Source organism: Dermacentor silvarum, chromosome 7 (assembly GCF_013339745.2).
Source record: "Dermacentor silvarum isolate Dsil-2018 chromosome 7, BIME_Dsil_1.4, whole genome shotgun sequence".
NCBI classification, from domain to species: domain Eukaryota; kingdom Metazoa; phylum Arthropoda; class Arachnida; order Ixodida; family Ixodidae; genus Dermacentor; species Dermacentor silvarum.
In genome coordinates, this window is record NC_051160.1 from 83,288,188 (window position 1) to 83,356,437 (window position 68,250).

Sequence of the window (68,250 nt, forward strand, 5' to 3'; positions counted from 1 at the left end):
TTTACTAGGCACAGGAACAGAAAGTAAACAAATTACGGAAACTAAGACGGAAAGAAAAACTATAGCAAATCGTAAGACGATATAACAACAGTTCGGGTGGTCTCAAGCAATGACGGACGACAGCGAAAAGAAGTTTTTATGAAAAAGCTGTCGTTTATCACTCTTTTTTATCTGAGCACGCATCAAGTGCTAAGATGCTTCGCTATCTTCTTTGTTTCTCGCGGTGCTTTTCGTGTCGCCCGGTTCTCTTGCGAGCAGAATCGCCACATTCTCATTAAACATAATAATTGGGAATTCCTACCAGTGTTTCCTGCTCATTATTTCACAAGAGAAGCTCTGATTATGTGTCTGCATAACTGGGGGAATCATCTCGAAGGCGAGACTGAGAATTTACAGGGTAGCCAGCCGGTATTTACACTGGCTAACCTCCTTGTCTTTCTTTCCCTTTCTCTCTCTCTCTACATTACGGCATGTCTCTAAATAAGGAAAGGCACCTGCACTGTGTGTAGTTGTAGACAAATTTAAATTGAGCTCCTCTCGTACTTCCGCATTGGCGTCTTCTGGTTCCTCCTGGCATTCAGCATCATTGAGCTACGCCAGGCTTCCCTAAACAAATTGAAGGAACGGCTCCGCTTCGAAGTCGAGGCACTTTCTTTACATCTAGTAGGACATCACCTTTGTCTTTGCTGAAGTAACTATCAAGAATAAGCTGCTTCTCGAATTGTCGCGTACATATTTTGTCCATTGCTTTAAGTGCTCACTTACATTCAGGAATTTTTTGACGCCACTGGTGCAGTAGTTGAAGACCAGATGGCGCCACGAAGAGCGAAAACTTCTCGCGTCCTTTGCCATACCCAGACTTACAGCCGCGAACAAAACACTGTCCTGTTGCTCAGTCTCTTCACGCACAAGTATCAAGATACCTTGTTCCGTCAGGCATCAATAAACATACTGCAGACGTGGTAAACAAAGCGAGGAAGACGAAAATTTCGCACCTTCGCTTCCGCGCAGACGTAGAGGAGTGAAAAACATTTACTTCTGTTGTGTCTTTTTGTACAGCATCATTTATGGTCTGTTTCCTCTAAAGACATCTAAAAATGCTTTCTATGCGTGCATAAAAGCGCTACCGCATGTTTATTTGCGCTTTTATTATTTGTGCGCATATATTTTTTGTGTTTGATTGCTTTCAAATTGAGACGGCCGAGGGTCCACGTTTGTAGCAGACAACACGCTCTACGGGTGCCGCGCTGCCGGTTCTGCGGCGCCGTCGCCGCCGGTCTCCGCCACTCAGCGCATGCGCACACGGAAGCAAGCTGTTGAGTGTTTTCCACGCGCCTCGACAGATGGCGCTACGCGATGCATAATTTACGTTACATGGTTTGTCCCGAGCGAATGCGTTGCGCGGCGGCGGAGTCGGCGCTCCTGTTTATCTTACTCCGTGGGTATGATACACCATTCTATCATTAATGTTGCTCATACCTTGTCTTGCATTCTTGGCAAAGCTATTCCTCAGAATTTTGAGAATGGCAATCCACAATCAAATGTCATGAAACAAAACTCCCACAGCGCATTCCTTTTATGTTAAAGCTTCTCAGACTGAAATATGAAAAGTGCGAAACAAATACGGAAACCTGGAAATGATGGAATTTCTTTGGCACGGTTGTGCACAATCTCTGGGATCGGCCCACGCAAGAGGCCGCGTTTCCACCAGAAAGCTCACCTACGTGCATAGCGTTCACTGCCAGTGTTTGCCAGTAACCATTACTGTTGCATAAGCTGCAGTCGCAGGAACTATGAGTAGCAGTCAGGGATCTTTGGATGCTATCACGTTTCACTCTCTTGTTTGGCAATTTAATGCATTTTTTTCGCCAACACGTCACTTGCACGTGGTGAGCTTTCGCGGTTTTGTGAGGTCACGGGACAGACAGGTGAAGTGGCTGTAACCAGAACACGTTGGACCAATAGCACAGGGATAATGATGAAAAGGCGTCGAATCAGGAATGATTATTTTTCTTTTGTATGGTATTATCATGCATAATCAGTGTGTACACGTTATATGAGATGGGGAGCTAGCGTGGTTTTCGTGACGTCGCGTGATAGAAAGGCAAAGTTGGGAGTGGCGCGAAAATGTTTTGACCAATCGTGGAGGCTGATTGCAGAAATTGGAATAAAAACAGTTTGGAATCATTTTACGTTATAGCGCCCCTGCTCAGGTAAGGTCTGGCAGGCCCGAGTCCTAGGATGGCCCCTCTCGAGGAGCGACCCTTTCAGCCCAGGCGAGGAGGGCTTGCTGTCGTCTTTCATCTGGCGTTCTCAGCGGCTCCTCCCACGTCTGTTGTGAGCGAGCTGGCTTGGGAGGGGGTAAACCCTCGCGCCCCCAAAGAATGTGATTTTCGGTAGCCAATGTGTGAATTGTGCAGTTTTTACATATTGGGTTTCATTGCCCGTTGGTAATTATGGTCACCAAATGTGGGCGGGGGAACCAATTAGTTTGGATTCGACGCAGGCTCGAGGCTTGTGCTCACGGCTTGGCGGCGGGGATGCTTGACATCATGCCAGCTGCGCCCGGTTGCCATGGCGACGCACTCATCGCTCGGCAAGGGTTTTTTTTTTTTTTTTGATTCAGCCGAAACATTACGCCCGGCTTAAACAACTCCGTTGTTAAAAACGTTGGCGGTGGGGAGTTCCGAACCTCTTACCCAACGCTCGTAAGCCGAGTAACTTACCCACTTGGCTAAACACATATGATCGCAGAAGGCAAATATATCTGATCCATATGAGAGTGCTGTACGACATTGTCTGCGTTGTCACAAAGGCCAGTGTGTTAATATAGATGATAAGGAGTGAGGAGGGTTATATGGGTCTGATCGCGGTTGATAATGGTTCGACAAGGAGGCATACAGTCTTAACGAGCAATAAGGGCTTATAATGGCGAGAGATCTTATGATAAGGTTGATCAGGACCGATAAAGGTTGATAAGGGTGGCATCAAGTCCGATAAGGTTTATAAGGTTCGATAAGGATTAATAAAGGTCGGATCACGTCTGATAAGATTGATAAGAACAGAGCAGGGTCCGATCGATTCTGACGATGTTAGTAACGACCGATAAGGGTTATGAAGGGTTTATAAGGGTCAGATCGAGTGCGATAAAGTTGATAACCACCAATAAGGTTTTATAAGGGTGAGATTAGGTCCGATAAGGTTGATAAGGAGAGATAAAGGTTGATAAGGGTCGGAGCGGTTTCGATAAGGTTGATAACGACCGATAAGGGTTCACAAGGGTCGAATTGAATCAGATAGGCCTGATAGCAACCAATAAAGGTGGATAACGGTCGTATCAAGAGCCAAAACAGATTACAAGGCAATAAAGTACATATTTATTGGATCATCGACTGCTTCGTCAATCGCGGTAAGTAACATACGTCGCGTCGTATGCGCGGAGATGAGCAAGCGGCAGAATGCTTACGCATATTGAGACAACCCAAGATGAAGTTCCTGCATAATTTCTTTTATACACGAAGCCCCGTCACGCGCCGAGGCAAACATCCAGGCCACGCCGCTACAAGCATTTCCACTCATAGCTGCAGCTTCTGCTTTAAGGACAGTACCTCCGACGTGCTCATAAATTTCCGTTCTTCTTTTATTCTTTATTTCCTGGCGCATGCGCAGGTTCCAGAAATGCGAGCAAAAAATAGAAGGCGCATGGCAGATCCTAGTCGTTGATGGCGAGATCCACCGACAAGGTCCTCTTTGCGCCGATCGGCTGCATGCATATGGTTATGTCGCCGCTGCCGCCGGAAACCCCATCTGCGGAACACAGTGGAAGCAATCAGAGCGCGAGCCTTTCGAGTCGGCCGGACCATCACCGGCATCGTCGTCGCTTTTCCGGCAAATGCCTCTTCTGCTCTTGACACGTAGCCAGAAATGCTCTCGGCAGGAATCTCAGAACTATCGTTTCCTTTATCCTGGCGTATCTGCGAAAACTAAAAAGAAAGGAAGAGCACGCAAACTCTGAGCGCGCGCTGAAAGCGTGTGGCGTGTGGGGACGTCCGGAATAACGTAGAGTGGGCGCATACTCGGCAGGTGGCGCAGGTGCTAAAATGTCGCGCACGCTTGTTGCTTTTTTCCCCCTTTTTTTGCGGTTTTGCTAGAGCTCCGGCGACGCGGTGAGCGAGCAATGTGAACGACGCGGCATCTCGGCGAAGGAAACTTCTAGTCGCTGCTGCCGCCGAATTCCTCAGTGTGAGACGCGGCATTAGCGCGGTCGATGCTCGCGTGTTCTGGTTAAAAATGTTTCAAGTCTCGCATTGCTTCTTTTTCTGTGTGCGTCTGAAAGAACTGGCTCCTCACTCGTATTAATTATGCATTTATACACAGTCGTCCGGCTCATCAGCATTATTATTTTTCCGGGTTTGGTAATGACAAAATCGTCGAATGTAATTACGTGATATTTGTAGCAATTGCGAAAAGGAATTTCTTGATAGATTTCATCTTTCTCAAAAATTCATGATCGTTGGTGAAGGAGATACAAATGAAAATTGCTTTAGCAATGCTTGGCCGGAAATCTGAGATTTGCCTTCTCTATTTATTTGCGGTGAGTAAAATATAGTGCTTTTTGAAGAACTTGTCAAAGCGGTCTTAACTTCTCTCCTGGAATTGAAAATATAGACTTGCCCATAACACAGTCATCCTCCATTTGAACATCGCTAGCATTTGGGACTTCTGTTGTACTGTATCAATTTAGTTCGAAGTAAGGTTAGTACACGACCAGATTGCGCGAAGATATGCTGGATAGTTTATGCCAATGTGCTTTTAGGTATTTCATTCTCAAATTAGTGAGCTTGACCACAGTTACTTTCTTGTGATGAGCCAAGTGTTATTTGACGCCATAACTATTTGTTTACCTCAAAACGAACCTCATTCTCTCAAGTATCTTACAAGTTATGACCCTCGAGCTCATTTTGGCCCTTTTAACTTTTCCTAGCTACGAATCTAGAGATTATTTAATCAGCATAAGCCAAACTTTATTGAAACACTGACTTCTTATTCACGCATTTCATGGAGAAGATTGAATGATTGAACGCTGCCCAGAATTGTTGCAGGAAGTTTGTGATTTCTTTCCTGACAGTGTTTAAGCTACGCCATATTGATAGAAAATTTATAGCCTTACTTTCTCGCACTTCTACTCCCAACAGCATGACTCTTGCTAGCGCCATGCACCGCTAATAACGTGAACACAAAAACATTCGATCCAAATATGGAGGGTTAATTCAAAGTTAAATTAATAGTAATTTTAATAAAAGTCTCTAATAATATGATAAGATCAGCTTGCAAATGGGGTGTATGCTTTTTAGAGGGCACAATTCTTGCGGACACGTGGAATAAATAATGAAAAACTAACAGGAATAACTAAATTAGCATTCTTCATTTAACGAATATAGCAATCTTTATTAGGTACTTGAAGACAATCGTACACGAAGACAACGCTATTTAATTAGGTTCGTTTAACACTCTTCTGTTCGAAGATATAATTATATTTGAAAATCAGTGCTGTATGTCTTGACAAAAAGAACCCCCTATTTGACGTAGATCATTCCTTAAGGGGATCGAGCACTGGCGACGGAGACGCTACGGCAACTTGTGTGCACGGATGAAATACGGTTACATCATCCGAAATGGAGGCCAAGAAAATGGTACATTTTGGATGAAAATATACACGCACCTGTATCAAAGTTTTCTGTAGCTCTATGCATCCGGCTAAGCAATGGCCATGCGCTCATACGTTCCACCTCGCTAGTTCTCAGTCAGGCCAGAATCTGGACACACGTATACCTCAAGATAATCGGTCAATCAGCTGACGCGAAATCGCAGCATGTGCTGCTGCAAACTGTTGCCAAGGGTCTCTGGGCTATGTGTTACGGTGCTACTGCTGGCGCGCCAAATTTCAGCGCCTGGTTGCCAATAGACAAGAATTTGTAGCGCTTTTATGTGGATTCCATCGTTTGCCAGGCTCTCCGGCAATTGTAAAAAAAGCAGAATAACAACAGCGATAACACTGTGCCGGTTCTTATCGAAAACCTGCCACCAGTGTTTGCAAGCCATGGCCTCTGTCGTTAGCTGCCCCGACATCAATCCCGCAGCACAGCACGCAGCGCCGACAGCTGGCGACGAGGTTGAAATTAAGTTCACTTGGTTCTAGTCGGCGGTGCTAGCGTAACAGATTCAGGTCTACAGAACCCCAACGTAGAATCTGGGTTAAGCTTGTAAGTGCTGTATTCCGGCTCTCGGCTTTCAGAAACGGGACTTTATTCCAGACAATTATGAACATTGGAAGCACCGCCGCATGAACGCTGCCGTCTTTGAACACGTGTCCGTGCCTCCATTGAGAACCTTCTGGCTTAGCCTTGTCGGTAGCGGACGACGTCCTGAGTAAATGCGTAAAAGAGCTGATTTCCCTTTCTTGGTGAAATAATATTCGCCATTTATCCAACGCTTTCAACCGAAAAAAGCTCAAACGGAACGTTAGTGAGGGTGATTGTTTACACAGGGCATCATTTTAGATTGATAGTGGGGTGCAAATCCGCAAATTCGGCGAGTTTGCCTCTCCCGATGTAGAGATAGCTAATGATGCGTTGTTTTCTCCTATTGTCTCTTAACAAGAGATTGCACTTACCACCTCAGTGTTTCGTAATCAGGGATTATGGTTGCTATGGGTCAGCAATAAATGCATGATACTGTTGCCATTGCCGCTGAAATTGTTCGGATTCCTTCATGCAACCATTTGTTATTCTGAACGTGCAATAAACTGATATTTCTCAGAGATTCAGCAGAGCTATATGTTCGCATCAAGATCCGACCACTTAGCTACGCTATTCTTGTATTAACTTATCGGTTACCAAGCTAGTCGATCATACAAAAAAGAAAACGAATAGAAATAGCTACTTTGCACCAAAAGTGTTTCGATCTATTGCACTTCAACGAGGCTGCACTGGGTTGAGGATACTGCGCTGTACTTGACGTACAAGGAGCGAAATTTGGAGTCAAACAACACCTAACTATCCCTGTAAATAGCAAAGTATTAGAAAATGTATCTCTATTGAAGTGGCACTTGCTTTCCTATCATGACATCAGTAAGATAACGCAATTACGTGTACCTACATGGCGTGAAGTTTCTGACTTGCATGCAAAATGCGCTATAGCAAACGCGATATCTTCGGTAAAGTACGATAATGCGGCGACACCAAACGTGCACGTGCGAAAGGACACTCAGTTTATCTTAGCTAAATGCTTGCAACTCTTAATATCGCATTCATATCGGAGCTAAGCACATATTTTTCAAACGTCAGTGACCCTATCTGTAAGTATTAAAATTCATATGTGACCGGCAACCATTTATTTACTTAAAGGCACTGTGTTCCCGACGCGCGAACTCGCGCATTATCTTATAGATACTACAAGTACGCTGATATAGGATAGTATCGGAAGATACTTTTTCTGCTTTATCATGCCATGCTTTGCTTCTTATATGTGATACGTTATCATAACCAGTCAATAAAGTTAGCACAAGACCACTCTTTTTTTTGCAGCAATTTAGGCATTCGGCTGCTCTTGGAAGTAATCGACTGCACACAGATCCTGGCGATTGTGCAGAAAGGGTCCAAGCTCAATGGCACATACCGGGGAGAAGAAATAAAGTAAGGAAGGAAGGAAGGAAGGAAGACAGAAAGAAATGAAAAAAAAGAAAGCAAGCACGGTGCTTCGCACACCCGCATTGGATATGCTACACGCTTGATCACGGATCACATTACACGCAGATCACGTGACACATGCGCGTCCAATCAGGTTCGTTTGGTGATGTCGCGAGGAGGGACATGGAAGGAAAGCGGGTTGGCGCGCGCTCCTCCGGGCTTCCCTCGCCTCAGATCAATTTCGGCGTGGTGCGTTCTGCAAAGGAGCAAGCTGCGTTTGATGAACGCCGGCGTGAACTCGCTAGGAAAAGGGCTCGTCATCGGACGTGCCGATTCTAGCGTGAGGGCTTCCCCAGCCGAGGCTCGCCGTCAGCGAAGAGCCGACGATCCCGAGGCTAGGGCTTCCGAAGCCAAAGCCCGCCTTCAGCGACGAGCAGAGCATCCTGAGGAGAGGGCTTTCGAAGCGGAGGCCCGCCGTCAGCGACGATCAGAGAATTTCGAGGCGACGACTTCCGAACGTTACCCTGACGAAGGTCAGATACACACACGACCAGCTTCGCTTTCCCCCATTTTCTCGACAGGGGATGGGCTGGAGATTTTTTTGAGAAGCAGCCACTAACCGCTTTAAGCGGTGTGTAGGTTGGGTTCGTCGTTGTGCGGAGATTCCCAGTGTTGGATTCAAAATTATTGCTGCGATTGCAAGATTTAATTGCAGTTGTATTTGGGATCACAATCGTTCTAAAATAAACAATTAATATAGGGTTATTCTCGAATAGGATGTCTTCATGTATGTAACGTTCAAAAATCGTAATCACAGCATTTATAAATGCTTGCTAATTGTTTATCTCTAACCCTGCTCGTTCACAAATATTTGACTCACGAAAGTACATAAACCATCCATGCAAGCATCATTTGAGCAGGTAGGGAGTCCTCCAATTAAAGTTGCAATAGCTTTGATTTGAATGTCCTGTACGTGGTTTTCTTGAATATATGTGAAGCAGATTTTCTTTTATAACAAGATAAAGGAAACGTTCTGGTAGGAACGGCAATTTTGAAACAAATTGGGGGAAGAACGGACATCGACCTTTAAAGGAGACCATTTATTTGAGCTGCAGTGCTTTCGTTACTATCTTTAATCTAGCAAAATTTCAACACAGCGGCAAGGTACGTATAGTCGCACTATCATCCACAAGGTGGAATAAAACGTTCACGTTTACGCTGGATACATTTGTGCAGTCATCCAGAAAGCTTTACGCTGGAGCACATGCTGCTGCGTTACCTCGTGCATGACCAACGACAGAGTGCAACGAAGAGGGAAAGCTCCTGGCACGAAAGCTTTTTCTATTCTATTTTTCCAATTTTTCTATTTGTATTTGTAGTTGTATTCCGGTGATTCATCAGTAAGTTTTTTTTATGAAAAGCTCCATTTTTACTCGCAGATTTTTCATTTGCAATTATACTTGCGCTTGCCGCAGCTTCTTTTATTGTTGCTTCCTTTTCGTGCTTTCAAAACTGTGAAACAGATTATCTCCATACTTAAAAATATTCGTAATGGCAAATTGTGATATTATACTTAGATGCTTTTTACTATACTGTGATTTGTATCAAGAACAGGAAGGACGCTACATTTATGCATGTACCTTAGACACAACAACAAACATTCGCCGACTATTACGATACTCCCTAATGCGCAATTGCGCGCAGCTCTAATACGTGTTTTCACTTCGCGATGTAATGGCTGGCGCGGACAATCTGTCTCGTACGGCACGTTGCAAACGGAGCGAAGTCTGGCGTGACTGCCTCGTTAATCCGGAGATCGCCAGAGCCAGCGCGTGAGTGACGCGTAGGTGCGATTCATAGCAGCCGCCGCAGACAGACTTCCCGAAACCCGCGCTACGCTGGCGTCATCGTCACCGCATTAGGGCGACGATGGCGACGATGGTTTTTCTCACGCTTTCGCCATACCCTCCTCCTCTGTTTTCCGCCCCATGGTTCCGCTGCACCCTTCTCTCTGCTTTCATCCTCGCGTCTTTCTTCCCCCGCTGTGCTCCGCGTTCGCTCTTTCATCTTTCGCAGACGCTTGCCGCAGAAACGGGCACTTTAGTAGCAGCGCACGAACATATTGCCTCGAAAGTTAAATTACATCTATCAGCAACTTTTGGAAAACGTCCTTCCACACTAACTCCTCAAGTGGTGCTTGCGCGGCTGCATTATATAGTTTGAGCGACACATTTCTCGCGGACAAATATGGTCAATTATTGCGTAATTAGCAACTATTTAATTTGTAAATAAAAGTTAGGTTCGCAAATATGGTATACATCGTATTTGGTACTTTAGGAAAATCGTTCAAAATTTAAGACAATAACCACAGACAGCTGATTGTCTGAAATAATTCTAGAGCGCTTGTGTTCCAAGATAAAAATGGTCAGTGTTGTCACGGTCGGATAATTTTGCCTTCGGAGGCGGGCTTCGAGACACAATTACGAATACCCAGCTGATTTCGTACAGAGCGCCAGTCTAGGAGGTAGACGCTGCGGACAACAGTGGCGCTCCGACTCTTGGCTCAGAAAAAAAAAAAACAGCTCTCTCGCCACCAAAACAATCAGCTGCGCAATCAGCACCAATGCAATCAGATTTGTTTTTGTGCGAAGATGTCCGCAGCTGAAATGAAAGAATGGACATAGTAGGCGCCAACTTCAAATATGAATATATTTGCACGCAACCGATCTATAAGTATAAAGCAAAGTAGAGTTGTCTTCTAATGCATTTGTCTTCAAGTACTGAATATAAATTACATCAAAACCACGAAAGAAAAGAACAAATCAAATAAGAATTCTTTGTTATTCATTCATATCATGACCCCCCTGTGTCACAAATGTTGTTTCTTAAAAAGCACATGTACACCTGCGTAAGCACGGTTTGAGTTTGAAGCATAGATCGTTTATTGAAGGTATTGGTATGTAGTTTACCTTCATTATTGTATCTCCTATAGCCAACCGTTAGACTGCCTATATGATTTATAGATTTGTGAAACATGTAACCAAGGCAAAATTAAAAAGACCTCAAAGAGATCAGAGGCAACACAAGCGCTGGCCAACTGGCCTGTTATTTACAATGCGGTACACCGGAAAAGTACACATACGAACGGGAATTATAACCAAGCACGGTAGTGACTCTTCCTCTGACTAGGTACTCATTGTTTTTGTTTAGATACAAACAAAAGTGGTGCTGATGTAGTTGTCTCCTTCTTCATCGATGGAAAAGACAACAAAGAATACTATTTTTCGTTCTGATTTACACCAATGTAGTGCAGCTGCATTCTCACTCTCGAGTATTAGATGCTAAAGAACTGAGACTACAAGGGCCCTACAAGAGAAGACAGCGGGTTCTTAGAGGAAACAGCAAGGCCGAACGTCTAGTTGATCACTGCCAAAGTTGTTAATGTCGCGTACTGTTAGAGAACATGTTTTGTAAGCTAGCTTTCAAGCAGAACAAAATAGACTGGCCTTTGATACGTTCTGCATTAAAAAATGGCCGAGATAACTGCATTATAATGCATCTGTTAGTATCATTAAAAAAAAGCTAAGGCGTAGCATATAGAGGACGAGTACCACACAGGCTCGGCTAGTAATGAGGTTTGTCACGCTTGCTGCCCAAGGTAGCTAAATGCTAAATATATGTCAGTTCCTGTTCGGCATTCGTTGTGTGTCAGTCATTTGCGTGTTCAATGCTTGATTTTGGCTGGAAATTTATTGTGCGATTCCTAGAGTAGTTTGTACAAGATGTTTATTTTTTGTCCAAGAACCTAAGGGGTGCAACAGTGTGCGACATGATAAGATTAAATACAATGACTTGGCTAAGCAAGCTTCAGAACACGCTTTCTAACGGTACTTTAGAGTTCGTCTAACATAGGCGTTAACAAAGCAATAACAATCGACCTTTTCTAGCGAAAGGGCATTCATATGGTGGCATAGACAGCCACTCTTCAGGCGAGTTTTCTCGCTAGAGCACAAATTATAGTACCGAGAGCTGCAAAGATGGCCATAGAACTGAAGTCTAACGCCAGTGATGACCAAGGAAACATTTACTTCGTTAGACTTTTAGTATTATTGAATAATAAAGCGAACCATATTGGGCATTTGTATACAATTAGCATGATTGATAGCGGAGAGATGTATTGCTTACGCTTGAAAACAGGTCGCCGAAGGCGCCCGAAAAACACTCACTCTAATGAGGACGCGGGTAAACATCGGGGCTTTCTTGAGTGTTTCCGCTCTAGTACATCGTGGGCTTCCAGTTGCACCAACTAGCGCAAGCTCCAGTCCCGGCCACTGACTAGAAGCTTCTATGCAGGCAGCAAAATGGGTAAGTACTTGTCAGGTAAGACAAGTAGATGCGCGTAAAAGAAACGGTTAGGCAGTAGACTACAGTAAGGCAGGGCATCCAAGAGGCGACGAGAGTTTCCCAAACTGAATGCCAGGCATCTCTGTCATGGATCACTAATTCCGAAAAAGGAAAGGAAAGAAGCTACAAACTCATGAAATTCCCCGAGCTAGGAACACACTTGTAGTAATTGGTTTATTTGGAAAATATAGCACGTGAAAGCAAAAAAGGTAATTCGAAGAGAGATAGCGAATTATCTAAAAGCACTTATGGTTATCCTTTATGCGACGGTGTTGGTAACGTTGCAATGTCGGCCAACGCACGATAGACCCGAATGATAGTCGCGCGGCTTTCATCAATTGTACTTAAATCGACCAAATTATACTAAATGCAATACATATAATTCAGCCTGGAGGCTACGTTTTACTGTGAGAGTTAGCTAAAGTATAGTAATATTGGTGTCTATCTACGTATTGCCCCATTATATTGCTCCCCTATGGCCGGCGGCTTAGAATATGATGCATCTCCACTATAGTATAATTTTAGAGACCAGGTCCAGCATCCAATATCTCTTTTTCTTCCGATGCGGCAGAGCAGGAACAAACATGTGATATCCGTTATATTGGGGAAGAGGATCACGTGCAATGCTGCGAGATAAAGAGAGTTTCCTTCATGAGGCCAGTGATCTACCGTCGGAGAGCCAACCAATATTTTTATTGCGGGGTCAATGAGATTTTGACTATGATATCAGAACTTAGGCTTTCGTTATCTATCTACAAAATTGATTTATATTAGCCGTATTTTTGGCTTGAATTTATTCCTTCATTCTAATAAAATGCTTAGCTATATCTATAAATTATCTTCCATCTCTCCATTGATAAATTTCGTTTACAATCTTTCAGAATTATGTTTTCTTCTTTTATATTTAGCTACCTGTTTCATGGCCTATCCTCTAGAGTAGGTATGTGCCACTAAAGTCAAGGCTCCACATCTACACCTACATAGCACCAGCCATAGTTGGATGCATCCGATAACGTTAACGACCCACGCAAAAGTTTGCGTAGGGCATTATGATGAGCTTGCCAAGTCACATGTTCCCGGAATCTGTTCAGGTACCTTGATAGTATAGGCAGCAGTCGTAAATTGTGAGGCTCTGTAATATTTTAATGTCACGGAAGCATCGACCACGACACGTATACGTCAGTGCCGTGTCACGGAGCGCACTTTCGAAACTAGTGAGGGTAGGCGCATGCCCACAGAGCGTCCTAGTGTATGAACCTCTGTGGATAGGTTATAGCAATGAAGCCGGCACAGCCCTTGTTGTCCATCAACTCAAACCTCATTTACAACTGCTTATTCTAACCACTGTGCTCGAAAGAACAGGTGTGCGCATTTATGTTTGCGTTGAAAAGCATAATCTCACAATGAGACACACTGTGGTGGCAAACTTCGGATCAAGCTGGACCACCTGGAGTCTTTTACCGTGCACCCAATGCACAGTGCACGAGTGTCTATTGCATTCCGCCCCCAAAGGAATGTGGCCACCGCAGGCGTGATCAAAACCACGAACTCGTGCTGCAGCAGCGGAATGCCACAGCCACAAAGCTACCGCGGTGAGTTGTTCGAACACTGGAACCGGGTAAAAAGCAGGGGCTGTGTTGAGCTGAAACGGTTATCCAGGTACGTGATGCCCCACTGCCGTTGCTCCTTTTGCAGCCGTACTCTGCGACACGGCGCGTACCGTCGTGTCGGTCAACATTGTCTACATTTACCAGGCTATCGTTCTCGTGCATCAAGCGCTTGCTGTACCCAAAACTTCGTCGGTGTTGCCGTCCACACTGCACATTCGTAACATCTATCTTAAAAAAACACAAAAGAAACCGATTTCTTTAAGCCTTAGGGCCGTATGTGTATGCCCCCTACGGGGTTCCCAAGGAGACGATGTCGTGGTGAGTCTTCACTGCATACGAATTCGGTGGGTTTCGTCCACAGGAGTGAAACATCTTTTTGACTAATCTGTCGAAGTCGAATGTAATCGTCCAGTGCCGATAGCTTGATTTGTCGAGGTGTTGCACTCATGATGCATTTGCCAGTTGCCTCGTGTCTAGGACAATCCCAATTCAGCAAGTTTCGCAGTGGCTTGCTGCTAGCACGTTTTGCGCAACCCTTCGTTTGGCTTGTAAACAAAACAATATAAATGTCTCTTGTGGGGTGATATCATTGTGTTTGTGGCCAGCCTTCTCACAAGCATTATGTTGCTCGTGGTGTCTGCTTCAGGATTTCAACACCAGAAGGGCACGTTAAGTTAGAGTGTGACGCTGGACGTGAATATTGTTATACAATCTTAAGTTGACGTGGGTGCCAGCAATTGCTGAATTATGGGAAGTGATTCATGTGTAAATACCGTAGCAATTAAATTTATGAGATTACATTCAACGACCACCGCACATGCTTGCTATTATCGTTGTCACTTTCGTTTGCTTTTAATACATAAACTCGATCAAAAATTTAATGTATTCGTTATTCATTCTTTCTGGCTGCTTTTCTTAATACTTCTGAGCCTTCAGTATACACCCGATCAATATTATGAAACAAGACTACATATTCCATGGTTGCTTCAATTGATATTAATCGATATCCTTACCAGCGAGATGACTATGTCACAGTGCTCCTTATATGGCATTTAGTTAAGGAGTATTTCCTCTTTCTTAGAGACACTTTCTAAAGTTGTTCTGAAAGGCACCAGCAATATTAGGAGCCTTCACAGCAATTACCAGTCTCGACTCATGTGATACCGAAAGTTGATGCACAAGATCCTTGCAGAATATCTACTACTGTTTTTGTCCTTCCACTGTTGTGCACCATATGAATATTGCGCTCTTTTGAAACATCACCTATCGCGAATTTGACGGTATCATATACCAATCTTTCATGAGTTTGGTGTCCAATGCTTTAGGCAGACCTTTTGTAATATTACACTAATATTATTACACTAATATTATACAAAGGTCGAGGCACAGCCATCTCGAAGTGGGAAGCTTATCAACAATCGACAAAACAGGCCGAATTCACTACTCAGAAAAAGAGCGTTAACAGTGTCTTCGAAATATTGATATTTAGTTCGCGCGATTGTTTGAATATTGAATTGTAATCGCGCAGACAAATTTCAGTTTTTAAAGGCCGGTAGGTGTGTTGAAGTTTCGGAGCTGGCCATCTGTCAGGCGACAGTTTTTCCTTCGTTTTGTATGGTAAAGAACGAATAGAAGGTATTGGGGGAATTATGAACTTTTCGAAAGTGCAATTTTATTATTAGTCTGAAATTGAACGAATAACTTAAAATTCCTTTAGGCGTACCATGTGGCATGCATAAATACTTTAAAACGAACAGAATGCTATCAATATCTCGGGGAAACCAGAAGTTATGTATTTTGACTTGTTTTTGTTGAATATGCGGGCTATAACTGCAATAAAATCGTACCAAGTATTTCCAGGGCTCAAACATCGACCTCGATAAGATAATTTCAAACAATATACACTCTAGTATTCGAAACAGCAAGAAATTGTGACAATTTTGGCATTACCGCAAAAAACACGAACAAAATAATGCTTGCTGCGCGCATCGCAGAATATCATTTCGTTAAATATTTTCACGTGTGCAGAAAAGCCATTATGACCGAGCGTTTAACAACGGCAACAGCACAGACACACCCAAAAAAAAGGTTTTGCTTTTCTTTGAAGCCATTGGTAAAGGCACCTCAAAACTGTTTCGCGAAGTCACTTTGGTTTTTGCTTTTATTAAGCATGCTCGTCACAAGGTTTAACGCGTGAACGAACGTGGGAATGTAAACAATTTGCTTCCAAAGTGCATCGGTAGCTATGCGCATGCTTCGACTGCGGGCCACTGAAAGCGGCCATCAATTTCTCCGTCCATAATTCCATTCACCCTCCCTAACTTCTTCGCATCGATGTGTCATTTTTGGTCGTCGGGTTTCGCGTCATGCAACGCCTTATGAGGCTATAAAGTATATATAACGGCCCTCGTTTATGTGTTGTAAGAAAAGCGGAAACAAACGACATCCACCGCTCGACTTGCTGCGTAATGAGGTGCAAGCAAATAATGCCATCGTAAACCAATAGTGTCGCCCAAGAAAAATAATCGCCACATCTCATCGGAATGTGAAAATAAATTCTCACTGCAGATAACATTCACGGAATTTTTTAAAGAGGCCTTCTTGTTTTTAGGAAGCTGTATCGGGAGATTGCAAATCAGGAATGGGAAAAAAAAGACGAGACCATATCCTAAGAAAGAAAAGTTAATGAAGCAAGGCGAACGCTGCCTGTGGATGTCGTTTCACTTGGGTACTGGAAACAAAAGGGGGCAATGTAGTCACTGCGAGAATTATTTTTTTAATCATTTGGTGAAGTAAACACGTACACTTATTATATGCATTTGTTAGGGCTAATAAACGATGCGACCGATTTTAATACACATTACTACTAGACTCTTTCAGAAAAAAAAACCTATTACTCAGTAACGTGACCACTTAAAAATCAGTATTTTAACCATTTTGCGCGTACTAGCAGCCGCGACTGTTGTCGGTAATGCAGCGATTGTGACGTCCAATATTTCGGATGTCAAGCTTTCTAGGATAAAATTGGGTGTCACGGGTTCAAGGAAAGCTTGCAAGTACATTATTTCCTCGTATTCTTATGCATATTTATCGATAAAACTGCGGCGGCAACAACATCGTGAATAAATATTTATAAAACTTTTTCGTGACACAATGAAGAAATATTTCAATTGGAATAAATACCTTGTAAAAAAAAGAAAGTCGCAGGCTGCGTTTGAGCGGTGAATAAAATTTAATGCGTAGGTGTCAAATGACCCATTGCGCGAAATGCAGCTCCACTAACGTGAAACCTGGGAAGGTGCGAAACATGCAGTGATGCACCGCTAATGGGCTCATATACTGCCTTAACCAATGGCTCATAACCCCGTAAAGGCGACCTCCCCATTACGACGACCGAAGAGAAGTGAAATTCTACGCTGGTATGATGAACGGCAATGTAGACAGCTGTGGAAGACGACGACGACGGACGCGGGAGCGCTCGGCATGCTCTCGTGTTGAGCGCCTGCCGCTTGCTTACCGTGATGGCGACGACAGGAGACGCCGACAGTCCGAGCGCATCGGGATAAGGTGCTTCGCCCCTGAAAAAGGAGTTTTATGCCGTCGCAGAAAAGTGTTGAGCTCATGAATGTGGGGTCCTGGGTCCGAAACGCGTCGAGGGAACTTGTTTTTTACATTATTGCATTCTATTTTATTGCGATAGCAATTATATGGACACTCCAAAGCAGATTTCTGCCGTCGGCGTCACCGTCGCCGTCGCCGTGAGGTTCCGTATGACGTCAATGGAGATGAAATCGTCGCCGCGCGCCGCGGTAAGTGGTTCTTGAGGGAAAGGGAAAGGTTGGCGCTATCTTCTGCAGCCCTTGAGGGAGCACGGCTCAGCGCCAACGGGGAGGGGTAAGTGGGAGCGAAAGAAGGGATAGAGTGGAGACGCCATGGCTGGGCGAAGCAAAACCGGCAGGCATAGGCGGCACGTATCAGGCCGAGATGGAAGGCCTTGGTGTGCTACAGAGTCTGCAGGGGTGTTGTGCCAGGCCGGTCAGGCCCGGGGTGGAGTGGGAGGCCGTGAGGCCTTCCCGCTTGTAGAAATGTCCTTAGAGGCGTGCGGAGAGTCCTGACGAGTCAAGGAACTCCACGACGCCTCGAAGTGCAGAAAGGTGGTGTCGGCCGGGGAAGAGGAGATCTTCCTCCTTGCCACAGGGGAGGCCCAGGCGGCGGAACTCCTGCAGGAGTGGGCCCCGCTGCTGGAGGTACGCCGGGCAGGCCAGCAGGAGATGTTCGATCGTCTCCGGCTCCCCGCAGGAGCTGCAGGCCGGGGACGTCGCTCGTCCCAGTCTGTAGCTGCGTGCTGCCGTCCAGCTGCAGCCGATGCGGAGCCGGAGAAGGAGCGAGGTCTCCCTGCGAGCCAGGCCTCGCTGGGGGAGTGGTCGTGGGGGGCATCCCAGTGCCACCCGTTTGTCTGGGTGGTGGGTCGCCAGGTGTCGCCGCAGCCTCAGTCCTGTGAAGTCGCCCTCCGTCACGGCCCGACTGAGGGGCACAGTGGTGTGGTGGGCGTCCTTCGCCAGGGTGTCGGCTGCCTCGTTGCCCGGGATCCCTACGTGGGCGGGGATCCAGTGCAGGGACACCGGGTGGCCTGCGTCCTGCAGCGCTGTCAGCCGGGTAGACAGCAGTGCGACTCCAAGGCTGGCGCTTTCTGGCCTCTGCAGGCCGAGGAGGGCTGCCCTGGAGTCGCAGAGGATGGCCGCTGGTACCCCAGGCAGCTCCTCAGAGAGTAGGTCGACGGCCAGGTGGAGGCCTGCCACCTCCGCTGCAGTCGAGCTGGCGTGTCTGGGCAGTCGACACTGCCTGCTCTTCTGCAGGGCTGGTGCCGTGCAGGCCGCCGTGGCAGAGCCGGTGTCCGGTACCACCGAACCATCGACGTACACCAGGAGGTGGTCTCCGAGGGTCTCGTCCAGGAGGCAGGCGGCCGTCTGCTGCAGGGCGCAAGCGGGTGAGCGCCTCTTCGAAATCCCGGGCAGCTCCGTGGCGATGGGGACAGGAGCGCGGCGCCGAACGCTGTATGTGCGAGTGAAAGGGCGCGAGGGACGCGCGCTTTCACGGGGAGTGAACGCACGGCGGAGAACAAACGCGCGTTCTGTGCCGTGCTCCCTTAAAGGCTGTAGAAGTAGGCGTCTCTTTCCTCCTTTACAATCACCATATATGCAGAGCAAACGGGCCTTCTTCTGACGCACGAAAGGGCGTGGAGGGGGAGGGGGAGGGAAGGGAGGGGACGTTTAGCTGCGGCACCAAGGTGGTGGTGGTAGAAACTTTTATTGGGCCATTGATGGTGGGGGCGAAGACCCCTACATGGCACTTGGGTGCTCCCTCACTGTGAGGACGCACCCTTACAAAGCGAAGGAGAGCCCTTGGAGCGCAATCCTTCTCATAGCACTGGAGATGATCCAGTATTGGTCTTGATGGGAAGTGCAGGTCAAAAGAGGCTCCCAGTAGACTCCGCCACGGTCTGTGATGGGGGATGAGGGAAGGTGGGGCATGTGAGGAGGGTGTGTAGGAAGTCTCCTGGTTTACTGCAAAGTTTGCATGAGGAGGGGAATTGGTCTGGGTATCGTGCATGTAGCAGCAAGGGGTATGGGGCAGTCCGAGTTTGTAGTCGACGCCAGTGTGCGGCCTGCGCTATGGTGAGGGATGGGACTGGGGGTGTGTATTCCCTTCGTTCGTCCCGGTAGTACGAAAGGATATCACTGAAAGAAAGCAGGCGCTCCCTGGCCCGTAGAGGGGGCTCGACTCCTCCTGCCCGGAATGTAAGACCTCGGGCTAGGGAATGAGCCTCCTCATTGCCAGGGAGGCCGGCATGTGCTGGCGTCCAGATGAGGGTTATGGGGTGCCGGGGCTGCCACAAGCGTAGTAAGCGAGCAGCGGTGCGGGATATGTAGCCGTTGGCATAGTTGACAATGGCAGATTTGGAGTCAGTGATAATTTTGGTGGCAGATGTAGAGATGAGAGCAAGCGCGATGGCTGCCGCTTCTGCCTCTGTGGTGGAATTGGTGATGATTGAGCTGGAGGTTAGAAGCTTTGCCTGATTGTCGGCTACCGCCAGGGCCATACGGGAGCCTGACGTATACTCTGCTGCGTCCACGTAGACCACATCATGGTCCTCGCTGTACTGTCTGTGGAGGGCCCGAGCCCTTGCTATTCTGCGGTTCCCATCTCGCTCAGGGTGCATGTTCTTGGGGATGGGAGGTATGTTGAGGTTAGAGTGGAGGATAGAAGAAAGGGGGACCCCCTCGGTAGGGTGTGTAATTGCGGTTAGGCTTAATTTGGATAATAGAGCGCGGCCAGCGGCTGATTTAGATAGACGGGATATTTGTGCCGTAAAGGTGGCTTCTGTGAGTTCCTCAAAGGTGTTGTGGACACCGAGTTTGAGGAGTCGGTCGGTGGATGTGCTGGGGGGAAGGCGTAGAGCCATTTTCGTGCAACTCCGTAGGAGCGCGTTTACCCGGTCTCTCTCCTTCTGTCGGAGGGGTAGGTATGGAAGGGCATATGTGGTGCGGCTTATGATGTAAGCCTGAGTAAGGCGAAGTGCGTTTCGCTCACGTAGGCCAGCCCGGCGGTTCGCTATGCGGCGAATAAGTCGGGTGGTCTGTTGAGCGTGTGTTTGGAGAGTCTTTATGACTTCTCCGTGCGCGCCGTGGGAGTGTAGAACTAGTCCTAGCACGCGGATTTTGGATACTAGTGGGATAGGATGGGTACCTAGCGTAAGGGAGATGGGAGGAATGACTGAATCGTGTTGCTTGGGGCGGTAGAGAAAGCTCTGATTTGGAAGGGGAGCATGTCAGGCCGCGCTCCTGTACATATGTGTCGATGGTGTTTAGTGCCAATTGTTGATGTTGTTCTATTTCGGCGTCACTGCCGTGGTTTGCCCAGACAGTGATATCGTCGGCGTAAAGGCTGAAATGAATGTCGGGAATTTGAGCTAGTTGTTGGGGTAAATGAAGAAGTGCTATGTTGAATAGAATAGGGGAGAGGACGGCTCCCTGGGGCGTACCTCGTGCTTCCAGTGTTATGCCTGGGAGGCGGTGGTCGCCGAAGGTAAGTGCCTATTTATATCAGAGGCTCCGGCAACAGTCACCAACGCCGCACGCATTTTGTGCGAACGCGGGCAAAACGCCGACGGCGTCGGCAACAGTTCTGCGTGTTGCCGGTGCTGCTGCATGTCCAAGTTAATACAGCTGATAAAACTACTATCATTACTCCGTATAGCTCTCTACAAATTTGCTATCGCAATTGATGCTTCGTCTTTCAGGTGAAACTGCGACAACTTTTTTTTTTTTACTTCTCCCTTACTTGTGTTTTTTTTTTTTGTCCTATGCTTCACCACTACGCCTGACAGGGATCGCTCCTGCCGAGGAAAGCGAAGCGACCCGTTCTGTAGCCGAAGGAAAGGGTGGAATGGCGTTAAGTAGAGGCCGCTTCAGCGGCCGGTAGACCGATGAATAGTGACGCGTTATGTTGTTACGGTGCGCCCCAGTCAGAGGGATCAACCACTGACTAGCGAAACTCTGTGTACATGAAATGCGATGAAATAAAAAGAGACCCCTCATTTTAGCAACTATACGGTGAGGGGGCCAGTCATAATACTGTGTATATTACACTATTATGACGGGTCCTCTCACTGTAGTGAGTGCCTGAAAAAAATTGCCCTATGAAAAAAACAAAAAGAAAGATTATAAATCAAGAAGTAGTATAATACAAATAGAAGTAAATAATGGTTGCAACCTGACATTGAAAAATTCAAGAACAATAATAGCTTTACTTCTGTGTTAGGTGATGAGGTTGTAGCAATTCATGCGCACCAACGTTGCAGACAGTCGATGTAAACAAAATTGCTGTCGATTGTTCTTCGGATGAATACGAAACACAGTTTTACTTGCTTCATTACAGATGCACGTCAAGGAAAATTATCCCAAATGCGATTTCAATGCGTGAATAAGCACGGAATAATTTAAAAAATGTTTTACAAATTGTCAGATGAGCAAAAAGATAGACTGATGGGGTCTTCCAACTAGCATCGGGACATTTGCGAAACATGGAAGTATCTCTATGAAAATCCTCCTTACATGAGACAGCAGCGCATAAAAATAACACACCAAACTCAACAATACCGTAATTCTCAGCCAGTGATTGTAAGTGGGCTGAAGATAGAGAAAAAAAGAACAATGTTTTTTTTGTTGATTTCCTAACTCGTATAAAGAACCCGAATTCGGCATATGTAGGCCTATTGTTCAACAGTTGGCCTATTGAATTATTCCATTGATCCTACTTGTTTCATGAGTTTGTTAATTATGTGAATGTAAAGTATTACCTGTTTAAATGATTTTGCAGTTTCTTACTAGTCATTGCCGAGTTTCAAACCACAGTCCTCTGCTGATTGGACCGAAAATAAAGATTTATTGAGTAGAATGATCAACTGTTATTAGACATATTTGAACAAATTCGAGGCGTGACCTTCGCCGTAAATAAAAGATACAGCATGCACTTTTTTGTTTATAGCGAAAAGACGCTTAATTCTGCCTTCAATGTTTTATTAAAATATTCCTCGAAAACCCAAGTGCACATAGCCTCAATAAATCGCATCACTAAAGTGGAGCTGCAGTTTTTTTTTAATTTTCTGAATAGGAACTGTCTTTGTTCTGCTACAACTTGTTGCATCCGAATACTCCGGCGTAATGCGGCCCTTCGGCGTCGCGTTACTAAGACAAGCGCGGTCCGCGCGAACGCGGGGAAAACGAGGACGGCGTCAGCAGCAGCTCGGCGCGTTGCCCCGTTGGCGTTGCGTTGGGCGCTGGCTGTAAAAAATGTCGCCGTTTCACCCGAAAGGCGAAGCATCAAATGCGATAGCAAATCACTAGAGAGCTATACGGAGCAAGGAGAGTAGTTTTATCAGCTGTATAAACGTGGACATGCAGCAGCACCAGCAACGCTCAGAACTGTTGTCGACGCCGTCGGCGTTTTGCCCGCGTTCGCAGCGAAAGCGCGCGGCGTTGGTGACTGTTGCCGGTGCCTCTGGGGGCGGCTCAGAGGTTTTCGACGAGATCAGAATGGGACACTGATGATAAGTGGTTCTTGAGGGAAAGGGAAAGGTTGGCGCTATCTTCTGCAGCCCTTGAGGGAGCACGGCTCAGCGCCAATTGGGATTCTCGTCGAGCTGCGTCAGAAATCTAACCCACCTTCTCGCCTCGCAACGTTTTTATATAAATACGCATTTGGTGCCGCAGCTAAACGTGGCCTCACCTCCCTCCCCCCTCCCCCCTCCCCCAGGCCTTTCGCGCGACGGTAAAAGTCGCGTTTCCACTCTATTTATGGTGATTGTAAAGCAGGAAAGAGACGCTTAATTCTGCCACCCTTGAGAGAGAGAGAGAGAGAGACAACTTTATTCGTCAGAGTGGGGAGCTAGTTCATGGGCTCCTCAGGAAGGCCAGATGGCCGCCAGGCGATGCGTGACGGCGACCTCTTCGGCTCGCTCCACGGCTCGGAGTTGTACGTCCGGACTGGAGCTAAGCAGCACTTCCTCCCACGATGAAGGTGAGGGAGAGGCCAGGAGAGCGGGTGGAGGGGGATCCTCTTCGCAGTCCCAGAGGATGTGACTGAGCGTAGCTAACTCGCCGCACAGGTGACAGTACGGACTTAATCTATCTGGGTAAATGTAAGAGTATACGTAGGGGTTCGGATATGAGTATGTCTTGAGGGAGCACGGCGCGGAGCGCGCGTTTGCTCTCCGACGTGCGTTCGCTCCCCGTGAAAGCGCGCGTCCCTCGTGCCCTTTCACTCACCCATACAGCGTCCGAAGCGCGGCAACAATTTCATCGCCGTTGACGTCATACGGAACCTCACAGCGACGACGACGCCGACAGCAGAAATCCGCTTTGAAGGGTCCATATAATTGCTATCGCAATAAAAAAAAAACATCGCCCAAGCACTCCGCACAGATGGTTAACCAGGAAAGCTGAAAAGTGCGGCCCCAGTGTTTAGCAGTGGGTTAATCCCGACTCTGTATTGAAGCGTTTCTCAATTATTGGTTACATGTTTGTGTTTCTAGTGGAACGCAAGCGCCAATGGCGCGCGGATGCTGCTAACCACGACGCCGAGCTAACTCGAGATATCGAACGCATGCGACAATGGTGAGCCGAGGAGGAGGCGTTGCGGGCAGGGCAGCGTCAACGTGGCGATGGCGGGAACGCGTTCGCCGAGGCCAACGCCCGCTTTCAGCGGGAGTTTCTCGAGCGGCACTTTGGCTTCGGCTGCGAAGATACGTCCACGTTGAAATCACTAAGTGAAACGCAAGTTCCAATGACGGGCGGACGCTGCTAACCACGACGCCAGGCTAACTCGAGATATTGAACGCATGCGACAACGGCAAGCCGAGGAGCCGGCGTTGCGGGCAGAGCCAACGCCTCCTAAAACTTCAAGGCCTGCGCCCAAAAATTTGACATCACATCCTGCCGGCAATCGGCGCCGCGTCCCCGCGCCGCGGTGGAAGCAGAGCGGGTAGTGCCAACACGTAAATTACAACACGACAAGTAAATTAGCGTCGGAAGCTGCGATGTAAGCATAGCTGTCGCGGTCAACGCAATTGTTTGCCATCGCTGTTTGTGCGCGTTTTATTCGTGGTGTGCTGCAATGCCTAATAAGTGCTATGTACCGGACTGCTCCGGCACCTATAGTGCCGAGAAGAAAGTTCAAATGTTTTCGTTTCCAAAGGACGACGACACGTTGAAGAAGTGGTTGCGTGCCATTCCGAGGAAAGATTTCGTGCCAACTTCATATAGCAAGGTAAGAATACCTTTCAAGTGCATTCTTTAGTTCGCATTTTTCTCGAAGTGCTGTTTTCGGTTTTCTCAGACTGTCAAACATCGCGCGTGCGAATGATATACAGGTGTCGTCGATATGTGGACTACTTGCTGCTTGGTTGCCGCAGCGTCTGTTCTCGCAACGTTCTGATAACTTTGCATAACTGTATTAATCAGTGCACGCTCATGTGTAAGCTGTCAAATGCAAAAGACTTGATGGAAGACTCAACGCCGAAGACTGCGGAAGCTAGCCCTAGGGAAAAAATTCAGCATGCTAATAAGACGGTTGAATAGCTTTAAATTTTGCTCTATATGTATTGCCAGCACCTGGGTATATGTGTGCAAAGGAAGGGAAGTGCGGTCGAGGACGGCACAAAGCTAGGTGGGGTGATGAAGTTAGAAAATTAGGAGGCGCAATTTGGAATCAGCTAGCGCAAGACAGGGGTAATCGGAGATCGCAGGGAGAGGCCTTCATCCTGCAGTAGGCATTAATATAGGCTGATGACGATGATTATCTGTACGCAGATTTACCGTTCTTTGCCCTAAACAAATCAGTTTTTTTGCTTGTTTTGTTACACAAACAATACTTTTGTTAATAAGTGTTACTGTTAACGTATCTAATATAGAACAGTTAGGAAGGAAATGCGGGAAATCCATAACGTTTGTGGGGAATTTTATTGCTGCGGCAGTCCACGGCTCATGAGTAATTTTTTCTTATACTGGCTGCTCAGTCATTCACATGCATATCTCGTATTATGCAGGTCTGTGCCGTTCACTTCGACCCATCATGCTTGGAATGAACGACATTCTATACCGACTGCAAGACGGGAAAAGTGGTAGAAGCACCATTGCCTGTGCCACGTCTGCGCCCTGGTTCTGTGCCTAGCGTGTTCCCCGGGTGTCCTTCATACCTCTCAAAGAAAAACAGAGCTCGAGAAAAGCGCCAGACATCAAGTGATCCCGACAGGATGCCTCAGAACTTGCTCGTGCTATCCAACAATCTATTGCATCGTATGAAGCGGAGGAAGAAAGGCAACGCTTTTCAACACACCAAGAAATGAAAGCATGCCTTCAAGCAGCACCAGTGCCAGATGTGTGGACTGTCGTACATACAGAGAGGTGCACAATGTTCCTGCACATTGTAAACGAGAGTGAGCCGTGTTTGAAGGCCTCCCTAACAGTGTTTGACAGCCTCAAACTTAGCGCCTGCTATCAAGGAGTTTCAGTCAAAAGGCTGAGAGAAGGTGTTGTTCCACAGTAAACGATACAAGATCCTTGTTTAAAGTTTTGGACAGTCTGTTTATGTTGTCATGTGAGGAAGAAAACTGCCACTTGGTAGATGCGATCAGTGTTCTCCTTAACAAGCTTGAAGGCATCATTCATGCACAAAAGAAAGAGACCGTGAAGTTTTTGAAGGAACAGCTGCTAACACTTGCTAAAGGGCATGTCCAGTACAGTTCTCAACTAATGGTACTCTCATGTATTTTGTACACCAATCAGCACATGCGTATAAGTTCTTAAGAAAGGTAAGCGGACTGACTTTGCCTCACCCGAGCACAATACGAAATGTTTGCTCATCTTACCAGCTAGCCCCACAGGCAGCGTCTTCAGGGAGCAGTTTTCTACAATATGTCGCACACAGATTTAAGAAGCTGCAGCCTGATGAGACTTGTGTTACGTTGATGTTAGATGAGATTCACATCAAGCCTTTCCTTGACTATAAAGGCGGGAGCATTTGTGGTGCTGCTGCAAATTTCAGTGACCCAGCAACATCAGCTCACGTTTTTATGATTCAAAGCCTGCTGACATCATTTCGGGAGGTGGGCTATATTCTTCCAGTGAAAACATTGACTGGTGATGATCTCCATATCACACTGAAGGTTATTTTGCGTCTGGAAGAAATTGGGTTTAAGGTTGTGGCAGTTGTCTGCGACAATAATTCGTTGAACCGAAAAGCAATGATGATGTTTAGTGAACCGCGCAAACTTCGAATTCCGTATACCCACCCTGCGGACTCATCCCGGCCACTCTTTTACGTTCTTGACGCAGTGCACTTACTGAAATGTGTAAGGAATAATTGGATTATCCAAAAAAAACGCAGACACCAACTTCTTCTACCCACACTTTGACCTCAACAGCGTACATTCAGACAGCATAAGGAGTGCCTCATTCAAGGATTTGCGAGAGGTATACAGACTAGAATCATCCTAGCTTTTGAAGTGTGGGTATGGGTTAACGTTCAAGGCACTAAATCCGAGCAACTTGGAGCGTCAGAATGTTAAACTTGCATTGCAGGGATTTAGCCCACATGTTGCTGAAGCCCTTGTAGCCCACCGTGAGACAAGTTCCCTCTATCATGCGGAAGAAACATCAGACTTTCTTAAAATCATCATACGCTGTAGGAGCATCGTAAATGTGAAGACAACGGACAAGGGCGTACACCATCGTAATGTCTTTGAGGAGCCAATATCGTGCTTGACAGATGACCCTAAGTGTGCGTTCCTAGATTCCTTCAAGACGTGGCTTGATGTATGGGTGTTCTACAGACCTTATACTCGGTGGCCTCACTAAAGAGACACTGAATGCGCTGAGGTTGTCTGCACACTCTCTTTTGGAGCTTTCAAAGTACTGCATCAGAGAACTAGGCCACAAGTATGTACTGCTTCGAAAGATACAAACAGATTGCCTAGAAAGCCGCTTTGGCCAGTACCGTCACATGGTAGGAGGAAACTACCACATATTAGGAAAATTTACGAGACAGAGGGGAGGATTCGTTTACAGAACACTCTGCCAGTAATGAGTTCGGAGGACCTGAAAGGCATTGAAGACGCAAGCCCTGTCAGTGGCACTTACAACAACTTTTGCATCACTGTCAGAGATGCCGACCTTGCAGCACTAAGTGCACATGTGCCTGTAATAGCATACGTAGGTGGTTATTGCGCCCATGCAGCAATGAAGGTGCTTAAATGTGAAAGCTGCCAGGAAAGCCTAGTTGTCGATAAAGAGGAGGCTTAGTTGGAAAGCGACCCACATTCCTTAATTACTCGACTGGACAGAGGTGGCTTGAAACTGCCGTCCCCGTTTGTTTTACCGTGGTAATGCATACTGAAGTTGTCATCAAAAAGCTCACAGAGGAAAACCACTTTTCTGAATTTTTACACGCACAGAAGCAAAAGAAACTTGTTAGGCAACTCACTTTAAAGTCCCTGCCCCAGTTTCAAGAACTGATAGGATGTGCAAATGGCCACACATGTGAGCTCCTAGTTACACTAATTGCAAACTGTGCGACGAATGTGTTACTAAATAATTTATGTAAGCTTAGAAATGATCTTCAGCGTGCTGAAAAAGAGGAATGCGCGAAGAAAATGAAGGCACGTATCTTTGTGGACAAACAGTCTTAAATGCTTTTTAACATCCGGTTAGACATCAATTTTCTGCTGTATGTTCAGTTGAAGTGATATCGTAATGGCTACGATGAACTGTAACTAAACATTGGAGGTCAAACGTCACCAACCTGCTGTATGTAAAGTTGCAATGGCTGTAAGAGAGACTAACTGCAAATAAACATTTGTTTGGTCACCTTGTTGTCTACGTTGGGTTGCTTGATGGAAGGTACAGTGGCATGTCGAATATTTGTAAATGTGGTGCAGACTTGAACACCTGCCGCACATATTGTCCGCATAATAAGGAAAATGAAGTAATAACGGTGCTGTAGTGATTCAAAATTTTCTGGTCAACGGCTGCAGTTCACAATTAACCATTAAATTAGCCCTGTTGCATAGCCAGCACTAATTCATGGAATCAAAATGGGCGCTTTCATTTTCGGGTCACTGACATGACGAGCACAAAAAAAAAACTGAGGTCAGCATGAGCACAATAAAAAATGTTTTGCATGCGCCTACTTCGTCGACCGCAAAAATCGCCCTATTGGTGGGTCACATTTGACAATGAAAAACAATACACAAGAGTTTGAGCGCGCCCGAAAATGATACACTGAGTACACATGACGCAGAAATAGGCCGGATGCCAAATCGCTTGGCTTGCTGGTTGTGCTATGTTCGTTGCTAAAAACAAACCAACTGACATCCACAAATGCAAGGGGCTTTCATTCGTCGTTGACAAAGCCCACGTGATCACGCCTAATCACAAAAACGCACTGAACATGGCAGCGTACAAGCTCAGCGCAACATTCCAACGGCGCCACGGCCGAATACAACCGCGCGCGCGGCCGGAGAGCCATCTGCCTCCGCGTCGTGACGTAGCCGGCGTCATGGCACGTGATGCGCAGGCCTGGAAGTTTTAGGAGGCGGTGGCAGAACAGGTACGATGCCGCGAACGACGTCACTAACAGCGCTGCCAATGGCGCGCGCGCTTGGGTGTGACGTAGAGAACGACATAACTGACGGCGCAGCCATTGGAGACGTTTAGAGAAAGATGGGACGAACGGTTTTTCGTTTCGCCTAGCCATATACAGCTTTCGCTGTAAAAGCCGACAGCCGTATCTGTGTGATCTTCTTGAGTTGGGACTTTTACTATATGCTTGTGCTGAGGTGCCAGTCTTCTTTCTGGGGTTTTACGTGCCAAAACCAGTTCTGATTATGAGGCACGCCGTATTGAAGGGCTCCGGATTAATTTTTACCACCTGAGGTTCTTTAACGTGCACTACAACGCAAGCACATGGGCGCTGAGGTGCCAGTCAATGCGTCTAATAAAGCAGTAAGCCCCTGCTCTCAAGATCGTGTTGTTTCCGTGGTTTATCAAGCTTAACACAACTGAGGATAAATTCTTGTCACAAAGAAGCTTACGCGCAAAATGGATCAAAGAAATATGATGCTGTGCTCAAAATTTCTGAGAAAATTTTCTTTGTTTTCAGTTTGGGCACCACGTTTTACACTAACCAAAGAAGAAAAACAACTATAAGTTGGAGTCAGCTTGGCCAAGACAGGAGTAATTGGAGATCGCAGGGAGAGGCCTTCGTCCTGCAGTGGACGTAAATATAGGCTGATGCTGATGATATTGAAACACTAGGGCCCTGATCTTGAAGATTATGTTAAGTAGTTTAGCGCCTTACAAGTACAAAAAAGAAAGAAAGCAATACTAAAGGCTGCAGTTCTTTTTTGTCCTAAGTATGCGAGCGTGTTCTTCTCACGCTGGATAATTTTATTGGCACGATGACTTCGCTTGTGGGTCTTGTGATGCCATCCGACTTATCCTGAAATTGACAGAAGAAAACTGACATTACAGAAGGTTAGGCACAGCAATAAATCTATTGACTGCAGTATTTCCCTATTCATAATGAACAGTGCTTCAGACCAGCTACTAACGCGTGTTACGACTTCTTCTTGTACACGAAATCGATGAAAAAATGTACCATTGGTAAGAAGTGCCAGTTCAAATTCCTATCAAGTTTAGTAACCGAAGCTGCATCACTGATCTTTTAAAGACCACGCACAAACATTTCTGAACTAAATTTTTATATTTTGTGGATATCTCCAATACACTATCGACAATGTGCGTCTTACAACATGTTGTGGAAGCACTTTCAACAATGTTTTTGTTGCGCGTGGGCAACACACACAAGATAGAACACCGAAAGTGAGCGTCGCAACATGTCCCCCTTGGCTTCGCGTGTAACTTGTGCAGACAGTCCTGGTCAGATATGACAGGAAGGTGTGCGTTGCATTTCCTCGACACTTCCAGTGTAAGACTAATCTAAATCGGTTTTCACCTCAGACTTATGACCCGTCGCCCTGTATTTCTGTTGCAATAAAAAAAATTCACGCTTCCTCTGTGTTGTACAATGATGACCATATTTGTGCCAATAAATTCCTTTTGAACACCGAAACTCAGAAAGAAAAAAATTTCTTTTTGTTTCTTCCTCATAACCAAAGCATCTCCATAAAACGTTAAACCGCACACATACGCCGGTCACTGACGCTTTGTAACAGCAGATCTCACTATCCACTGGTTATACTGTCAAACAGCAGAAATGTCGTTACTTCCCATTCAATTACAGCAAAAACATCCACTATAATCTTCCAAATTGGTCTGGAAAACTTTTCTGGTTCGTCAAATTCAAAGTTTTTAACGCCTTCGTTCCAGACTAACTGTTGAATTGTAGGCCAGCAATATTTTTTGTGACTGCGTAGCCATCTACGAAATTATTTTTTTCCTCGCCATAAATATAATATTTACGTGCAGCAGTTTCAATCAGACATAAGGAGCTGAATAATTGCCTATGGATTAATACTCGCGCACGCATGTTATAGTAGAAGATATGGTAATGTCAATTCGCACTCACTGGTCTTATTTTTAAAGGTACGCATTTTTAAACATTGTTGCCTTTCATGGCATAAACATTCCAAGCGCGCTGTCAAAGCTACCTCGGCATTCCTGCCATTACAGCTCCAACCAGTCGATGTGCCTTTAGTATTAAACCGTGAGAGCAGTGGTGCTGTCTGAATTATTGAAAATCTGATACAAGCTGAAAGCAATGTACGTCCTGGGGAGTTCGCAATTCGTTGGAGACACAGCGCTTCATTGGCCGAGACCAGTTAAAACATTGACGTCCAACTGAGATGATGTAATATGAATGCCATATATGTATATTTATATAGTAATGAACAAGAAGAGGGCACGGACAATGTTTCCAAATTCGGCGATTCAATGCCCGTAGTGTGGCCAATGAGCCAGCCGGAGCGCCTGTGCTTTGCGCGTGTTTGAACCGCTAGGGCGTCCAGCTGTTCCTGCTTGGCGTCGCTTCACTGCTTGCTTATACATGACGCAACCTGCTGGACTGTTATATACACCCCTTTGCAATATATATATATATATATATATATATATATATATATACGCACACTTACTTTTACATGTACAATTACATGTACACGTGATTCTCAAACAACTGCCGCACAGCCAATTGGTTGCAAAACAGAAGCAAAAAGAAACCTTCTCGACCAATGATATAATTGTTATGGAGAACAAACTACTGCATGGAGTAGTGACGTGTAATTTATAGGCGCAATTTCGTATATGTATCCCATTTGTCACATTGACATCTATACCTTTTGTTATATAATTATGTTGTTCCATGCGGTGCTTTTTCACTTTAATGTTTTGCATTTCGTTACCATTTTTCTCTCATGCGTAAGGGTACTGCAGTAAAATAAATAAATAAACAAATAGAAGAACAAGGGATGACGTAAGGTGATAAAGCGTTGATGTAAGTTTTACAAGGTTGACACCTGAGGCCGCGGTTACGCATGTGTAAATTTACGTTTACCTTGACTGAGAAGGAACTGGCAAATCTTAGATGTACAGAAATTGGCGTACTTCCCTAATTATATCCTTGTTCCCTAAAGAAGAGATTATTGTTTTTTTTTCTTATGCTTTGTTTTGGAACTAGGCAATACGCAATTTTATTAGGAATGAGGTGTACAACTTGTAATGTATGCCTGCACTTTTTAATAAATACCTTAGCTGGAAGTCAGCGTCTGTGTCCCTCTCTTGTTCATCCTTGGTCCGTTGTTCCAGTTTTACAAATAAACTAAATGGCTGCCAATCATGGACTCACATCAGAACTAATGCTGCTGCTGTCAAGAAGATGGTACTGATATTTCGAAGGTGCACCCCTATCGACGCTTTTCCTGCACAACAGCACAGGCCAGATGATGAAGAAGACGACGTTGAGCAGGAATTCGGCCTTGTAGCTGATCACTCTCGTACGTAGCTTCCTGCGGTACCATCATTTTCTGATTAAAACCACGGAAAATACTGCGGTCAAAGTTACCGTGTCAAAATCACGAAAGCAGTTTTTGGCGTCACACAGATAAGCTACCATGAAACACGAGGCTCGAATAGCTAATTGCGGCGAAAGAAATAGTATATTTAGGTGACGTGTTTTGTGGAAAACGGTGCAAACTGCGAACCCACTAAACAATAACTAATAGGGCTACGTGATGTCACCGGCGTTCTTTTGTTACCCATGCTGCCTAGGAAAATGTTCCGTTGACTTCAAATCCTCAGATGTGCACTTTGCGGAAAGGATACCAGCATTTATGATTGAGAAAATACACAAACCTATCACTTTATCACCGTTGTGGTGTCCAGCATATGCGAAGCACTCATGGCGATAAGGAAGAGACCAAGTTTCCACTGTAGAATTGTACTAAAAATTGTTCATTGCTTCAAGAAAACACCAAAGAGAAAATATTTTTGAGCTGTACTACTACATCAGCCTGCTACTATACCAAAAGACTCACTATTGCCGCTATGGTTGGTTTAACCACAAAAGGCGCGAGAACGCCAGAAGGCCATGACTGCGCCTTGAAGTTCGCGTAAAAGCTAGGCTTGACGTCATTAATTTTAACAGGAATCTGCTCTGGCACAGTAATTTTACTGGTAAAGATTGAGTGAAAGCTTTTCCAAAAACCAATGACACAAGATGCTTGAAAAAATTGAGTACTACTGATTACCACATTGAGTACCAGCGCTGCAATTTCAGTGTTAAATTCGAGAAATTGCACTTTGACCTTCATTTTCAGTTTCAGAAACTTATATATAACACCAATGGTAACAAAGTACAGCATTGAAAGAATACTTTGTCCTTTTATGTACATTTATTGTTCTTCTTTAGTGTTCTTTAATTTCTCTCTGTGGCCATTTCCTCTTTGAGTGAGTGAGTGACATAACTTTATTTGAAATCCGGTGATTGGGAGGCCCGGGCCTGGGACATCCTAGATGGCCACTGGGAGCTGTTTCTCCCGCATGGCATCCACGGCTCGCTGGACGGCCCAAGGTTGGTCTTGGAGTTCTGAGCTGAGCAGCGTGGCCGACCACCACACCCGTAGATTTTCTGGGGAGACTGCCATTTTTTCTTGATAGATTTTTACATCCATAAAACATGTGTTGAAGGGCGGCTCTAGCAGACTTGCATAGCTTGCATATATATCGCTGGCATATATCTCGGGGTAGAAAGTCTGAAACTTCCTGACCAATGGAAGTCACTCCTTGCTCAGCTCGGCGAGTAAGACCTCGAGCGCCGCAAATATTTTTTACCTAAAAATACAGTCGCATCAAACAATTTCACGCATTTATTTTTTCGCTTTACACAGCCGTATTTTTTTGTGTGTGACGCTTACAAAATACCTCGCCGGTAAATTCTCGCAGTAGAACTAGGCTAGTACAGGTAGAACCGTCGACAATTTCGCAATTTTTTTGACAGCGAAGCTGTATGCCTCTCGTTGGTCGGGAAATTTCGTGGCGTAAAGACAAAACGCCATAACCCCATACCAGCTGTGCGATAGCTTTGCCGAGCTGGGAGAGAGAGCTGAGTGAGAGTGAAAGCAGAGTATAAACATAGCATCGCGCAGCATAGCGGATGCAAGGTGGAGAGGAGGAGTGAGACATGCGGTAGTGGGATGCGTTGAGCTGCTGCCGATGCCGATCCCGTTTCCACGCGTTCGCGCCGAACGCGCCTGGTGTCTGTGACTGCAGCCGATGCCTCTGGCGGCGGCTTGGCAGGTTTCGACCAGAGAACTGGACAGTAGTTGCTTCCGAAAAACTGAAGCGAGAGCTAGGGAAACTGAAACCAAGCGTCGCAGAAGAGAACATCCTGAGTTTAGTTTAGGGAAGCTCAGAGTCCGCGTAGGCGAATAAATGAAGATTCGGAGGCTTGCCAACGTTCCCCGTGAATTTATCGCGATATTACGCAGAACATCGCAAAGAAATCCTGAGCACCGGGAAACTAACTGTGTGATTTGCCACCACATTACTAGGCTTTCCCCAGTTCCGCTGGTCTCTGGTGTTTGCGGTAGCAGAGCCAGGCATAATTTTTATCAAAGATAATTCATGAACAAGTTCGAAATACTGCAGCTCAAGCGTTGCAAGTCCCAACGAACTAATATGTCACCGTAACTCAGAGGGTACAGTTCCAGGCGCTTATAGGTTCCTGCAAAGCTTTTTTAATTTTACTTCGTCGACTGTTTGCATATATTTTTAAATTTCTTGTTCTTTTTAAGTTCTTTCAGTTCCAGTAGCCGAAAGAATGATGGTACACTTACGTTTTTGGATGAATAGGGTAGCCTTCTCTGTCGTGCTGCTACAGTATACTTCCTAATTTCGGGCTCGTAGTAGTGCTTGAGGCGACCTTTGCCGTATATAAAGGCGTGCAGACCGCACTGACCAACTCGTTCACAGCCCAGGCACCCGAGACAGGCCTTCAGAAACCCTGCGGTACATGGAATATCGCAGTGAAAGCAGGTCTGTCGCATAATAGACGTCAATCAATGGTACTCAAAGCACCTTTTGTATATGAGATGACTTTTTTTCCAATAAGCAAGCAACAAAATGTGGAATAGAACAAAAGAAAACATATCGCCAACATTTCGGTTACTGTTCTACGAAGTGCCTCGAGCGTTTCCAAATGAAGACGTGCTGTACACTACTAGTAAATCACAACTGTACTCCTACGTTTCTGAAATTGATGTGTTTTAATCAACCGGCGCAGCGCTCTAAAAGGAAAAAAAAGACATGCGATATGATTTAAACTTGAATATGCAAATTCCACATATCAATTTCGATGGATAACTTTTCACGGTAGCGCAAATTGATTAGCAACACTAGACGCTATTACGCCTAACTTGTGTAGTTCACGTGTAGGTCAGATTACGACCGCCGAACGTAATGCATAACCCTATGTTATACCCAAAACAAGCAGAGAATGAAGCAAAGAAGCTTTTAAACCCGTTGTCTACATAACAGCTACTCAAAAAACAGTAAAATTTTTCACTTGGCATGATGGATGGATGGAAACAACTTTATTCTAATCCGGCGAAGTTTAATGACCCGGGATCAGGTCTCCCATGAGGGGACTTCGAGGCCTTGCCTCGTCGCCGCCTCCCGGGCCCGCTGGACTGCCCACTCTTGTGTCTTGAGGTTGGAGCTGCGCAGAGCGGCGGCCCACTTCGACGCAAGAGCTACTGCCATTTTCGCTGCTATAACAGGACACTCCCACAACATGTGTGAGAGTGTCGCTCTTGTTGCCTGACATAACTTGCAAATAGCACTCGGGTATTGCGTGGGGAAAATGTGCTGCAATCGCACCGGACTGAGGAAGGTGTGTGTCTGCAGTTGTCGCCAGACGACTGCCTGGCAACGTTTCAGTTTGGGGTGAGGTGGGGGCAATATCCTCCTGCCTAACTGGTAGTGCTTGGTGATATCATTATAGCTTACTAAGCGTTCTCGCGTGTTTCGCACCAGGAGGTCCGAACTCGAAGAGAACTCAGTGCCACCTCATTCAAGTTAGGGGGGCCCTCGTCGGTGGGGGTGGCGACGTGCGCTGGGAACCACAAAATCGCGGTGCTATCGAAGTGCTGTCGACCAGCTTTCCTTAGGATCTGAAGAGCTTCGGAGGCGATGCGCCCCCGCGCGTGGTTACGAACTGCGGATTGTGAGTCGCTAAGAACTACCTCGCATAAGGGGTCGGTAAGCGCAAGCGCAATCGCAACCTCTTCCGCTGTATCTGGGTGTTTCGTGCTGACACTACACGCGTGAGTAAGCCGGGAGTTAACGTCTATGACTACCGCATGATAAGTTCAGCGCTGCGGTTAGACGTCCAATTTCTGCAAGAAAGTTCTGTTTCCCCCTCCTACGCTAAAATTGAAAAAGATACTTAGAAATGTAACGAAAAACGTTTTGCCTGATTATAAGTAATTCCAACAGTTGCACTGTTTTTCTGTCAGGTTTTTTATGAGCGACATTTTCATATCGTGCTGGAGTCAAGTAGTGCCTGCGCAGCATGGAACCAAACACGAGAGTAATGCTTACCGGCAGCAAGTTTCGTCACGAGGCAACCAATGAGGAACTGTCTGACAACGTCATAACGGCGCCTGTCGTCGCTAGAGCGCACCGCGCGGCTCTTGTAGATGCCCGCCTTGAGGGCGTCCAGCTCGGTGATCAGGTGGCAGGATAGGCTCTCATTTCCACACTTAATCGACATGTAAAAAACGGAGTGGATGCTCAGATCAATTCTAAACTAAAAAGGTAGCGCAAATAAAGAAAAAAATATGCGAGATTGGATAAAGAAAACTATTTATTCTTCCTGGCACCATCTCTCGCTTTTTCTCGTGTAAACATTTTGAAAAGTACATTTTGACAAAACATTGTATCCTGCAGAGATCTTTTATACATAAACTTGCACATCGCCTTTAATCCTGCCCAGAGTAAGTAGGAAGCGATTATATAACACGTTAATCACGGATACGAGCTCAGATGAAAACTTGTGCAAACTACGCGAAAGTTACACAACGTTGTTGTAACATCTGGCTTTTACAAAAGTGTCTAATTTGACATAGGCCATCATGTCGATGGAGATGACGACAAGCAACCATGACATGCTTTTATAATATCGCGCTATGTCAGAAATACAGGATGCAGCATGAACTTGACATCCACTCATATACGATGCTGCGTCTTCATCTATATCTTTATAAAATGATAAGAGATTTGACCAGGGTCTTTCAGGCCTTCTTCATCAGTCAAGTTACCTACACGGCGCCTTTCCTCAAATGGCGCAAAGCAGAAAGGAAGAAACTCGACACGCTCATTAGGTCGTGTATCAAAAGACTACTCGGCATCCCACACTGTGCTAGCACGGAGAAACTATTGGAGCTTGGTGTTCACAATACTATCGACGAATTAATCGAAGCACATCTCACTGCACAGATCTCCAGGCTTCCGTTAACTAAGCCGGGTAACAAAATCCTTAACGAAGCAGCTATATCATTCATACAACCGCCGCTCGACATATACCCCTTGTCCAAAGAAGCCAAGGAAGGTATAACGGTCGATCATGTACCGAGAAACATTCATCCGGTATATAACGAGGGCCGAAGAATCGCACGGGCTAAAGGCATCCTTCAAAAAGTTAATCCGTACGGGACAGATGCACTCTTCGTTGACGCGGCCAAATACGGCAGCGAAAACAGGTTTGCAATCTCGGTCGTAGACGCGCGAGGAAAGCTGATTAGCGCTGCGTCCGTTTGCACTAAGCACGCAAACGAGGCGGAGGAAATCGCGATAGCTTTGGCCCTTTACGCTGCCAAAGGCCCTACGGCTGTTTTCTCCGACTCACGCACTGCCGTCAGGGCCTTCTCGTCAGCCCAAGTGTCTAAGCACACGGCCAGCCTGGTAAACAAATCTCACCAAAATACTGCAGACAACGAGACAGCAGGTCACCACATCGCCTGGTTCCCGGCCCACGTTAAAGGAGTAGGTAATCAAGCGGGTTGCAACCCCAACAAGCAGGCCCACTTCCAAGCGCATAAATTCACGAACCGCGCCCGGGCTAACGCGGGCTCTGATCTTCACGACAAGTCCAAGTGGGACGCCCTACTGCAAAGCGCGGACTTCACGCATCAACGACAGACCGTCCAGAGGGCCCGCGACGTCGCCGAGAGCCACCAGCTCCCGGTTACGTCATGGACAGAGCCACCAACTTGATTGGGGTGCCTTCGACTGCCCCAATCTTTTTCCTCAGGACCTTTCCATAAAGTTCTTGTCAACTGTCAACTGTCAGATTTGACCACGTCAAACTTGAAGGGATAGTGCCTAGTCTATCTACATAGAGATGGCACTTCTGGAACCTGCCTGGCATTTGAAAAAAAGCAGGTTTTACAGCTTCGTAAACTACTGCTCAATAATAACCGTAACTGCCGTAGGATAAAATAAAAAGTGTGGGATTAGTTAATAAAATTTTTATTGTCCGTGTTGAGCGGGAGTCACTAGAATCAAAACTAAGTCCGCGTAATTTGGCGATTATCGTAAAATATTGACTGAATATATTCACATGAATAAAGGCATGTAGCCCGTAACCAAGAAAAATTATCCTGTTTCGGAAGATAATCACCAAGATATTTCTCATGCAAAATATTTGAACCACCACGGATCCACAATAGCTAGTGCATTTTGATGTAATAATCTTTTGGACACCGCGTAAGCGAGAAGTACATAACAAATGCAAAGTTTTCGTTTTCTGATGCCAAAACACGCACGCGTTGCCATCTTTCGTAGCAAAGAAGAATACTGCAGTAGCATGCAAAGTAATCTATGTTATGTTTTAGTCTTGTCAGTAAAGCAGAATAAAGGGACCGCGGTGAATCCAGTAGCTATGGTGTTCGGCAAATGAGCAATTTATCGTCAGTGTGATTGTGCACCAGGAAGACATCATTCTGATTATAACGAAAGCAAAAACACTGGTTCTCAGTGGGGTGAAACGCATTAACACGTACCAGATGGGTAAAATAATTCCTTCTCTTCCAATAATGCTTTTCGACTTCGGGCATTGGGAATTTAAAATAAAGACAATTCATGAATAACGCAGCACCCATCATCAGTTATCGAAAGCTTAGCTGAAGTTGTGTGCTAAGGTAACTGAATAAGATATGCCAGCAGAAAGATTGTGCAAAAAATGGTATATTACAGTTTCTGAAGAATCCCCGAAAGCTGCAAAGACTGCGAGCCAGTCGTGTTTGGATATGTCTGTTTTAAGCGAACAGCACTCACGCTGCAGTGGCAGGAGAGATAGCAGATGCACTGCTTTCCGGGCCTCAGTGTCACAGACCGTGAAGCAATCATGCCGTATTCAGAATCGTGGAGTTCCACTGTGAAAAAGAATATTTGCATATCAACCATTTCGACTGAATCGTTTACTTAACGCATTTGCGCATAGTGCATCGACAGAAACTGATCGTTTTTCTTGGTTAGCATATGCTTATTAATATTATTATTATGCAATGTCAGTTTGCTCATCAGTGGCTTTCCAGATTGTTAGCTGCTCCGGTAATTGCGGACGCTTTATTCCGCGGCTAGTGAGGCAAGTACGCTAGCCGCCTCTCATTACATCAGGGCCCCATTATAATCCCGAATGATTTATCATTACATAAGAACCATCCTGATATGGCCCGCAACGGGACGGCACAACAGAGAGGAAGACGAACACAGGCGCCAACTAACAACTGATTTATTGAAGCCACACCCACAGGTATATATATCCACAAGCTGCGCAGGCGCACCGTTACAAGGAATATGGAAAGCATCTAAAAGGAAGTGATTACACTACTTTACTGATTACTGATTGGTGATTCACTTCCTTTTTTATGGCTCCATATTCCAAGTAACGGTGAGCCTGCGCAGCTTGTGGATATGCATACATATCCAGAAGCTGGTGCATACAGCAGCACACCTCTGCGAGGTAGAAATCTTCGGAACGCTTGGATGAAGGCTTCCACGGAGAGCCCGCTTGTCAGTTCCAGGTGTGCTGCTCGAATGGTGCCACATGTGAAAACGGAATGTATCCTTTGCAGGCGCTGACAGAGCAGAGCGGCTTGCTTTATATGGAGTGGTCCTGTAAAGCCTAGTTGAACTACTTGAAATGGTATCCAGGAAACAAGCCGAACGGGTGTCAGGGGAGCTTACGGCACTTTTGATGAAATTGCGCAATACCTCTTACGCAGAAAACATGCAAAAATCACTCGTTTGGTTTCCTGTTGAGTACGGATAATCCAGAAACATTGGTAAACTTTTATCATGGTGCTATCAACACATCCGTGCAATGCTCTGCAGTGCGCACTTGTGATTACCAACGTCGTCAAGTGGTGGTGTCTTGGTAAAATAATGGGATGCTTCTCCTCGTATGGAATGTCCAATCGTTCAAGTAGACCTGCGAGTCGAAGTAGGTTACTCTCGTGGATGAAAGTGTGATAATCTTTTAAGACAGAGTGTTTATGAACAGAATTTACATGCAAAAGCCGTTGTATGTCCACAAGGATAGGCTATCGTCAGACGCGACAAATCCAACACGTTTGTGTGTTGATGAACTCTCGTGTTGATATCGTGTTTGCAGTCACTGCTGGCGTTTTTCGACTTCGATTTACAAATTGAAAGAGCAAAGCTGTTACACGCAGAAGTGTTTGCAAACCGCTGAACTTTGCGATATCAATTAATGTGCCTGCGTGACGTTGTGCGTGAAGAAGAACGCGTCACTAGTTATACGTTAGCTCGAAGTCCTGGCCAGGTTTAGGAATTGTGTCTGGTTCTTCAGGCCACTCGGACCTCCCCTGTTGTAACCATTTGGGGCCATTCCACCAGTTACTGCTTTCCCGCAACGCTCTTGCAGATACTCCTCGTGTAAATAAGTCGGATGGATTGTGATCATCTGGACAGTAACAACACGTCTCCAGGCCAGTGGCGCGTATTATCTCTGTAACCTTATTTTTGACAAATTGGCCCATTTTAATGTTTTGCCCAAAGATGCAGCAAAATACGATCATGGAGCCAGACAGGGCAGACATCACACAGGGCAGTAACATTGAATCCCATGACGACCAGATATATTTCATTAGCCTTGCTCCGACAACTGCTGCCTTGAGCTCTAGGCTCGGCAGTGTTAAAGCTTTAATCGGCGCTATTCGCGATTTGGCTTCTACGAGCAACTTGACTCCAATGCCAAGCATGTCGACTGCCTTTATATAAGCGACAGCTTCGCAGGCTTTTAAGCTGGCATCAGAGAAGATATGAAGCACAGCAGTCTCTATGTGTGCATCCAGGCCAGCTCTTACACATTGTGGAATCGTCAAAGAAGAGAGTTGGATGACGTCTGCGCGCCTTTCTTTCCACTAGGTCTTTATCTCTCCAGGCAGCTCATCATCCCATGGGCTCTTTAAGCATGGTCGAAAAATTAAGGTCTCGTATGTTCAATGCATTCAGGCAACGAATATTCAGTTCCGCGGAATCGTACAACTTCCTGAGACCTCTTACATCGCTTCCCGACACGACGTACGGAAGGTTTCTTAAGGCTGGCAAGTGATGCCGTTCGATGTTTTTTTCGGTCACCGAAACTTTCCTTAAGCAGCTGGACGGCCTCCCCATAACAGGATTCCTTGGTCGCTAAACGTTGCCGCCTCTCCCGCGAGATTATTATGCAAGTACTAGAACTTGGTTGCATGCGATATTCTCCGGTTTAGATAGAAAGTTTTGTCAAAGTGTTGCCAAAATCCTGACCATTGGTTAATGTCTCCTCTAAAAGTGGGAATGTTGAGCTTAGGCAATGCTAAACCCGAATACAACATTTCAGTGTTCGTTGCTGCCGGATTAGGTTGATGAGAAACTGTGGGTTACGGCTCGCTTTCCGGTGCGGTGATCTGACAACTCAATTCGGCCAGCATGCCTGGCCAGATCGTCATTATCTGCGGCAGCGCTGTATTCTGCTTCAATCTCGTTGTCGGGAATGTGCACTTAAATAGAGGCACTCAGACTTGAAATTTAGAGATTGCTGGAGTTTAGATGGTCGAGTATACCTATGAGCTTGGCGATGTCGGCATTCGAGAAGTTGAGCAGTGCTTGGGCCTCCTGCAGCAACTTGGTTTCTGTGTTCTGTGAGCTGCCCGCTTGATCTTAAGGCGGTCAAGCAGTGAAACTCTTCAACTGTGAGTAGGCAGGCGTCCGGCTTCCACGACGATGCCCAGCGAAGCGTTCGTCGGTGTGTCGATCCGTGCGACCCGCGAGGGGAAGTGCTCGAGTAGAAAGTCCCTCGAGTCGTTCGAAGAAACGAAGCGTTCCCTCTGGGGTATTCGGCGCCATAAATATAAGTAATTTATAAGCCGACGAGAGAATTCAGACGCCATGCCATTTGCCCTTTCGTTTTCAACTTGTTCTTTTCGCGCAGTATTAGCCTGCGCACGTTTATTATTTTTTTTCGTATAGCTTATTGGAAAAGGAGACGGGTTCCCAATGTACAACTTGTTACCTCGGTCACTTGCACACACGTCGCTGGGAGAAAAGGCCGTATCGACGCAAAAGCGTCGTACATTTCATATCCTTATGACTCGAGAATGGTAGGTAGAAAAGCTTGTTGGTGTTTGTTCACTAGAAATTATTACAATGCAGTATTGTGATAAAACATAGAATATTATGCACACAAACAATAATGAGCCAGCGTTGATCTCTTTCGGGGTGACTGATATGAGTTGCCAAGCTGAGCGCTATATGGGGCGGAAATTATTAATTCAGCGTGGCTGTGACTTCCTGCAATAGGAATACTGACAGTTTTTTTTTTCTTCTATAGAGGGTGATACAACTGTTCACATTCACAGACACGGTGTGTAAAATGTGCAGAGGTGTATATTTAAGCACAATGAACGGCAGTATAAATTACCCGTGACGTTAGCGTCTGCGTTCCCACTCAGAAGGTCAAGTGTTAATATTCGTATCAAAAGTGCATTTGCTTGCGCCGGCGTAGTGCAGCAGACAATGCAGTGACTGCGCTGCTAATGCAGAAGACAAGTTAATGAAAAAAGATAGGGGACAAAAATACACACGCTCTTGGAACATGAGAGTGATGAAAATATTTCCCAATTCCTGCATGCCAAATTTACATTTTTCTTTATTACGCGCATTAAGGATGACGAAATTTTCATCTGACAAAAGGCCGTGGCACTTGTACATTAAATAGAATGGATTGGAGCGGTAGAGCTTGCGTACTTAGCGAAGCTTCGCAAATCTCGGTGCCGTAACAGTTCCTACAGAGACAGCTATATTTCAGGCAGAGTGGCGGTTGAGCCAAAATAACCTATGTCGTGAAACAAGAAAATACGCAACTTTATAGGTGTATGAGAAGCACGTGGGATTCTGCGCGAAAAGATACCTAATTCTTGCATCAAACGTGGTGTGTGAGTATCTAACAAAACATTAGAGGAATTAATTTCGTCCGGCACATATGTGTGTCTCTATGGAGGACCTTTTCATTCGTCTTTAAAGTGAAATTAATTAATTTATTTATTTAATTACTAGGAATACATTCCTAGTAAAAATATCTCTGGATTTGTCACACCTGTTGCGCTTTCTTGCATAAATACAATCGCACCTCATAAGTCATCACGGTGCGTAATTTTCGCACTCATAAAGCACAATCAGTGCTACAAACTTTTTATAAGTATCTACAGAGTGGTGAAAGTATAAGTACCCGTGCACTTCAGGTCATCGCGTATATCAAGAGCACCAAAGTGCACTGACGTCAGCAGCAGCAGAGACCGCCGTGGTGTTACCAGCGCCGAGTCAATGTCACTGTTGGAGACACCGTGGCTACACTGCGTCACCTGCACGGTGAAGATGGTTGCCAATTCGCCCAGATTGGTCACCTCGACGCGCACCAAGGAACCGGCATCACTACTTTGAGCTGAAACCACGTTGATTCGACCTTTTGTCCTAATGCAAACAGAGCAAGCAAACAAAAAGCAGGCCATACAGTTTTTAACAGTTTTGCTACCTTTCCTTGGAGGAATTCTTAGCGCTTTCGCCTATATGAACACTCAGATGGGAACCAAAACATAACGAATATACCAAATACTTAAAGAAAGAAAAAAAATGGTATGAATAAAAGAACTACGGATAGTACACAGCAGTGGTCATATACATGCAGCCCCATTATCATAATTATATCTCCCCCTTTTACGTCTATTGCAAGATGAAGACCCATCGCAGCAATCTGCAGCTAGATCTTTCTACAATTACCATAGCTTTCTAGACGGCGAAAATTGAGGTAAAGTTATATGCTGTTTTCATGTCACATTTAAGAGTACGCAGCAGTTTCGGCCAAGACAATGATTCGTTCCCAGTATAAGCTAAAATATAACTGGAAGACAAACGAAATGATAGCTGTAGAATATTATGGATACATCTATCACCGAACCAAGCAATTCATTCGGGAAACGCTGGGACACATACAGAAATGGCTCTAGAGTTGGTATGCGTATGCGGTCGTGGCAACAGGACCTTGACAGCGGAAAATATCAAAAACACCGTGAAGAAATATTAGAATGACTACCCTTGTCTGAGGAGGACAATGTCATCAGATTTTAGCTCGAGGTGGATGACGCTGAGGTGCGGATGGTTGTAGACAAACGTGAGAAACCGCTCTCCACTTGTCTCGTTGAACAGAATGGGAGATTCGGGCAGCTTATCCTTGAAATAGCTCAACAGGATTGGTGAAGGCAGCTCACCGGCGGCTTGCTTCTCCTTAAAAGGAAAACAAATTGTACGCGTGGTTAGGAGTATGTGCCTTTCGATGCAAAAAAGGAAAAAAAACCTTTCACTCATCCTCATATAGAAATGCCAGCAGATACGATTGCTACATACCCATACCTATGAAGGCGGACATAGAAATCGATATCATCAGATATTCCTCAACAATTATCTAATGAAGAATTGCAATAGAATACATTCCTGTATGGGCCTTAGTTAGATTCGCGTTTCGCAACCATAAGTTCTCGGTACTGCTTCATTACGCCAACTTTTGCAACCGGCACTTTTTCGTGGTTGATTGTCTCCTCGTTTTCCCTACGTAGTCAATCTTATGGATAACCTAGTTTAGTGAGGGACACGTAACTCATGTCCCACTGCTCTTTTGTCACTATTGTAGTAGTGCCCTGCCTGATGGACGTATAGCTACAGCACGCATGATGTAATTAGCGGATTATCGGTCTGTCATGTAGAATTCCTTGTCCTGAAACACAATTTGAGGTCTCCGTCATTAGGAACAGCATTACTGATCAAGTATCTGTGTTCTCATTTTCTTTTTTTTCGGGCTCAATGGGAATCCAAACAAACTTCCATACCTACGTTCGGCACCGCCGCCTGCCTGAACCCGTCATGGCCACGTCACTGTGAAGAGCCGTTCTTGCTCTTTTCGACATACAGTGACGGTGCAATATGTATAGACCGGGTTGTAGAGATCGGGATCCAGGATAACAGGACGAAATGGTTTTAGGTAATACTACTCGGCATAGAGAACGCTTTGCACTGCCTTCTGTTTTTTTTTTTTTTTGCTTCCTGTGTTAGCAGTTTCCTCAGTTCAAGGCCACGGGTTCAATTCCAGCTGCGGCGGCAGCTTTGTGTCACTTAGAGTGCTTCATAGAGAGGCACAAGTGTTCAGAATCAACTCAGAGTACTCCATTATATGGTACATTACAATAACACCGTAATTTTGACACTGAAACACACTAGAATTATTTTTTATCAATATTTGCTCACAAATCAGTGCACGCAATCAATAACTACAGTTGAAACCAAGGTGTATGAATTTTGTAGGCGAATTATAGTCAGTTGTTGTATTAAGAGGAACACCACTCAACAGCGCATTCATATGGGCAGAGTAAATCATCGAGAAGAGTAATATTCACGTGCGCACGGTGGTTGTAAGGTACAAGAATTTATTACTGCATTACTGGTGCAGCTTCTACCAACACGGAAGGTCAGTTAATTTGCGTAGCAACTAACTGCTAAAAACGTCCTGAAAACAAGTTAAAAGTTATCACAATATAGCAGAGCAATGAGTTTTTCTGAGGCATGTAGAAAGTGAGAGCATTTGCTTTGAAGTTCTCTTGAGAGAACAAGAACAGCGAGAAGACGTGAGCTACTCAGCTTTTTTTTTACGAAAGGAGAGACATCAATTAGTGCGCATTTCGGATACATTTATAGGTCCGTTACCATAGTAGGGAACCGACGGCCCCTTGTAAATAGTCATTTTGAGAAAAAAACAATAAGCTGCCCCTAAATATTATCTATGCATATATTTTATGGAGAGACTGTTTTTTGCGTGTCTCAGCTCTATGGTCATTCATCAACCCGTAACATTAAAGCTACTGATCAATAAGTAATATATGAGGTTGTAGACACGACAAAAATTTAGACACCCCTGAAAGCATGAGCCGAGAATTTAACTATTTCGTTAACCTGTGCCAATGAGCACAGAAAATACTGATACATTCACGATAGCAGTGATCACAGCCGTCGGTCATCGAATACGAACTTATGGGTCAGGTCCGCAACAAGTAACATGTACCATGTATCAGTGTGCATGCCAGATTAATCCATCGCGTACATTCGAGAAGGTGCAACACGATTCGTGTCACACGCGCAATCTGAGTAGAGAAATGCCTTTCACTATAGAATCACTGATAACATTCAAGAAATTTGAAATCCGTGTATTCGTGTCGCGCAACGAGTTAAAACTGGAAACAGCGACAGTGTAATGAAAAACGGTTACCCGCTAAAAGGAAAATAGTGCACATTTCCGACATAGACATTTCATGAAATTTTTATGACAAACGGTTCCGACATTTCCGAGAACGAATCTTGTATGCTGGGCTACCTTTGTAGACATAAGTGAAGAATGATTACCCGCAAGACACTGCGTGGTCGTACCTATCGATCGACATTCTGACTGTTTATACTTTCCTAGCGATTCGTGCTTGGTTGTGTAATCGAAGCAATCAAACACCTTACACTTCTTCTTGTGTCTTGGGAAAATTTAAGATGAGCAAATAGGCTCATGTTTATGTGTTATGTCGTAGTTTGTAAACCAAGCTTTGAGGACACCTCAAAATGATATTTAACATCACAACCCGCTGTGGTAGTTTAGTGGTTACGGCATTGAGTTGCTTAGCACGAGGACGCGAGTTCGTATCCCTACCACGGCGGCCGCATTTCAATGAGCGAGAAATGAAACAAAAAAACCTCATGTACTAAAATATACGTGCACGTAAAGAACCCTAGGTGGTCAAAATTAATTCCGCAGGATCCCACTACGGCGTACGTCCCAATCACATCGTTCTTTTGGCCCATAAAGCATAAACGACAAATCTCTTTAAATTTATTTTTTCAAACCATCTAATAGTTTCTTGCTTCAATAACTATTACATTTTAAATTATTTATCATAAACAAGAACACGCAGAATATCGCTGTTTTCTCAGAAATGCACTTATGAACCAGGTAACGGGAAAGACAGGAACTGACCGGGATGTTAAAAAGAACAATTTGGTGAATTGCTTGAACAGTGTGAGCAATTTTTTCTTAATTATTCTTTAAATACCTAGTCCTGGTACTAGTAATATTTGCTTCATACAGAAGTGTCCTCTAATTCAGAAAGCGAACTGGCCTGCCTCACCTCTTCGTCTAGGAAAATATCGTATGGCTCGCCCTCCAAGCACCTGCAGAACGAACCAAATTTATTATGCATACATATTGGGGGCATTTTATTAAGTGCTTCAGCATTCAGGAAACTGCTGCAGTTTCAGGTCAGGATGGAGTAACGTAGTCCACTCCATGTACATAAAAGTTACAAATCTACAAAAGCACCCAAAGTAAATGAAAGTACGCGTGCATTTTGCTGGTAGAAGTGGGACTTTACTACCTTTAGCACCTGTACAAGCGCACAGATATTAACTGCGTAGATTATTTTCTGGAGCTCACTTCTCCAAATACACTACGACATCGCGCTAATCTAAGACTTCACCACGATCTCCCTTTTTGATGTTTTCCCGAATTGGTCTGCAGACTTGTTTTGAAAACTAAGCATGTACAATTATTGCATAGTTTAGTCATTATGTAGGCAAATCAAAGGCTTGCCTACATCATAATCGTCATCACTATCATCATCATCGTCATCACCAATTATTCTCTCTTAAGAACCTCATGTGGGGTATTACACGAAGGAGGAACATGTACAGGAGTAATCAAAGTAGTAATAGAAACAAAAAAGAAAAGAGGAATAACACATGAGTACGTAAGGGGCACCAACAGTATGAGCATTAAAGGCACATCGAAATTAAAGCATGGCAGAGGTGTCAGTAAAGTTATTAGTTCTGGAAACAGGCTGCCAGTAACGGCCAAAATTATTCTGAATCACACTCAATACCTTTTGATTCTGGCAGCTCATTCTACTGCTATATACTCATAGGCTGGGGGAGGAGGTTTATGTACAGGAGTAATCAAAATAGTAATAGACACAAACAAGAAAAGAGGAATAACACATAAGTACGTAAGGGGCACCAACAGTATCAGCATAAAAAGGCCCATCGAAATTAAAGCATGTCAGAGGTGTCAGTAAAGTTATTAGTTCTGGAAGCTCAAAAGTTCAGGCATTCAGATTTTGAGAAAATTGAATTAAACAGGCCTAACGAAGTAACCCGGAAGCAATGTCAGTGTTTTGTTGTTCTAACAAAGCAGACCATGTAGTGGTTAGAGAACTGCGACTCAGCTGCGCTGAGCTCATTCTCCGTAAAATAAGCTTGTTATTTATAGCAAAACTCTCGCAATATGTAGAATGAAACAGTAAATAAAGCGAAAAGTGAAGATTAAAAGCGGCAAGTAGAAATAGTCGCATCCAAGAGAGAAGGACCCAAAGACAACTACAACACTCCGAATGCCTTGGTCTTGATTCTCTTTAAAAGCTCAAACATGCAGTGTGCCCCGCAGTGAAAGGCATTATCTGAGGAGGCAGTACATCTCTTGCAGAATTATCAACACTTCTGCATTCGGTATTCTGATAAATGCTGACACTATCACATTCTTTATACAATCTTAGTGGCCGCTTTCCTGCTTCAGTCTTACCGCTTGTGCGTAGGATGGCAGTGCTCGGGGGTGGCCGCCAAGGACTTGTTTATGCATTCCATGACATCAGCAGGCTTCGTCAAGTTGCTTGGAAGCAGCATAATACTGTCGGACCCTTTCTGTAAATTGTACGATCAAATTACCCTGGTGTGTGGCGGAATGCGTTTGTTTAGGCCAACGTCTCCGTAATCTAAGAAACTTTGTCGCCTCTCCTAGACCAAGAAATCGAAATTTAGCAGCGGTCAAGAATGGGTGAAGAAAGGACGCTTCTGTCTGCAGCCAAAGTTTCGAATAGTGTGAACTACTTTTCTTCGTCAGGGATCTGATCATTTAATGTTCACTACTCTTGACATCGATTCGTGTTTACATTTATATGTCTTCCAATTGGTCGCGTAGTATTGGTCGCTTCGTCTATAACTTCGGGTAAATTCTTTGTTTGGTTTTAAATTCAGAACGTTGGGGTGCATTGATTTTTTATTAGGTTTTTTGAAATCTACTTCTAATCACGCCTAACGCCTATGGACATGCCTTGCATGGGTTGTCAGGACGGGCTGTCAGGAAGTTATGCGAAAGTCTCCTGGTACATTTGCATACAGGTTTCGTCTTACTCTGCCGACGTAAAAGTAAACGTGATTTATTACTAAACCACTCCTGCCCAGCAAGGAACTATAAGGTACAACTGAGATTTCATCATACAAACTTATTTGTACCCTAAAACCTAAACCGAGCAGTTATGAAGTTCGTTGCATTCCAAACGGTGGCATGGATTTGATAGGTGCGAAACGCATCAAACCAAAGCATCATTATGCTGAGGTGTACGCATTCCTAAAATGATACCTTTTTTGTCGCAACCATGCAGAGGACTCTTAATATCTTTACGGTGCAGCCTGAGAATCATACATGACTCTCCTTTGAAGCAGGGTTCTTGTAGTCCAGAGTTTTCTGCCTAAACAGTTTTTAGCGGTGTTGGAATCATGATTTTTAAGCCTGAATTGGATACGAATCGAACAATGCTAGAAGCGAATCGAATCAAATATCGAATACTTTTTGAATATGTCTACCTAGTGAATAACCGTTATTGCAACAATATAAAACGATATTCACATTCCAGTATTCCTGAACTTTATTTACTATTCTTAAGTAAACACACAACGGGAGCATTAGGAGCAAACAAGTAGTTTCTCCGCGCGCACATTGCTCTACACCGAGTGCGAATTATCGCTGTACACCCTGTAAAATATGGCTACCTAAGGGACCTAGCCTGCTCCACTACGCAGGTTCTCATGTTTTATATCTGTACTTTGCCCTCGGGGATCAAACTTCGCCGTACTGTTGCTCCAATTTTTGTTTATTTTGGTGCAGTTGACGTCTTGAGACATTCGAAAAGTATTTGAAAAGTATTCGCATTTACGAATAGTCACATTTTGATTAGAAGACCGAACCTAGTAGGACATTATTGAATTTGTCACTGGAAAGTTTCGAATATTCGCACACCACTGCGCTTCTTCTAGAGCAAATACCCCACAATATGCTCGTGACGAGCAACCAGTTCTATAAAACGAGCGCACATAGCCTTGCGAAAGCTGTATAAAATAGAGAGATTGGCTTTATCAGTCAGGTATTTTCACTGACTTGTGCATTACGACCGTAAAATTTCATTTTTTTATATATCCCACTCTTACATGCCAGAAGCAGCATCTAGACGCTCGGGAACAAAGTGTCCGTCACCTGAAGAATGATATTGCAAAAAGAAATGATTTTTTTTTGAACAGAGCAGAATATGTAAAGTCGTGTGGTGAGTTGTGAAGTCGACGTTACAACCTAGATTTTCATATCATTTACCAGTTTTGATAAACTTCATTTCGGCTCTTTGTCCTTTTTTGTGGTGTTTCAAAGGCGTATATCCAATAGTGAAATTTCGCGGAATGCGCTGGAAAGAAATAATTTAACCAAGTTCATACAGTTTCACAAGCATCTAACAACATATCCGTGCTGAAGTTATTACGTAATCGTTAGATATGTAACATTGGGAATGAGTGAAGTAGATGCGTATGATCATGTACGTATTTGCCCAGGAACATAAATGCTTACAGCGTAAACAGGCGGCAGATTCTCAACGGGGATTCCCAGTGGCGGAAATGGCACGAGCACGCGCAATTCCTTGTAGTTCTTGAGCACGAACGCCGCTTCTGCAGCCTTCTCAGAAAGGAAGCTGGCGGTGACCTGCGTGTTACAGGGTTGTCTGTTGCTACCGGAGATATGTAATCGCAATTACAGTGCTAATAATAGTACAGACTTAAGAGAAGTGTTTGTGTATAAACTTTAATAGAAAGGTGGGTGGCTGCCATACAGATATATCAACTACTTGAGCCTTTTGCGGCATAAAACCACTATTCATACTGTAAGATTACGAAAAAAAGTTGGAGGTTTCTCGCGTGATTGAACAATGCTATACACTAATACTGATGAGCAACAGTTTGCACCTGACAATATATTCACGATACGAGATGGTTTAAGAAGCCTCACTAGCTTGTTTGGGCACGTGTTTCCCTTGTGCACAACTGTAGGTTCTTCACAGGACAGCCATAGAAATTATGGAACTCGTGATGAATAGCTACGTAAATCAAAACTCATAGTCATGGAGATAAAAGAATACCTGAGCATCAGGAAGCATGCAACATATATGAATAAACACAACGTAGGCCTTCCCGCAATCACAGAGGGACCATCAGATGCAGGCCTGCGGTTGCAGGGAGAATGCGTTCTAAGCGTAAATACTTGTTTATTGTAACAACTTATACGATATATAATTTTACTATTTGAGTATAATATGAATATGATTTAGGCACGCGTCCTTGATAGCTTCGCTGTATAGCTAGCAATGCTAAGTGAAAGAAGCCGCGAATTCATGATTAGTGCCTGGCATAACTAACGGCAGCATAGTGATGGGACCTATTGACATACTGACAGACATATTACGGTAGCAAGGATATCAGTGAAGCGACTGTCTACTCTGTCAGCTTTAGTTTTGCTGAGTGTGTTACTGGACATGATCAGGAGCATCAAAACTTTTTTTCTATTTATTGATTTTAAGCAATAGTGTGCACAGTGAACGAATATGTCTTTGATAACCCTATAGGTTTCCATTGGCGGTGTGCGTATCTGCCAAATCTACGCTTATCGCGTACCGTGTTCTCCCTGTTGGCATCTTCCGGATGATCGGCGCTCAACACTAGTTCCTCGGGGTATTCAGGAAAACTGTGCCAACGCTCGCGTAGCGTGGCGCCGTCCTTTTGTACGAAGAGCTGCACATACGTCTCTTGTTTGATAACCGGGGCACCGAGCAGTGACATGGTGTACCTTATGAGGGTATGAAGCACATGAATAACGAAAATTAACGCACGTTCAAATACTGGAAAACAGATTACCTTCCAATGTTATGCCTAAGAAAATAGGTATGACTAAAATGCTAAATAATGAAAGCGCTGCTAATAAAAATGGCTTGTGCGCTGTTATTAAAAACGCGCATCACTGTTTGCCCGGCCGTCACAACATCAAGTACTTCCACCGTCGCCTTATAGCTTCTTTCGCATTATTTAACTATTATGTTGTACTTTTATAAAAATATCTAATGGTGTTCTCATAATCGTAGTTTGCCTGATATGATTTCTAGCATTTCATATAATGGCTGTAGTTTTTTCTCCTTCGGGCCAAACAGTCTTTCATTGTTACAATTTTCATTGTCACAATTGCCTACAATTTTATTAGAAGTTTAAAGTATATTTGGGCAGCGCGCACGTGTACAAATATACATTTACGAGAGTACAGCAGGTGGTGGCAAAGTAGGAAATCTCCGGGGGACCTTCTGTATTAGTGTGAATATTGTTGACATAAGAAACACCTGTAAGATTACAATAGCACATAGAATACATATCGGACAATTATAAAAAAGGCATATCATATCAAAATACAAAGCTGCACAAAATGTGCTCACAAGCAAGGAGCATGTCACTCTCGTAAACTAAGAGAGGCATAAAAGGCGCAATAGCAAGATGAAATAGTTTACGTACGCAATAACACCTCAAAGTAGACTGTTTGCGTAAAAAGAGAAGTTGCTGTCTTTCCGCAATTGTTTTCTTTCATTCTGCTAAAAGCATTTACAAGTTGATTCTGGATCTTTTTCCTGAACTAAAGGGGCTATTCGAAACTAAAAAAAAACTGGTTCAGGACCCCCTCGCCCCACTTACACAGTCCCTTTTCCTAATAAAAACGTGCGTAATTTGATGGGTTCCGCAGAACCTCAGTACACTTTCATGCTATACCACTATGACATACCAAGACGATCAGATAAAGTACCAGTAATATTTTCGGAACGTCCAGGCAATTAGCGACAAGCAGGCACATATTTGGAAAACATACACTAAACTAGTTATCTCAACGCATATTTCTGATTCCAAAAGTGTCATTAATCAAATTTGTTCTTATACAGCGATCAGTTGACTTTGGCATGTACTGCAGCGTTGAAGATCTCCTTTAAAGGCAAGCTTCTAATATCGAAGTTTTGCAAAGCGCAGTCAAGCGGACTCACTTTCTCGCACCTCTGGTAATTGAGATACAAAGTGCTAACTCTCGATACAAGTTTCGTCGTACCAGTGGTTTTCGTATGTGACCACAAATAGTCCTACAATTGCCAATTGTAGAGTGAAGCAAACAATTCTCAAGCATAATATAAGAGATTCAGAATATTTGGAGCGGCTACAAATGCGGCAGGAGACAAAAATAACAAAACAAATTTCACTGCCTTTGTTAATCCAGTAGCCAGGCTGCATCGCGGTGCCAACTATATCTTTAGGTCACGTGCAAAGCTCAAATAAACATACGCAATTCACACTAATTTAAAATTCTCTCAACTTTGCATTTTTTGTTTTCACACCCTGCAAGCTGTGAAGCGAAAAGAACGTTGTTCATCATTGGTTCACTAAAGCCGAAGACCTGAGCTCCCTACGCGTATATTTAATCTATAATTAGTGCATACTCTAAAGTTATTTATAACAAAGGGAATATATTTTACGATGTTAGTGAGCACTGTTTGCGATGAACATTCGTAGAAATCAGCACTTACCAAAGGGGGCTGTACTTCAAGCAGTGTACAGTGCAATTTTTGTTGCGCTCGCAGTTGCAGCAGTAACCCTGAAGCAGCAAATTTCCCTATTGTAAACGAATCGTACGCTTAACCATGGGCATATTTTCAACTTCACTTGCCTTGGGAACCTTCTTCGCGTATCCAGCGCATACGGTCAAGTCACAGGTATCTTGGGCCATGACCTTTTCTGTAACCTTCCCGTTCACGGTCTTTTAGAGAATAAACGTATAAAAAATGCCAATCAATCAACACAGGTGTATTTTGGTTATATAAAGCGTTATTTGCGCAGTGAACCGTATATAAGTGTATTCTAAGGGATCCTCACTTTGAATATTACATTTTCTAAAGCCATGCTTCAATACCGTAAGGAAGCATTTGGTTTCTCTTTATTAGTGACATAGTAGCGTTCCACATTACCTAAATTATACGCCTGTTTCGTGATGTTCTGCATTTGGCGTTAAAGACCCTCAGCCATCACGCATAGCAGTGGGCTGGGAAAGCAAGATAATTCTCATGTCATAATACAAATAAGAAGTGTAGAAAAATATATTTTACAAAGAAGAAGAAATAAGTGCAGAGCGCGGCATATTAATGTCTAGACACCGCAGCTGTGCTGAAATATGAAACACGCCTTACGATAAAGGACTTGTAAACAGACAATGCTTGTGTAGGCTTGTCTGTAACGGCTGTGTGGCGGTTAAAGCACTGATGTTTATTTTTCAGCCGTAGTTGCTAATTTCTTCAACTTGCGCCTTCATTGTATTTATCCCCGCGTAGTTATACCATTTTGTGTCTTTATTCACGTAAGCGGATAAGAGATTTTGCTAAAAGCATTTGCTATTTTTAATGCACCAGAATGCGCCATGATTCTCTGCAATAATTTGAATGGAAATCCATTGTACATTATACTTGCGCAGTCTACAAGTTAGGACTATAATCCCTGGATGTACTGCGGGAGAAGAAAACAATAAACTCCCTCACATAAACCTGTTTCGCCTCATTTAAAGAGAAATGAGTGCATTGTCTACCAGACCAATCGTAATCGTTTAAATCACCTTGTTTTCTGGGCTCTAGGTTTCTGCTGCCATCGGCTAATGTCTCCCAAACTTTAGCTCTTATTATCTCTTATTATAATATATTGCGAGAGCTATTATCTGGACACTCCAAGCAAACTTTCGCCATCACCGTCACGGTGAAGTTCGGTGTAAAGTGACAGTGCGATAAATTTCGTTTTCTCGCTCAAATCCGGTCCCTTCGTCGCTTTGGGCAAGTTTTAATTTTGTCTAACCGAGTAGACCATGGTGGATTTTTTTATCTTTGACGTCATGCTAATTTGTGCGACTGATTCGTCACGTCGAGCTTTGAAATTGACATTTCAGTCGTAGTATCATGACGTTATTAAGCAGAATGCAGAGGCCTGCTGTCAAGGGGACGTTGGCGCAGCGCGCCGCATGTTTTGGGTGCCAGGAAAAGTGTGCGATGGTGAGCTGAGAAGAGTGGTGGCTTGATTCGCGCCCTCTTCCCGTGAGCTCGATGTTGGATATCAAGTGATCAAACTAGGGGAGGAGAGCGCGAGTCTCTTGCTCTAGCCTGACATTGACTGTGCATGGGTGTCTGTGGAACTGAGAGCATAGGCGTCGAGCTTGCCCTGTGGGTAATTAATCTGCGGCGGGAGCAAATGTGAGCTGAGAGTTCATATAGCTGGTGGATTCACGCGCCCTGTGGTCCCGCGTGGCTAGCGTTGAGGTCACGTTAGCAATCTTTAGAGATGCAGTGACAGAACAGGTAGCACGAAGCGTTGACTCCCGGATGTCATCGCTCTTGATACCGCCTTCGTTTTAACTCACTTCTTGCTGTTAAAGCACTTCTTGCTGGGCTACTTGGTGACATATAGCTAAAGGACGAGTGGGTCAAATTAAGATATACAAAGACAAAGTTGAGAGAGGACGAGCACCAGTACCAACTGTAATATTAAGGCTTCAAATGACCCTATAAACCTATAAACTGTACCTGCAAGAACACGATTGCGAGGGAAATTGTAGAAGCCTCCCTCATAAAGAAAAAAAAGAGATAGATGTTTCAATGACATGTCTGTAGCCTTGTGTCTGTCAGAAGGCTACAGACGACATGAAACTTGTTAACATGCGACATGAAACCAGTAAACTATTACAGTCGAACGACGGTACAACGAACGTCTCTACAAAGAAATGTTCTCCATAACAAAGGATTGATTATATGGCGGAATTCTGATCTTTCGTATGTGCGGTGAACCAGTATTTGTCGTTTATTGCAAAGCATGATATGAGCCGTCGAAGACGCGTAAATGTTTGCGTTCTGCACGCACAATTGCCTTCAAGGACGCCACCAAGGAATGGGCTAGGCTAGCGGTAACGGCAGCTCTAGCGACGCACTTGACTCGCGCCCTTTTGCACTGCTCCAAAAATCGCGCCACTCGTACGCTGCTTGTTGCAAAGCATCAGTGCGTGCGACGCATAACAGAAAAGTCACATTTCATGAGTGCATGTTGAGGTAGTACTAACTATCGACCAATGAAGTCTTCAAAGCCATCTAGGGTGGCAATCACGCGAATGTCAACAAAGACAACAGTGATGGATATCCTTTAAACAAGTCAGTAATTTCGACAGTATTCGGCATTCGGCAACAGCATCCGACGATCTGCAGCTTTACCTTATGTAGCACCCACAGAGCATGGATGTGAACCTTGCTGCAATAGGGTTTGCCGTAGTCGCACATTCTGTCAGACGAAGTGTACACAAAAATATTAACTACTTCACCAAGTCTCTCTTGAATTAATGGTAAATTAAATTTTCGTTCGTTGAACGTGCTTAGCCTGCTCTACTGTGAGCCGTACGCTGCGCGACCTTCACAATGAAGGCACCTGTATAACGAAGTATGTTTTAGATTCAAAGCCCTTCGCTATACAGGCATTTGACTGTATCTTTTTTCTTTCTGTTTTATTCTGCCGTCTTGTGGTTCTGTGCATGTGTTTGGTATCGTTTTTCTGGTAAATACGGAAATATTTAAGGTCTAATAATACTCTTGGCAGTGTCGCTCATCCTGTCTGTCTGTCCGTCCGTCCGTCCGTCCGTGTCTTAATGTGAGCCGGTCGTGTGATAGCCCCGTTATGACAGCAAGCGCTCGAAGCAAGCACAGCAAGCTCTCGCCTGTCGCAGGCCGCTCTATGCTTGTTAATTTATTATTATTTTATTTACATGGACAATCAAACAAAACCTTCATTAGTTTAGTTATCTATTAGTTGGCTAATGATATGAAGGCTACGCCTTTCGTGCAAACCTGCGACTTTTTTGACAGCGCACCAATAATTGGCATAAATTTTATCGTTGCTGTAAAAACATTTGCGCAGCTTGCACTAGTGGTGCAAGGCTGGAGCAAACAGCGGAGCTTGCGATCGACCAAGCTACGGCCAGGGTTGTAAAACCGACGACGCTGGATACTCAAACGCAGACTCTCGCGTTCTCGTTCTCGAAATTCAGGATCTTCGACTCGACGACGCCTCTTCTCGGCTGCAGCTTCAGCACGGTATTCCGGATCGGCTCGCTGCCGAAGCGCAGATTCTCGCTTGTGCGCACGACGCACTTCAAAACGTGGCCTGGCGAAGCGTTGACATGTCTAGGTGAAGTGAAGCACATGTGGTGTCTAGGCGACGCGAAGTGATGTCGTGACTAGATGGAGCAGGTGCGGGGTCGTAGCAGCTCGGCGTGGCGGTGCGGAGCGGCGGCGAAGCGAGGCGCAGCTGTGCCAAGTGGTTGCTAGGCAACGCGTGGTGATGCCATCGCCAGGCGCAGTTTCTGGTCTACGCTATACGGGCCAACCTCTGGCTGAAACAGCTCCGCTGCTAAAATGGCCTGTTCATTGTAAGATTGCAATGAAGACAATGACGATTCGTAACCGTAGGTGATAGAAAATCTCTTAACTGCATGGCGTATTCGAAAGTATTAGGGCGCCATGAAGTCAAGTAATACTTTCTCCGCTATTTAGAACAGTGAACTGACATGAGTGTCTATGAATTGCTTTATAGTGACCCCTTTGGCAAGCTGCCTATGGCGTTTGTAGTTTTGAAATATTATTTTACAACCGCACAAATGATCACTAGAATAGAATTACACACAATTGCTGCATAGTCACAACTCACCCCCACATATCTCATTGGGTAGGCAAGCAGCAGTTCCTCCTGTCGGAGCCCAATCACAATGGTGTTGAAAAGACGCGACGTCCTCTCCAGTTCTGGCTCGTACACTTCCATAAGGTGAACGTAGCTCTTGCCTTTGTTACCCTTTGGAGAGAAAAATATCGCGTGGCTTACGAGCATTACATCACAATTTATGTATGATTTTAAGTAGACCTGCGCGTCTAAATATAATGGAACTTGGTGTTTTGTGATCCATTCCAGTAGCAGACGTAAAGTTAATGATGCTATAGGGGCAAGTGAATGCGACTCTGGGGACTCTGTTGTGATCGCCTCCGTGAATTGGATTTAATTCGTGCAAGTACAGCTAGGAGGTGCTCAAAGAACTTACTTGTAAAGCAAGCAAGATGCTGAACAAATTTTGACATATGTAGGGCTGTTGGGTACTGCTTCGCAGCCCCCCAATAGCTTGCTGCCTGAAATAATTATCTGTTTACAATTCTATTTTTACCCAGAAAAAAAAAACATTGCGAAAAATCATCATCACTGAGCACTTGTGCAATCGCTCTTTGCGATGCTTCTGCCGCATTTCCCAACGGTAATGCTGTATGCTCAACCATGCGTCAGGTAACCCGGACGGGGGAGGGGGGGGGGGGAGGGGGGAAGAGGTCATAAACGAATAAAGCACTCCCGAGATTTGGATTTGAGCTCTTTGTGACGGCACATCCGCCTGTGATTCCTTTTTTTATTCAATCACAGCGAATCAACACAATAGTTTCGGTAGTTTTGGGGCACAATTTCCTGGTTCGCCGACAGGTAATCTAGGTCACAGCCGTGACTGCAAGAACACAATAAAAGTACTTATGTGCACACTAAGTACAAAGGCAAAAACGTATTGGCATTAAAGCCACTCTATTGCGTCAATACATTTTGTTGAATACATTCATGTCAGCTCAGCGCTGATGAAAATGGTATCCCTGTGAAGATCTTGCAGTGTTCTTATTAAACCATTGATTGCGTAGTGTAGAAGCTTAATTATTACGAATTTGACCTAAGGCCTCCTCTCTTCATGCAGATTATTTCGTCGGACGCTTTGAAAATTTTTATCTGCAAACTGGTTCAGTCCTGTGAATTCGTTCCAAGTGGATAAGCCTTGCGAGCGCAGCGGCTATAATTCGTAGATTGAAAGATGTGCCGTAAAATAAATAATCAAAAAGTTATTTAGCGTATTTATGGTAATTATTCAATTGGGCGTTTTGATTTCTCGGGGAAATAATGGCGGCCGGCTCATCGAGTAGGGTAGATTATAATTGTGCTATCTGCTACAGGCAATTTTTAAACATTTGGTGCAGCTGAAATGAAACACCATGTATGTAACGACTGTAGTATATTCGGCTGGTAATTTCTAATGACCTATCATCCAAAGCAGCATACACGCTACTATGTTTACCTTCTTCTGCTTGCGCAGCACTTGCTGCTCGCATTATATCTAAGTAAATAAGTAAATAAAAAAACTTTCGGCTGAAAGTGTCTAACGATGAATGTCGATCAGCATTGAAGCAATGTTGTGCCACACTCTTTCGCCACCACACTAACGTGTCCTGTATGAGGCACACATGCAGCAGGGCTCTTCTCGCACATCCCTGTCGACATCATGCACCGTCTAGCGGCATCATCACTGCGAATTTCATGCAAGGCTCCAGTCTCAATATATATGCAGAGAAGGTTATGTGTGTATACCGTATATGACGCGCGTTCGAGTTGACCCAGTATCGGATAAATTTTACAAGATCTGTTTCTCAGTGAAGACTAGCAGATAACCAGCCACCCGTACAAGTGACTCAAGTTTACGTCAAAATGGTTTATTGGAGATCGGCACATAGTCATTGCCAAATACCCAGCGGCACATACCCTGGGATCCAAGTGGGCGTGGAAGAGGTCCAGTGGCACATACTCAGTGATGCAACTTGGTGTGACAGAGATCACTTGAAAAGCGGTACATACCCAGTGAAACTTGGTCAGTGACCCAAATTGGTCAGACAGTTGGTTTTGAGCACAGTTACCTCAGCACAACAGCGCGGTGCTCCACCCATTAGACCAGCGAATACCCAGTGATTTGAGTTGTCGGGAAATGGGTAGAGACATGGATTGAAACAAAGATATCGTAAAGTGCGAAAAGTGTCCTAATAATCTTATTTGCGTATAACTGCAGCACGTCATTGCTTTAAATTTTGCCAGGGTTTGTTGTCACATTAATACCCAACTTCGTCGAGTTCTCGCTCTGCGCAAGACATGTTAAGAGTATCTGAAATTCGTTTAACGTTGTCGCCAATTCCATAGCGTAGCGCCTGACGCGTGCGTGATCCCATTGTGAGTTCATTGTAAATAGTGATGTACATTCTTAAATACGTGTAAACTGTGAATAATTTGGAATAAAGTGCTGGATATGTATAAAAACAAGACTAACTTGACCCGAAAGCTACGATTCCACAATGGGTGACATTGCCCGCCACCATCGTTCTAAGTTTAGGGTAGGATGCCTTTCTGGACAAAGTTTCGCTAGATGAAGAGCCAGCCTTGCATTCTTAACGCTCACAATTGGCAGCGTTTGGTACTTCACCATCACTACACACATACGACAATATGTTGAATTTTAAAAAGTCTGATACTTTTAGCCGTGAGAAGAAGTGTTTTTATAATAATATGAAAATACCGAGTGCTTACCCCAGGCGTATTGTTCACGAGCAGCGTCACTTCGATCTTGTTCTTACATTTGGTGAGGCCGTTGCGAACTTCAGCCGGTTGGTATTCCTTGCTGTCGCACGGCGCCAGCAGAGCCTTCATCCGGACGTCTGCAAAAGCCAGCGCACCGGGCGCCGTCACGGCGGCGATGGTACACAAGGCGGCGGCGAGGCTCATGGCGGGCGTCGTCCAAGACGTGTCTTCATAAATTGGTGGCCCCGACCCTACCCGTCCCGAGCCTCGACCGCAGGCTCGGCGCCGGCGTTTCGACGGCACAGCGTGGCCCTCGGCGGCCGCCACCTGGTTATTCGCGCAGCCGCTCCTAACTTCAATGGCGCTTGCCCACTGCAGAGGATTGGCCGAAAAGCCAGCTAAGCAAGCTGGTAAAGGAAGGAAAAGTAGTTAAATAATAAAGACAAATGTAGGGCAGGGTAAGGTATAAGTTAGTAGGAAATATATATAGAGCAATTTTTTAAGTACCTATTATTTTATTTATTTAGAAACCGACTTGGAATCGCCTGGGCGGCAATTTACAATTGCAATGGTACCACGGGGTGCTCCTTTACGTTTATAGGTGTCCAAACAAAAGTTGCATTTTCGCCCGAAACGCGAAGCATCGATTGCGATAGCAAATTAGAGGGCAGCTATACAAAGTAAGGAGAGTAGTTTTGTCGGCCCCATAAGCTTGTAAACATAAGCATACTAACTAAATTAACAAGCATGGTGTGACACGCGCACAAGCAATCATGAACGCACCTCACACGATGACCACGGCAACTCACTGACAGAAAGCTGGAGTGAGTAAACGTGGCTGCAGCAGCGAACGAATTCACCTTCGTGCGGCCACTCGCATCACCGCGAACTAAAGGCCAACCTCCATGGAGCGAAAAAGCGACGAACTTTCGGCGGCGGCCGCTCAGCGACGGCCGCCCGCCGGCCGACGTCAAAAAAATGACTGTTCGCCGCCGATCCACTCTCTCCAGATATTCGCCGCCCAGCGAACCGTCGCCGCCGGAAGTCGTCACGCGTGGCGGAGAGCGTGGACCAATCGGACCACAGCGCAGAGGTTGACTTCCGCCGGTCGCCCGTCGACGGGAGTTTTGGTTGTTGACGCTTGGCTACTGTTCGGCTATTTCCTAACTTCGTTTCAAACGCTCGTGTTCCAGCGCTGTTTCACCTCCTTGTTGGTTGTTCTGCCTGTCACTGCTTGTTTTGTGTACTCTATGTAGTTAGAGGCTTCGTTTCCCGATGATGCTCTGCTCATGCATACCCACAACATGATGCCTTGCGTACAGCCGTGTTTTAGAAAGACGTTTGATTGAAGTTTGCAGGGTGTAGTACACTGGCACATTCGAAAAAAAAAAACGCGAGCTGAAGCATCGCGTATGTGCGGCATATGGGCTGCTCGCAAGCCACGTACGTAAAACATGGCGGCGGTCCCCGCTGCCCGCTTCGAATTGAATTTGGCGTGGCTTTTGAAGAATTCGCTTCGTTCGTAGCAAATGACTGCGTAAACGGTTTTCGCTTAGCCTCAGGCCGCTTCGACTACAGTGTATTATGGATAACCTTGTGCAGTTTTTGAAATCGCTTCTCGTTTCAAACGACACGAAACCTAACGAGGGAAATCTTCGAGATATGTCAGCGTCACCTATCGATGAAGTCGAGAGATAGGCACGACGATGGCATATGGCCTCTAAGATCAGAAGATCTCGCAGGCCAACTAAAACTGTAATAAACGTGCGCTGCTTAGCGTGCGGTGTACTATAGCGCATAGCGTACGCTATTAGTTGCGTACGCTATACTAAAACTGTCTAACAGCTTTCCCTGTTTCCTCCATGGCAGGGCAGGCTCGAAGGCGGAAGCTGACGGGAGGAACACTCAGCTGCGCGCGAGCGCAGAGAGCCGTAAACAAACACAGGGTGACAGATGAGGGATAAGTATCGGCGAAATACCGACGTGCCACGTATACACAAAAAAGAAAGTGACAGTCTAAATAGATTCCCTCTAACAGCAAACACTTATTGTACGCACTTTTTCAGATCAGGTGCCTTATTTTACGTGTAAAAACATTCATTTAGGCGCTGTTTTGCCTTCTGCTTTCATTCGCCAACGACGCTTTCGTAGCCTATCTCGTCTGGCCACAATGACTCCTCGCGGGCTGCGTCGACCGCATGGGCGGCGGCGTTCGCCGGCTTTTGGTTGCATGGAGTGTGGCGTGACGAATGCGTGAGGGCGCTTCGCGCTGTATTTTTCATCACATGAAATTCGTCGCGAAAGTTCGCTGCATGGAGGTTGGCCTTAAGCCGTGAAAAGACAGCGCCGGGCGGACTCTGTACCCGCCGTAGATAACTTTCAGTATACAGCAGCCCGGGCAAGCGCGCGCTGCTTAAACCCCCCTCCCCCGGACCCATGTGGATCCTTGCGGCCGCGGCGGGCGCGCGCGGCCACTCGGGCCGTTCAGAGTAGAACGCCCCCTCCCCCCCCCCCTCCTCCCAGCCGCCCTACCCTCCCTCCGGAGCGTTGCACGCGAATGGACGCCGGCGCGCCTCCTTCCCGCTTCGCTCCATTGCGTACGCAAGATTGATCCGCGATCGCCGGCTTACCCAAGCACGCTTTCACTCGCACTTACAGCATGCGGTGCGCGGCAACGATTTTATCGCCCTTGGAATTTACACGGAACATCACGGCGCCGGCGACGGCTCAAATGTGCCTGGATTGTCCATATAATTGCTATCGCAATAAAATAATTCAAGGTGAGTTCTGATAGTGTTCTTCGCTGGTTTAAGTGTTCCTCCAATGTCGTCACCGGCTGACTCCGGCGCTCCCCTCCTGGTCTTGGAAGACCAGGAGGGGAGCCGAGAGCTTGGTGGCAGAACACACCACCACCCCAATTCTAAGGGGACGCTCAAAGCATCCATCCATTCATCCATCTAATTCCGCGCGGTACTGGATTTCTTGCAACACCGCCAGATGGTGCTCGCCTTCGCGCATCGACAAAGCCCCTATTAAAAAAGACTTACACATCCCAGCCGGTGCCGCCGCGGGAGCGTCTCAAAGTTTGTGCGTATGCCACGTGCTGCGCTTGCTTTCCTATGCTACAAAAAATGTCGCAGTTTCACCCGAAAGGCGAAGCGTCAATTGCTATAGCGAATTAGTAGAGAACTATACGGAGTAAGGATAGTAGTTTTATCAGCTGTATAAACTTGGACATGCAGCAACACCAGCAACGCACAGAGCTGTTATCGACGCCATCGGTGTTTTATCCGCGTTCACACCGAACGCGCGTGGCGTTAGTGACTGTTCAAGGTGCCTCTGGGGGCGGCTCGGAGGTTTTTAACGAGATCATAATGGGACACTCATCGAGCAGCGTCGGAAATCTTACCTACCTTCTCGCCTCGCAAGGTTTCTATATAAATACGCATTTGGTGCCGCAGCTATATTGTCACGAAGTAGTGACGCTGACGAAAGCAGTCGTAAAACTGTGTATGGCGAAACTGATTCTTTATTGGGCGAACCTGTGCCCACAAAAGCAAGCTACACTCAAAGCACAACGATAGCGGCGAACACAGTCGGCGATCGTCGAAAATCTGATTTGCGGTGAAACGCGCCGGCTTGTATACATGAGTCATCGAATGTTCCAGATTAATCACTGGTACCCACAGTGTCTTCCAGAAAGTTCTAGACAATTCGCGTCGGTCATACAATCAGATAACATAAGCTTCGGTGAAAACAGGCAACGGAAAGAAGCATCGATAACGTTCTAGAAACTTCCGATACAGGCGAGTCCTGCACCGAGCGATAACGTTTAACATTTGTTAGCCGGTGGAAAGCGGCCACCGGTGATAGATAAACATGTATACGTCTCAATACCTTCCCTTAAAAACCATCGTCCCGATGCTACAAACAAATGTGGAAGCGAAAACAAAAACACGCGTAATAAAGAAAAAAAAACACAAAGTAACAAAGTAACAAAGTTCATCAGCGGGCGTAGAAAGGCTTAAGATGCACCACGTGGATGACTTGAGGTCGTGCGCGGCGCCGCTGTGATTGCGAAATGCCCTCTGGCACGACCTCATAGTCCAGTGCGCCAATACGTCGGATGATCTTATATGATCCGACATAGCGACGTAACAGTTTCTCGCTAAGTCCTCGTCGGCGTATCGCAGTCCAGACCTAAACACGGTCGCCGGGCTGGTACTCGACGTAGCGGTGTCGAAGATTGTAGTGTCGGCTGTCGGTCCTCTGCTGGTTCTTGATGCGCAGGTGGGCGAGCTGTCGACCTTCTTGAGCACGCTGCAAATAGGTGGAAACATCGAGATTTTCTTCGTCGGTGACGTCCAGTAGCATGGCGTCAAGCGTCGTTGCCGGGTTCCTACCGTAGACCAGGTTGAACGGCGCCATGTGCGTCGTTTCTTGCACGGTCGTGTTGTATTCGAAGGTCACGTACGGAAGGATGACATCCCACGTCTTGTGTTCGAAGTCGACGTACATTGCCAGCATGTCAGCGATGGTCTTATTTAGGCGCTTGGTGAGGCCATTCGTCTGCGGGTGGTAGGCGGTGGTCCGGCGATGGCTTGTCTGGCTGTATCGCAGGATGGCTTGAGTTAGTTCTGCCGTAAAGGCTGTACCTCTGTCGGTGATGAGGACTTCTGGGGCACCGTGACGCAGGAGGATGTTCTCAACGAAGAATCGGGCTACCTCGGCGGCACTGCCTTTGGTCAAGGCTTTTGTTTCGGCGTAACGGGTGAGGTAGTCCGTAGCTACGACGATCCGTTTATTCCCGGACATCGACGTCGGAAAAGGCCCCAATAAGTACACCCCGATCTGCTGGAACGGTCGGCGAGGTGGTTCGATCGGCTGTAGAAGTCCGGCAGGCCTTGTCGGCGGTGTTTTCCGTCGCTGACAGTCTCGGCATGTCCTTACGTAATGGGCGACGTCGGCAGTGAGGCGAGGCCAGTAGTATTTTTCTTGTATCCTCGCGAGCGTGCGGGAAAAATCGAGGTGTCCAGCCGTTGGGTCGTCATGGACAGCTTGCAGAACCTCTGGACGCAATGCTGAGGGTACCACGAGGAGGTAGTGGGCTCGAAGAGGCCAGAAGTTCTTTAAAAGAATGTCGTTTTGCAAGAAAAACGACGCCAATCCTCGCCTGAACACCTTGGGCACAATGACTATCTTGCCGTCCAGGTAGTCTACAAGGCTTCTTAGTTCCGGGTCGGCTCGCTGTTTTTCGGTGAATTCGTCGGCACTGATGGGCCCCAAGAAAGTATTGTCATCCTGGTCGTTCTGTGGCGGCGGTTCGACGGGTGCGCGAGACAAGCAGTCGGCGTCTGAGTGCTTTCGCCCGGACTTGTAAACGACGGTGATGTCGAATGCTTGAAGTCTCAGACTCCATTGTGCGAGACGACCTGAAGGATCCATCAAGTTAGCTAGCCAACACAATGCGTGGTGGTCGCTCACAACTTTGAAGGGCCTGCCATAGAGGTAGGGGCGAAACTTTGATGTAGTCCAGATGATAGCGAGGCACTCCTTTTCTGTTGTGGAATAATTTGCTTCCGCCGTCGATAGCATCCGGCTAGCGTAACTTACAACCCTTTCTAGTCCGTCAGTGCTCTGCACAAGCACGGCTCCGAGTCCTACGCTGCTTGCGTCGGTGTGGACTTCGGTATCGGCGTTTTAGTCCAAATGCGCAAGTACTGGCGGTGATTGTAGGCGTCGCTTCAGTTCTTCAAATGCTTCGACTTGCGGCGTCTCCCACTTGAAGACGACGTCGGCCTTCGTGAGGTACGTGAGCAGCTCGGCGATCCGTGAATAGTCTTTGACGAAGTGCCTGTAATACGCGCACAGTCCAAGAAATCTACGCACTGCCTTCTTGTCGGCGGGCGGAGGAAAGTCAGTGATGGCCGCCGTTTTCTGTGGATCAGGGCACACTCCAGACTTGTTTATGACGTGACCCATGAACAAGAGCTCCTCGTATGCGAAGCGGCATTTTTCTGGCTTCCACATGAGTCCGGAGGTCTTGATTGCTTGAAGAACTGTTTCCAGGCGCCGGAGGTGTTCCTCGAAGCTTGAAGCAAACACAATGACGTCGTACAAATAGACGAGGCAAGTCTGCCACTTCAAGCCTGCCAGTACTGTATCCATGACGCGTTGGAAAGTGGCAGGCGCCGAGCAAAGACCAAACGGCAGGACCTTGAACTCGAACAGTCCGTCTGGTGTTATAAAGGCAGTCTTCTCCCGGTCCCTCTCGTCGACTTCGATTTGCCAGTAGCCAGTTTTGAGGTCCATCGACGAAAAATACTTTGCGTTGTAGAGTCGATCCAAAGCGTTGTCAATCCATGGGAGAGGGTATACGTCCTTCTTCGTGATTTCGTTGAGGCAACGGTAATCAACGCAGAAACGTAGGGTACCATCCTTCTTCTTCACTAACACCACGAGAGACGCCCACGGACTCTTGGACGGCTGGATGATGTCGTCGCGTAGCATTTCGTCGACTTGTTGCCTTATGGCCTCGCGTTCACGCGCCGAGACTCGGTACGGGCTCTGACGGAGTGGGTGGGCATATTCGTCGGTTATGATGCGGTGCTTGGCGGCAGGGGTTTGTCGAATTTTTGATGACGACGAGAAGCAGTCCTTGTATCGCAGGAGCAGGGCTTTTAGTTGTTCTTTCTTATGCCTGGGAAGGTTCTGATTGACGTCAAAAGCTGCTTCAGGTATTAGAGTCGTCGTTGCAGGTGCGCTGGAATCCGTGAAGGCGAAAGCAGTGCTGGCTCGTACTATTTCGTCGATGTAGGCGGCCGTGGTCCTTTGTTAATGTGCTTGTATTCGTGGCTGAAGTTCGTGAGCATCCCTCTTGCTTTCCCTCTAGCGACGCAAATTTGACGGTCGAGCAGTAAGTGATGATCGCGCTCGACGATGCCCTCCATGTCTGCAGGCACTTCGGTACCGACGGAAATCATTACGCTGGAGCGAGGCAGAACAGTGACTTGTTCTTCAAGCACATTTAAGGCATGTTAACTGTTGCTTGTATCCTGTGGTATCGCTTTGTGCGTTGAAAGCGTTATCGACTTGGACATTAAGTTGATGACTGCACCGTGGTGGTTTAGAATGTCCATGCCTCGGATGACATCCCTGGAGTATTGCTGCACGATTACGAAGCTCGCTGGGGTAAGTGCGGTTGTTAACCGTGACTCATGCTGTGCAGAT

At 45.6% G+C, this 68,250-nt stretch overlaps 1 protein-coding gene and 1 pseudogene across 1 annotated transcript; both read right to left on the minus strand.

The window, feature by feature from the left end:
* Window positions 1–29,668: 29,668 nt before the first annotated feature.
* Window positions 29,669–44,550, minus strand: LOC119458998 (uncharacterized; annotated as a pseudogene).
* A 4,440-nt stretch (window positions 44,551–48,990) lies between these two features.
* On the minus strand, window positions 48,991–52,348 carry LOC125947157 (uncharacterized). Its single transcript, XM_049671538.1, has 3 exons — window positions 52,183–52,348; window positions 51,086–51,217; window positions 48,991–49,113 (listed from the first exon to the last, which is right to left on the minus strand). The coding sequence occupies exons 1-3, from the start codon at window positions 52,345–52,347 to the stop codon at window positions 48,991–48,993; spliced, it is 420 nt and encodes a 139-aa protein (XP_049527495.1). The 5' UTR covers window position 52,348.
* Between the last annotated feature and the right edge of the window lie 15,902 nt (window positions 52,349–68,250).

Excerpts from the sequence above, each read along its gene's own strand:
- LOC125947157 (XM_049671538.1), bottom strand. The coding sequence starts at position 52,347 with ATGTCACTGCTCGGTGCCCCGGTTATCAAACAAGAGACGTATGTGCAG. Across the intron at positions 51,218-52,182 it reads ATGCCAACAGGGAGAACACG|GTCACCGCCAGCTTCCTTTC; the intron begins GTACGCGATAAG and ends TGTAACACGCAG. Across the intron at positions 49,114-51,085 it reads ATCTGCCGCCTGTTTACGCT|AAAGGGTCCGACAGTATTAT; the intron begins GTAAGCATTTAT and ends TACAATTTACAG.